Raw genomic sequence first — 72,089 nt, forward strand, 5'->3', positions numbered from 1 at the left:
ATTGGCTACACTCAACTTCATCCTTGAAAATATGCACCAACAATTCCACTGTTGGGTTTTTGCTTAGAAATATTAATTTAGTGAGTTAAATATGAGTTTCCTGTGTATAAAGACAGAACCCATTAAAGTGTACTCTTTTTTTTTTTTTTTTTTTTTTTGCGGTACGCGGGCCTCTCACTGTTGTGGCCTCTCCCATTGTGGAGCACAGGCTCTGGACGCACAGGCTCAGTGGCCATGGCTCACGGGCCCAGCCGCTCCGCGGCATGTGGGATCCTCCTGGACCGGGGCACGAACCCGTGTCCCCTGCATCGGCAGGCGGACTCTCAACCACTGCGCCACCAGGGAAGCCCAGTGTACTCATTTTTGATGGAATTTAATGTCATATCTGTGAAGTCATAACAACCTAGAGAAATTGAATGATTAAAGACTTACGTGCAGCAATGCTCATCACAATAGTGTGATTTATAATATTGTAAACTTGAACATGATATACATGTCCAACTGTACAAAATTGGGTAAATAAATTATGACCCCTCCATTATAGCTATTGAAAGTCACGTTTGCAAATATCAAAGGATACAGAAACATGCTCAATATTATACATACTGTAGAATGAAAAAAAAAGCAGATGTAAAATAGTATAAAAATAGAAAATAAATGATATATTTACTCATAACAACCTGGAAGGACGTGCCATTTAAAATTTTATTTAATAGTAATTATCTCTAAGTAGTAGGATTAGGGTAAATTCTGCTTTCCATTTCATGTGTCTAAGATTTCAAAATATTTGACAATAAGCATGTGCTATATTTGCCCATTTTAAAAATTGAGTTGTTTTCTTATTAATGAGTTCTTTATATATCCTGACTCAAGTCTTCTATCAAATACGTGTTTTGAAAATATTTCTTCCCAGTTGATTCATTTTCATTTTCTTAGTATTGTCTTTTAAAGAGCAAAAGTTTTTAATTTCAGTGAAGTACAATTTCTGACCTTTTTTTTTTGGATTATGCTTTGAGTGTTGTATCTAGGAAACCAAACATATAGTGGAAGGGTATTCTATTGTGCTAATTTTAGCAAAAAGCCTCCAAATCAACAACTTATTCTTAAATTTTATTAAACTTATGTTCGTAATTTTTTGTCATATTTCAAGCTAAAGTTTTATAAAGCCCTTTTAAAAAATAATTTTGGTTCCCTTTTGAAAGTGAATTCACTTAAAGTGTTTTTTTTTTAAAAAGAACCAATCCTTGGATAACGAGGACTCTCTGTACGGAGAGAGAACCTAATGAAGTGTCTTCATGAGGAAGACGGCAGGCATCACCAACAAGGAGGAGATTTTCTCTGCCTTCCTGGCATCAGTTCCAGCCCCTTCTCTGTCACAACATTAACCTTAGCCTCACCATTTAGAGATACTTGCCATTAACAGGGAGCTCTCGACCCCTCCCTAACATAACATGAAAACCTATATTTTTGATTTAGTCTGTTTGAAGTGAAAGGGAAACATTTAATAGCCTTTTAAAGCACTTGGAAAGAGTGTAGTTGAGAATTCACCAACATTTGAAAACAGTCCTGGAGAATTATGGACTGGTTTTTCCTTCTTTAGTAGATTAATGATGTTCTAAAACTATTAGGGGGACTTCCCTGGTGGTCCAGTGGTTAAGAATCCACCTTCCAATGCAGGGGACGCGGGTTCAATCCCTGGTCAGGGAACTAAGATCCCACATGCCACGGGGCAACTAAGCCCACACGCTGCAACTACTGAGTCCGTGCGCTCTGGAGCCTTCGTGCCACAACTAGAGAGAAGCCCTCACACCACAACTAGAGAGAAGCCCTCGCCCCACAACTAGAGAAGCCCACACACTGAAACAAAAAGCCCGTGCACCACAGTGAAGATCCCACGTGCCACAACTAAGACCCAATGCAGCCAAATAAATAAATAAATAAAAATATTAAAAAATAGAATAAGTATTAGGGCCATTTCCTAAAGTGCCTCAGACTTCTCAACACTCTAAGGCATTTGGCTCTGGAATTCTGGTGTTGACAGGAAGCTCATCACTCCATCTGCTTTCCCCACCACCCTCCATGATGAAAAATTAAGACTGGTTTTGATTTTTTTGGAAGAGAAAGCAAAATCAGCACTAGAACAGAAAACATTGCTGGGCTCCACCCCCTTTCTACTGATGATAAAAGGGAAAGCCTAGCGAAAGAAAAATTCACATATTCCACCAAGACAAGGTAGCATGGCCGCTGGAATGCTGTACATAGCACAAAATGGCTCTGAAATGTGTCTTGGTTGGGTCTTAGGACAGTGTCAGTAAGACAGAGAGGATGCTGTACACATCTCAAACTGAATAAAACAAAGTTAAATTTATAAAAACCACCACTTTTAAATTTCATTGCATATTTATTGTTTCCTAGATAATAACAATTTAGTCAAACAGTAAGGTTACAGTTCCTGTAACCTTTAACCAGTTTACAAGTACTGGTTAAAGCAAGTACTTGTTTTACTCTTCTCCACCTCTTCATTTGGAAAATGTTCAAACTCACCCAAATGTTGGAAGAATAGTGCAATGAACATTCAAATACACTTGTTTAGATACACAAGTTTGCCACATTTGCACTCTCTCTTTCCCCTCCTCTTACTCATTCTCTCTCCAAACTCCTTGAAAGTAAGTTGCACGCAGCATAACCCATCATCCCTAAAATTTTAACATGACCTCATTAAGATTAAGGGCATTTAGGGAATTCCATGGCAGTCCAGTTGTCAGTACTCCTCGCTTTCACTGCCAGGGCTTGGGTTTGATCCCTGGTCGGGGAGACTAAGATCCCTGCGCATCACAGGGCAGCCAAAAAATAAAAATAAAAAAGATTAAGGGCATTTTAAAAAGAGCCATAGTTCCATTTTTACATCTAGGTTTTTTTTTTTTTTTTTTCTCAAAGATTCAGTCCAGGTGCAAAAATTACATTTAGCTGTTTTTGCCTTTTAAATTTCTTTTAATTTAGAATAGTCCTCCTGCTTTTTGATTTTGCTTTTTATGATATTGATTTAAAAAAAAAGAATCCAGGCCAGTTGTCTTGCAGAATGTCCAACATTATGAATTTGTCTAATTGTGTTCTCGTGCTTAGATTCAGGTTAAACATTTCTGGCAAGATTAATATATAGGAGATATTGTGTACTTAATGCATCACAGCAGAGGACATATAATTCCAGGTTGAACTACCACTATTAATGCTAAGTTAATTACTTGGTTAAGGTGATGACCATTTGCATTCTTTATTTATAGTTCCCCTTTATATTTAATAAGTAATCTATGAGTGATATTTTGCAACTGTGTGAATATTCTTTTTCCCTACAATCCCACATCCCAATTTTAACATTCATTGATGATATTTACCTAAATAAGTTATTACACTGGAGATGGCAAAACAGCTAATCCTATCTGTTAACTGGAATTTTTCTCAAAAGAAGAACTACCCCTCCCTCCAATTCTTGCTCCTTTTGAGTATCACAATGGACTTATTATTTTAAAATTTAATTTATTATAATGTATCACTATCTTTATACTTTTCAGTGCTCCAACTATATCAAATTTAGTCAAGAGGAAGCCTTTAAGTATGTTCCTCTGTCCTTTTGATATGACCCCATTAGTGTTTGAGTACTTCTTTTTAGTAGGGTGCCATTTTTTCTGGGCTACTCTAACAGATGGAGCTAAGAAATATACTTTTAAAATGAATTCATGTTGATATTTCCAATTCAAATTTAACATTACATAATTTTTTCTTAGCTCTTTAAATGCTATATTTTCTTTTTCTTTCATAGTGAAAATCTTGATCCCTTATAATAATATATTCACTTATTTGTCATCTTATATTGTAAATTCAGCAGTTTAAGAATTAAAATAGTATTACAACTAACAATAAACCAATTAGGTAAAGTTTAACATTTCTTTGCAGTTCTCTTTCTTCTTAGAATTGATCCCACTAAGAGTTTTTAGTTAAAACACTGTTTCCAAAGGTACTTGAATTAATTCCTCTTCCTGTGCGGCTATATTATCAAGTTAATATACAGTTAGATTAATTTGTTTCTCTTTGTATTAAATTTTAGGGTTTTCTTTTTACTTTTTAAAAATTAGCTTAATTTTTGAATATACAGAACATTTGCATAGCTCAGATTACAAATTATATTTAAAAATTCTTTATCCTTCTACCAATTCCCATTTACATCCAATAGGTAACCATTTTCAGTAGTTTCTGTCTATCCTTCCTATGCTGTTGGTTTTTTGGTTTTTGCAAAAATAAGCAAATATGTGATATCTATTTCTATTCCCCCTTCTTTCTTGTACAAAAGGTAGAATACTATATACAATTTGCACTTTGAATTTTTTTGCTTAAAAATATACCCTGGAAATCACTTCCTGTCAGTTCATAGACATGTTCCTCATTCTTTTTTATGGCTTTATAGAAATCCATTGTGTGGATATACCACAGTTTATTCCACTTTTTCCCACAGATAGGCATTTTAGTTGTTTCTCATTTTGCTATTACTAACAATGTAACATTGAATAATGTCCATTTCCCTTTTATACGTATTTCCCTCTTCTATTCTCAGGATAAATTTCTAGAAGTGAGATTGCTCTGAACTATGAGCTTCACAAGGGTTCCTCAGTATTTTTTCCTCCCTGCTTAGGTGGGACAGGATAGCTAGAGTAGGCTGGAGCTGGGTATTTCCTTTCTTCCAGGTCAGTTAGGCTCTGATAATACCCCAGTAGGTTAGGCTCTGGTTAACTAATTTCTCCTGAGGGCAGGCCTTGTTAAGAACAGAGTGGTCTGGTATATTTCAAAGTGGTTCATTTTCCTCTTCCTCTGCCAGAAGCATGAGGGGATTTTTCTCTGACATTTACTATGAGAATCTAGTCAAGCTCCTGGAGATAAATCTATAAAATTGTTGGTGACCACCTATGACCAAGCTCCCCTAGATTTTTTAATTCTCAGAGTTGTTCACACTGAGCCTCCACAATTCATCAATTACAGTTCAGACTGTACTCTCTGTTGTGCTTCCTTGATCTATATTTCTACTTTTATCCCCAATACTATACTACTTGATTTTGTTAGCCTTATACTTAAGTATTGAAAGCAAGTTATGTAAGTAATTCAATTTTTTTCCTTCTTTTTCAAAATTGTTTAAGCCATTCGAGGCCCCTTGCATTTTCATATACACATTGAGATCAGCATTTCAATTTCTTTTTTTTTTGGCAGTGTGCCTTGTGGGATCTTAGTTCCCTGACCAGAGATTGAAGCTGGGCCCTCGGCAGCAAAAGCACAGAGTCGTAATCACTGGACCGCCAGGGAATTCCCTTAATTTCTATTTTAAAAGTCTCTGAAATTTTGTTTGGGATTGTCTTGTATCTATAAATCAATTTGGGGAAAATGTGTATCTTAACAAAATTATGTGCTCCAAGCCATGAGCTAGGTATATCTCTCCATTTATTTATTTATTTATTTATTCATATAAATTTATTTATTTTATTTTTGGCTGCATTAGGTCTTCGTTGCTGCGCATGGGCCTTTCTCTAGTTGCAGTAAGTGGGGGCTACTTTTCATTGAGGTGCATAGTCTTCTCATTGCAGTGGCTTCTCTTGTTGTGGAGCATGGGCTCTAGGTGTGAGGGCTTCAGTAGTTGTAGCACGCAGGCTCAGTATTTGTTGCACATGGGCTTAGTCGCACTGCGGCATGTGGATCTTCCTGCACCAGGGATCGAACCCGTGTCTCCTGCACTGGCAGGCAGATTCATAACCACTGTGCCACCAGGGAAGTTCCTCTCCAATTACTTAGATGTTCATTAATTCTCTCAGTAATATATTATAGCTTTCAATGTAGAAGTTTTACACATCTTTTATTAAATTTATTCTGAAGTGCTTCATGTACTGTGTGCAATTGTAACTGGTATTTTGTTGCATTTTCGAAATGTTTGCCGCTAATATAGAAACAGAATAATTTTGTATAATGACTTTGTACCCTGCAAACTTTCTATATTTATGTTGTCAATTTCTCTCTCTAGATCTGATAATTTTTGGTTTATGGAAAAATTTTTTAAATTTTATAATGGAGTACAGTTTATTTACAATGTTGTGTTACTTTCAGGTATACAGAAAAGTGATTCATTATACATATATCTATTCTTTTTCAGATTCTTTTCCCATTTAGGTTATTACAGAATATCGAGTAGAGTTCCCTGTGCTATAGAGTAGGTTCTTGTTGATTACCTATTTTATATATAGTACTATGTATATGTTAATCCCAAACTCCTAATTTATCCCTCCCCCCTCACCTTTCCCCTTTGGTAATCATAAGTTTGTTTTCTAAGTCTGTGAGTCTGATTCAGCTTTGTAAATAAGTTCATCTGTATCATTTTTTTTAGATTCCACATATAAGTGATATATATTTGTCTGTCTCTGACCTACTTCATTTACCATGATAATCTCTAGGTCCATTCATGTTGCTGCAAATGGCATTATTTCATTCTTTTTTTATGGCTGAGTAATATTTCATTGTATATATGTGCCAATTTTCTTTATCCATTCATCTGTTGATGGACATTTAGACTGTTTCCATGTCTTGGCTATTGTAAATACTGCTGCAGTGAATATTGGGGTGCATGTATCTTTTTGAATTATGGTTTTCTCTGGATATATGACCAGCAGTGGGATTGCTAGATCATATGGTAGCTCTATTTTTAGTTTTTTAAGGAACCTCAATACTGTTCTCCATAGTGGCTGTACCAATTTACATTCCCACCAACAATGTAGGAGGGGTCCCTTTTCTCCACACCCTCTCCAGCATTTATTGTTTTGGGTTTTTTTTAACATCTTTATTGAAGTATAATTGCTTTACAATGGTGTGTTAGTTTCTGCTGTATAACAAAGTGAATCAGCTATACGTATACATATATCCCCAAATCTCCTCCCTCTTCCATCTCCCTCCCACCGTCCCTATCTGCCCCCCTAGGTGGACACAAAGCACCGAGCTGATCTCCCTGTACTATGTGGCTGCTTCCCACTAGCTATCTATTTTACATTTGGTAGTGTATATATGTCCATGCCACTCTCTCACTTCGTCCCAGTTTACCCTTCCCTCTCCCCGTGTTTGTAGACTTTTTGATGGTGGCCATTCTGACTGGTGTGAGGTGATACCTTATTGTAGCTTTGATTTGCATTTCTCTAATAATTAGTGATGTTTGCATCTTTTCCTGTGCTTTTTGGCCATCTTCATGTCTTCTTTGGAGAAATGTCTATTTAGGTCTTCTGCCCATTTTTTGTTTGGTTTGTTTTTTTGATAATGAGCTGCATGAGCTGTTTGTATATTTGGAGATTAATCACTTGTTGGTTGCTTCCTTTGCAAATATTTTCTCCTATTCTGTGGGTTGTCTTTTTGTTTTGTTTATGGTTCCCTTTGCTGTGAAAAAGCTTTGAAATTTAACTAGGTCCCATTTGTTTATTTTTGTTTTTATTTCCATTACTCTAGGAGGTGGATCAAAAAAGATATTGCTGCAATTTATGTCAAAGAGTGTTCTGCCCATGTTTTCCTCTAAGAGTTTTAGAGTATCCAGTCTTACATTTAGGTCTGTAATCCATTTTGAGTTTATTTTTGTGTATGCTGTTAGAGAATGTTCTAATTTCATTCTTTTACATGTAGCTGTCCAGTTTTCCCAGCCCCACTTATTGAAGAGGCTGTCTTTTCTCCATTGTATATTCTTTCCTCCTTTGTCATAGATTAGGTGACCATAGGTGTGTGTGTTTATTTCTGGGCTTTCATCCTGTTCCATTGACCTATATTTCTGTTTTTGTGCTAGTACCATACTGTTTTGATGACTGTAGCTTTGTAGTATAGTCTGAAGACAGGGAGCCTGATTCCTCCAGCTCCTGTTTTCTTTCTCAAGATTGCTTTGGCTATTTGGGGTCTTCTGTATTTCCATACAAATTTTAAGATTTTTTGTTCTAGTTCTGTGAAAAATGCCATTGGTAATTTGATAGGGCTTGCAATGAATCTGTAGATTGTCTTGGGTAGTATAGTCATTTTGACAATATTGATTCTTCCAATCCAAGAACATGGTATATCTTTCCATCTGTGTCATACTCGATTTCTTTCATCAGTGTCTCATAGTTTTCGGAATACAGGTCTTTTGCTTACTTAGGATTAAGTAGGTTTATTTGTAAGTATTTTATCCTTTTTGATACAATGGTAAATGGGATTGTTTCCTTAATTCCTTTTTCTGATCTGATCTTTCATTGTCAGTGTATAGAAATGCAACAGATTTCTGTGCATTGATTTTGTATCCTGCAACTTTACTGAATTCATTGATGAGCTCTAGTAGTTTTCCAGTAGCATCTTTAGTTTTGTTCTGGAGAAATGTAGAACAATTATGAGCAACATTTTTGATGAATTGTGAGGCAATTAACTACCTTTTTTGCTTTACCTTACTCTGTAGAGACTTGGGAAAAGTCTTGCCATTCCTCATATCATGTGAGTGATTTTGATACAGGAGGTAACTCTGTCAAAATTTTTGTTTCAAAAAACTTCCCAACTAGGTAGATCTGGTAAGCTAAGTTTCAGCTCAAGAAATAATTACTTAAAACAAAAAATAATTTTAAATATATGGTTAATATAATTGCTTATAAGAGCCTTCCTGGATTTATTTATATTTCAGTTTTTTTTGTCTCTGGAAAAGCAGCCAAAATGCCACAAAAGAAGTTTAAAAACATGACTTTCAGTGGCCAAACTATCTGTTTTAAAAAATAAAGAAAATTGTGGGAAAAATAAACAAAACAAACAAAACATTACCTCCATCCTCTCTTATGTTCCACACTTTAAACACCCAGTGCATTCATGTTTTTCCTTTATCAGGACAATGCTCTCTTCAGAGAATCTGGCACCTTAGTTCCCAAAGGCTGGAAAATCATTTTACCTACAACAGCAGTGACACCAAACTGTAAGGGCATGGGGCAGTCAGCATTTCTGTCTTGACTTTGGCCTTTGTAGCACAGACCTGTCCAAAAGGCAGTCCTAAATGTCAAGTTTTTAATGTGAGTGTAAAGCCTCATTCTTGACCCATGCGTATTGCTGTGAGAACTTTACAAAGTTAATGAGCACATCCCACCCCAAGAGAAATGAAAAATCTTTCTTACACGAAGAGATCCTACTCAGGAGGTGGCCTCCCTCTTTCCTGACTGGAATTTGTGTTTGTCTGCCAAAGCTACTGTGCCTATATGAAAGCCAGATTAGGCCCTCATGGGGGAGCTGGGGTCATTGTTCACATCAAATACTACCTCAGAGCTGCACTCACACTTTTCCCTCTGGGTGGAATGCTTCTCCTGGCTCCTCATGACTAACTTCTCATCCTCAGGTCTCCATTTAAAGGTTACCTCCTCATAGGTGTCTTCTTCAATCACCCAATATAAATGGATTCTCCAGATGCATTCTCTTATAACTCCATGTTCTTGTTCTTCAAAACATTTATCACACTCTGCAAATATGTCATTTATGTCTATTTGTTTACTGCTTGTCTCTTCCACTGAACTCTATGTTTCATGAGGCCAGGAATCATTTCTATTTGACTAACCACAGCAAGTACGGTACCTAGCCTAGAGCCTGGCTCATAGCATGCATTCAGTGTACATTTGTTCACTGAATGAATGAATCACTTTCTTTCACTCATACCCCACACAGGGGACTATGGCAGACACATGGAGACAGCTATAGCAACCAGGCAGAAGCAAGGGAAAATTCATCTTATTCAAAACTATGCAGAAGATTCTCTAAAGCACCCCATGGCAGGGGTCAAAAATGGACAAGGTGACTTGTGAAAAGCAAGGTCTCTATTCTTTGCAGCCTACTAAGGAAACCAGAATTCACACAGGCCACATTTAGATAGGCACTTTGTACAAACCCAGAGGAAAGGGCAGGGCCTTTATTGCTTATTTTATAAATTGAAGTTTTTAAAACTTTATACACTGGTATTAATATCTTCCTCCCTGTGGGTAGAATAGTGAAAGTAACTAGCACAGGGAAAAGTAAAACCAAAGACAATCAGCTTACTGGGATAAGAGCTTCCAGAGCTGGGGCACAGAGTAAAGCATTTGACACCATCTCTCGGCCAAGTGGGGAAATAATTGTCTGAGTAGGCTCAAGTGAAAATTGAGTATTCAACTAAAATGAATGTATTAAACAAAAATATCACACCATCTTTCCAGTGCAACAGAGAACTTTTGGAAGCAGTATTCTAATTTTGATCCAGAGAATTAATTCTTTAATTCACCTTTAATTCTAATCCAGAGATAGCAAAGAAATTGTATCCGATGGGCTAAGTTTGATCTTTTGGCAATGGTGCCCAGAGTGCTAGACTGTGACAAATTCTAAGGCTAAGTCTGGGCTTGGTGAGGAAATGAGCCATGACCAGGTAGTAATGTCTGATGGGCAGAGAGTAGGGGATTAAAATATTCATGCCATGTTGTTGTCGTTACCAGTTAAATTGAAAAAAGAAAAACGGAAAAAAGATTCTAATGATAAAAGAGATTCCTGAGTTGGATTGTGGATGAGGGTGACAAGAGGGCCAGCTTGAGGGAAATATTAACCAATAGGCAGAGTCCAGTGGTAACATTAGCAACAAACCCAAAGAAGTGTCATTTTTCCCTATCCCATAAAGAACCGGCTTCATTCAAGGTCCATGGCCTTCAGAATGTCCCCTTTTCTCACCCTTCTTGGACCTGCCTTTCATCTGTGTGATCCTTGCCCCCCAGTCCATTCTAGGTCTAGATCAACCAGTCCATTCTAGGTCTTCTGCAAACCCCTAGTGTAACTATATACAAAGCATCACTACTCTAGGCCTCGGATACAATGGTCAGAAGAGAATATGGACTCAGATAACCTGTGAAGTCCCATCCTCAAATACTAAATTCTTTGACTGCAGGGCTCTCATACCTCTAAGGCAGGTGTAATTTAAGAAGTGTGGAAATCTCTCCCTTTTTTTCCTCAGGAAACCAGGACAACTCCAGAATCTAATTCTAACAGAAGCAGAGTCATATAAAGGCTGCTACTTTTCATAACACCAAGAGGAAAATCAGCTGCAGGAACAGGGCTCAGTTCATAATTCCTAGTCTGAGGCCAGGAAACTAGAACACTCATACTTTTTAGGAAAATAAACTTCTTGACTTTTAAATAAAATTTTTGAAAGCTAACAACAAAGCAATGAAAAAATGCAGAGATTTCTTTTTGTTTTTGTCTTGTTTGATTTGTTTCTTTAAATATAAAGGCATGTTTCACAGAAATTGAAAAACACTTTGTCCCTGTTTAAACTGTATCCCCAAAGGAGATATATTCATCCTTCATTTTCTAGACAAGCAGTTGAACAATACCCATAGGCTTTTACAACCACTTGCTTGCTGCTATGACATAAGTAAACCAAACCCAAATCTTGGTAGAGGGTAAACAGGAATCATCTGTCATATTAAGGACATTTAATCATGCCCTTCTGAATTTTCATAAATCTTTCATCAATGAGGTAAAAGTTGAGGCTTTGACAAAGGGATTTACATAAATTTCATAAGGTTCCTATTTATTTTTTAAAAATGAAAATATTTTCCATAAACCTGACAGAATTTTTATATGTACTTAGTAATGTATAGTAGAGTACAGCATAGCAATGATGTTACTAATTACACTACACATTACCCATGCCCTGCTTTAAACTCTTTGTTGCATCTCCATTGTCTGTACAGATTAAAGTTCAGCCACCCAAAATGGCTTACAAGACCCACTATAATCGTTGTATCCTATCTCCCTAATCTCATCTCCCCTTTGCCTTTCACTATGATCTCTGAAAGCACCAAATTACTAGCAATTCCTGGCACACCGGCCTTTCCTTGCTTCCTTGACTTTGGCCATGTGGCCTTCTCTGCCTGAAATTACCCCTTCTCCCTTCTTTGCCAGGTAATTTCAATTTATCCTTGAATAATGCCACATCCCCGTCCAAGCTTGGGTAGGCGCACCTCCTTTACCTCATAAATTGCCAAGTTTCTATCTCTATCATTACACACATAATTGTAAGCATTTTAAATGTAAGTTTCTGCCTCTGGAAAGTAGGCACTTTCAGGGCAGTGAACAGTGTCTGGTTGCACTTTGCTTACTCAGTGCCATACCAGTGCTGATGTTCAGGTCATTGTCAGCCCACAGGAGATGTAGCTAGTTGGATAAATTAATCAGTGGAGGAAATTCATCATCTCAGATAATGAAGGAGAAAGTGCACAATAATTGTATTTTGTTGTGATAAGCCACTAAAAACCCTTTTAAAAACCCTCCAAAATGACATGATTGCTTACTAATGACTGAATAGTTTATAGGATGGAATAGGATGAGTGACTGTCCAGGCAGATTGTAGAAGACAATTGAAGCTGGTTTGATGTCACTTCTGCTCCTTGATTCACTCTCCTCTTGTCCCCACTGCAGCCACACCACCATCCTCCCTTCCCTAATCCTTTCCCTGATAACCAGATCATCATTTCACAATAACCTTTGCTTACAGCTAATATTCCTTCCTCTCAACTTTTACAGCATTTTCTGCCTACTCTACTGACTTGGCACTTAAATATGACCTGTGCTCTTAGACAGATTTTCTGTGTCCTCTTTCTTCTATTAGGTCATCATCTCATGGAGACGGAAACCATGCTTCCAACATACTTGTTCCCCTTATAAATCCAGCAGAGTGCCTTGCACATGGGCACTGTTTTGCACAACATACAGTCCATTACGTAACAGTGTGGGAGCAGAAATAGCTTGAGTTGAGAATCGGGAAGCCTGACTTGAGAACCTAAGCCTTCACTTAAAAGCTTTGTGACTTTGGGCAAATTACTTAACTTCTCTTAGCTTCAGCTTCAAGATATGTAAAATCGAAGAAATTATATTTCTGTAATAGAGTGGTTGAAAGAATAGCCTGAGATTATGTCTACAAAGTCCTTCGTCAACTGGGAAATATCCTTCAAATATTGAGTAATATTATTGTTTTAGAGGGAACACCTCATTTTTCAGGATCACTTTTTTTTCTGTTAACTCCTATGTCTGTTCCCTGTAGCTATGCATAATATCTTGGTTCCTGGTTGTCATTTAGTTTCTCAGGGAGGAAGAGAGCCATTTACCTCCGCCAACTTTACTTTCTCCTCCAAGAGTTCCAGAGGTGCTTGTTTCCTGCTTTTTTTCTGGGTCCTATATCAATGTGTGAACCAGTAACCACTTCAAGAGAAACAAGTCTTTATAACATATGAGGTTTATGACAAAAATATAGTTTTTTTTGTTCCAACTTTTAAAAACATGCTTTTTTTAAATTACAAAAGTAATACAAGTGCATGAGAGATCACTTGGAAAAAAAATGGAAAGAAAATATCAGACTAAATTTATCCATAGTTCCATTACAATCACTAATAACACTTTGGCATATTTATTTCCAGAGTTTTTTCATGCATATATGTTTTAATATAGCTTGAATAATTAACCATTAATTAATTATTATTCCACAATAATTCAAATGTTTGATAAACCAACAGTCTAATGGTTACAAAATTTTCATGTGGGGATTTTCCTTAACCTTTCCCTAATTCTTAGACCTTAAGTTTATTTTCAGTTTTCATCATTATGAATAATGCTAAGGTTAGTATTGTATGTGTCAGTTTTGTAAATTTCTTTTTTTTATCCACATAAGATGACTTGAGGAAATATCAACAAAAATGGCATTCCTGTGTCAAAGGCCCAAACATTTCTAAGCCTCTAATGGCCTGTTCTAATTTGATTTTTCTTGAAGGATCCTACCTTACACTGAGCAGGGCAGCTTTGATGGAGGACATATAATACCAATAGTTCAACAGTTCACTGTGATGATGGTTAATGTCAATAAGATGAAAATAGAGAAGTGGGCAGAACTGAGGTCACATTATTTAGAAACAGAAATGGCTGTAGTTCTACTCTCCAGTATAGAAGATTATATGCCAAAAGACATGTTAGGCTCTTCGAAGCATTTTTCCTTACTTAAAAGCTATTGGTTAAATTGAATTGAATATGATTTCACTTTGCTTCCCTAAACCAGAACTCTGACTTAAAAGCTCTGTGTCAAATCCATGCATGAACTTTAGGAAGTGCTGTAAGAAAGAAGAACCAAAATCCAACTGGATTTGAGTTTCAGAGCCAAGGAATACAAGGCAGGGTGATATTTTCAGAGAAAGACTAAGTTGAATCTTAAGGAGAGGAGGCCAGTAACCAAGCTATATCACTGAAAGTACTTCTTCATTGGAACTTTCTCCACAATCTGGGAAATAGTAAGGTCCTGACATCACTAACCCAGCACATTATTTTTGGTTATTTGTTTAATTAAAAATGGAGGAGAAGCAATTCTACCATTACATGCAGTATTTTGATAGAGATTTTCTGCTGAAAAGCAAGCAACATGCATTTTATTTGGACTCACTCTCAAGATGTTTGGAAAGGAACTTTCCAAGAAAATGGTGTTTTCTTCCTTTACCCCTCCAAAATGGTGGAGTTCTAAGCCTTCCTCTCTTTTTCTTCCAAAATAAAATTTTTGACAGATACATACAAGTCACAGTGAGGTTTGGGGATTTGCTGTGGTTGTTTTTGTTTGCATGTTTGTTTCTTAAAATGAGAGCTAAAGGGGTAAGGAGAGAGAAATTTGGTATTTTTCTCAGCAGTGATTTGGAATTGTGCCTTCTGCCTATCCTTTGTCTCATCATTCTGGAAGAGCCAAAGCAGCTAGCCAGGAAGACGTGCATCCTAACTCAGTTCAGGCAGTGGCTGCTGCAGGCCCCAAGCTGAGAGGCATTTTCATTTCTACACTGAATCTTGATTCAAGGAAAAGTGAGACCATCTTACAATCAGGGATGCCATGAGAGCTCATGGATGGGTAAAAATTTCTCTTTAATTATATTCTGCGAAGGATTTAGGTGTTTAGTTTGGTATGAATGAAACTGTTTTATTGTTCTCTTAGCCAGTAATTTGTTAGGACTAAAACCAGAAACTAATAAAGCATCCTTTTCTTTGAGATCCTCTCCCATGTTTTTCCAGCCTTAGTGGGATATTGAAAGACTTCTGCATGGCCAGCTGTTAGAAATCAGCTCAGCTGTTTGAGGGTTCAGGTGAGAAGCTGAGTATGAGGCTCACTGTGTATTACATAAATCTTCTTCCCTGTATCTTTTAATTATCATGTCTCCTTCAAAATCTTGCTAATGAGATTTTCTTTTTAGTTCTTTACTTTGTCTTTAGTGATTTTCTCATTTTGACAATAGCCGACAGCCAAAGTGAGCAATAAATGATAAATCACCTTAGAGGGAGGTTTTCTGCCACTGGTTTCTTATTATGAATGTTTCTCCTCTTGTCATTATGGCTGTTTTGTTTCTTAACCTATCTAATTATTTGAAAAATAAAAGTAATTATATGCATATGGGAAAAATTCAATTAGTAGAGTATGTTGAAAAACGAAAAATCTTCCTGCTGCCTTACCCAAACCCCCATTCCTCTCTTCACAGATAAATTCTTTTCTGGAAGTTGTTTTCCTAAGTGTTATTCTAAGTGGCTTTGATGACAATTAAAACAGAGAGGGGACACCTTTGAAAGCAAAGGTCAATGTGGAAGGTGATGAATTTTCCTGGACACAAACACAAACAAAAAGAAACATGAAAAGATGTTCAATATCATATCTTATAGGGAAATGCAAATTAAAACAACAATAAGGTACTACTACACACACCTATAGAATGGCTAAAATCCAAAACACTGACAACACCAAATGCTGGTGAGGATGTAAGCAACAGGAACTTTCATTCATTGTTGGTGGAAATGTAAAATGGTATAGCCACTTTGGAAGACAATTTGAAAGTTTCTTACAAAACTAAACATACTCTTACCACATGACCCAGAAATTCCACTACTGGGTATTTACCTAAATGAGTTTAAAAATTATGTTCATGTAAAAACCTGTACAAGAATATTTATAGCAGCTTTATTCATAATTGCCAAAACTTGAAAGCAACAAGATGTTCTTCAATAGGTAAACAGATAAGCAAACTGAATAAATACCCAGACAATAGAATATTATTCAGTGCTAAAAAGAAATGAGCTATCAAGCTATGAAAAAACATGGAAGAGCCTTAAATGCTTATTACTAAGTGAAAGAAGCCAGTCTGGAAAGGCCCCATACTGCATGTTTCCAACTATGACATTTTGGAAAAGGAAAACCATTTTCTTTTTTTCTTCTTCCAGTTTTATTGAGATATAATTGACATACAGTTCTTTATAAGGTTAAGGTGTAAAACATAATGATTTGACTTACACACATCACAAAATGATGACCACAGTCAGTTGAGTGAACATCCATCATCTCATATAGACACAACATTAAAGAAATAGAAAAAAATTTTTTCCTTGTGATGAGAACTCAAGATTTACTCTCTTAACAACTTGCATATATAACATAGAGCAGCATTCATTATCTTTATCATGTTGTACCTTACCTCCTTAGTACTTCTTTAGCCTATAACTGGAAGTTTGTACCTTTTGACCACCTTCATCCAATCTCCCCTCCCCCACACTCCACCTCTGGTAGCCACAAATCCGATCTCTTTTTCTATCAGTTTGTTTTTTGAAATATATTTGACCTACAACATTATGTTAGTTCCTGGTACACAACTCAAAATGGATTAAAGACTTAAATTTAAGATCTGAAACCATAAAAATTCTAGAAGAAATCATAAGAAGTATTCACTCTGACATCAGTCCTCATAATACTTTTTTTGTATATGTCTCCTCAGGCAAGGGAAACAAAAGCAAAAATAAGCAAGTAGAATGACATCAAACTAAAAGGCTTTTGCACAGCAAAGGAAACTATCAACAAAATGAAAAGCCCGCCTATTGAATGGGAGAAGTTATTTGCAAATTATATATCTGACATGAGGTTAATACCCAAAAATATACAAAGAACTCATAAAACTGAACATCAAAAAAACAAACAACCCAACTAAAAAATGGGACAGAGGACCTGAATAGACATTTTTTCAAAGAAGACATACAGATGGCTAACAGGCACATAAAAAGATGCTCAACATCACTAATCATCAGGAAAATGCAAATCAAAACCACAATGAGTTATCCTTCACACCTGTCAGAATGCCTAGTATCAAAAAGATAACACATAATAAGTATTGGCGACAATGTAGAGAAAATGAACACTTGTGCACTGTTGGTGGAAATGTAAATTGGTGCAGTCACTATGGAAAATAGAATGTAGGAGCCTCAAAAAATTAAAAATAGAACTACCATATGATCTAGTAATTCTACTCTGGGTATTTATACAAAGAAAATGAACACATGAATTCGAAAAAATATATACACCCTATATTCATTGCAGCATTATTTACAGTAGACAAGATATGGAAGCAACCAAAATGCCCATCAGTAAATGGATAAATAAGATGTGGTGTGTATACACACACACACACATACACACACACACTGAAATATTACTCAGCCTTAAAAAGAATGAAATCTTGTCATTTGTGACAACACAGATGGACCTAGAGGGTATTATGCTAAGTGAAATAAGTCAGACAGAAAAAGACAATACTGTATGGTTTCACTTATATGTACAATCTAAAGAACAAAACAAATGAGCAAATATACCTAAACAGAAACAGTCATAGATACAGAGAACAAACAGGGGGTTGCCAGAGGGGAAGGGGGTGGGAAGTGGGGAGAAATAGATGAGGGAGATTAAGATGTACAAACTTTCAGTTTCAAAATAAATGAGTCGGGCTTCCCTGGTGGCGCAGTGGTTGAGAGTCTGCCTGCCAATGCAGGGGACACGGGTTCGTGCCCCGGTCCGGGAAGATCTCACATGCTGTGGAGCGGCTGGGCCCGTGAGCCACAACTACTGAGCCTGCGCGTCTGGAGCTTGTGCTCCGCAACAAGAGAGGCCGCGACAGTGAGAGGCCCGCGCACCGCGATGAAGAGTGACCCCCGCTCGCCACAACTAGAGAAAGCCCACGCACAGAAAAGAAGACCCAGCACAGCCATAAATAAATAAATAAATGAAATTTTAAAAAATAAAAAAATAAAAAAAATAAATGAGTCACTGGTATGAAATGTACAGTGTGGGGAAGATAGTCAGTAATTACATAGGATGTTTGTATGGTGACAGAAGACAACTAGACTTATGGTGATAATTTTGAAATGTATATACTTCTATTTCTTGGTTTATCAACTTTAGACAGTATCTGTTAATTCCCAGTAAGAAATAAACAAGCATTCTAATATGTATCTATTACAATATTATTTTTGTATTGTCTGGGCTTATAGGAGTTATAGCCTGTGAACTTTTCCCTACCACTTTGTAGATCAGTTCTATATTTCACTGGAGTCTGTGTTCCACACTAGTTCTTCTATTTTCATGTCTCTACTGGTGGGAGACATTAGTTGGCAGGGAGTTCGTCAAGCAGATTTTTTTATGAACAGCTCATGCCTACTATATTCTCAGAGTTTTTGTCTTTATAATGTCTATCTGTTTCTTTATATATGAACAGATGTATAGCTATACAAAAAAGTCCTTGAATTATATTATCTTTCCCTTAGAATTTGAGAGATATTACTCCATTGTCTTTGGTATTTACAGTTGCTGGGGAGAAACATGAAACCACTTTTCCTCTTTAGAGATGACTTAACTTTTTCTACCTAGGTAGCTAAAGATTTTTTCTTTATCTTTAAGATTTTGTTAAATTACAAGGATATGTCTTAGTGTTAGTCATTTTGAATCATACTTTCCTTGGACACAATTTTCCCTTCAGATCTACAAATTTTCTTCTACCTTAATTTCAGAAAATGTACTAATTATGGCTTTACACATTTTTGTCCTTGGGTTTTCTACTTCATTGGAAGCAATTATTTTTTGATTTATCCATTTGTCTATCCTCTCTCCCCACTAAATGCTTTAGCTTTTATTTGTCTTTTTATTCTTCTTTCACTATGTTTCTCTTAAGTTTTCCCTCTATATCATTAACTCGGTTTTCAGTTCTTTCTGTTCTTTACTTGCTGATTATTTTTCTCAAACTTGAAATGGCATATCCTTTGTTCTTAATTTATTTCCTTGGCTCTTTTGTCTCCTTTTTTATTTTATTAGTTAAAAAAATTTTATTGGAGTATAGTTGATTTACAATGTTGTGTTAGTTTCAGGTATACAGCAAAGTGAATCAGTTATACATATACATATACCCACTCTTTTTCAGATTCTTTACCCATATAGTTCAATAGAGTATTGAGTAGAGTTCCCTGTGCTATACAGTATGTCCTTATTAGTTATCTATTTTACATATGGTAGTGTGTATATGTCAATCCCAATCTCCCAATTTATCCCGCCCTCCTTTTCCCCCCTGGTAACCATAAGTTTGTTTTCTGTATCTGTGACTCTATTTCTGTTTTGTAAATAAGTTCGTTTGTACCATTCTTTTTTTAGATTACACATATAAGTGATATCATATAATATTTTTCTTTATCTGACTTAATTCACTCAGTATGACAATCTCTAGATCCATCCATGTTGCTGCACATGGCGTTATTTCATTCTTTTTATGGCTGAGTAATATTCCATTGTATATATATACCACATCTTCTTTATCCATTCCTCTGTTGATGGACATTTAGGTTGCTTCTATATCCTGGCTATTGTAAACAGTGCTGCAATGAATATAAGGGTGCGTGTGTCTTTTCTTTTATTTATTTATTTATTTTTGGCTGCATAGGGTCTTAGTTGTGTCACACGGGATCTTTTGTTGTGGTGCGCTTGCTCTTCCTCGCGGCGAGCAGTCTTCTCTCTAGTTGTAGCGCGAGGGCTCCAGAGCGTGTGAGCTCAGTAATTGTGGCACATGGGCTTTGTTGCCCCACTTCATGTGGAATCTTAGTTTCCCGACCAGTGACTGAACCCACGTTCCCTGCATTGGAAGGCAGATTCTTAACCACTGGACCACCAGGGAAGTCCCTGCATGTGTCTTTTCAAATTATGGCTTTCTCTGGATTATGCCCAGGAGTGGGATTGCTAGATCATATGGTAGCTTTATTTTTAGTTTTTTAAGGAATCTCCATGCTATTTTCCATAATGATTGTACCAATTTACATCCCCACCAACAGTGTAGGAGGGTTCCCTTTTCTCCACACACTCTCCAGCATTTATTTTTTGTAGACATTTTGATGATGACCATTCTGACCCGTGTGAGGTGATACCTCATTGTAGTTTTGATTTGCATTTCTCTAATAATTAGTGATGTTGAGCTTCTTTTCATATGCTTTTTGGCCATCTGTGTGTCTTCTTTAGAGAAATGTCTATTTAGATCTTCTGCCCATTTTTTGATTGGATTTTTTTGTTTTGTTTTTGATATTGAGCTGCATGAGTTGTTTGTATATTTTGGAGATTAACCCCTTGTCAGTTGCTTCATTTGCAAATATTTTCTCCCATTCTGAGAGTTGTCTTTTCCTTTTGTTTATGGTTTCCTTTGCTGGGCAAAAGCTTTTAAGTTTCATTAGGTCCCATTTGTTTATTTTTGCTTTTATTTTCATTACTTTATGAGGTGGATTGAAAAAAATATTGTTGCAATTTATATCAGAGAGTGTTCTTCCTATGTTTTCCTCTAAGAGTTTTATAGTATCCGGCCTTACATTTAGGTCCATTTTGAGTTTATGTTTGTGTATGGTGTTAGGGAGTGTTCTAATTTTATTCTTTTACGTGTAGCTGTCCAGTTTTCCCAGCACAACTTATTGAAGAGACTGTCTTTTCTCCATTGTATATTCTTGCCTCCTTTGTCATAGGCCTCCTTTGTGACCATAGATACATGGGTTTATCTCTGGACTTTCTGTCCTGTTCCATTGATCTATATTTCTGTTTTTGTGCCACTACCAAGATGTTTTGATTACTGTAGCTTTGTAGTTTAGTCTGAAGTCAGGGAGCCTGATTCTTCCAGCTCCATTTTCTTTCTCAAGATTGCTTTGACTATTTGGGTTCTTTCATGTTTCCATACAAGTTGTAAAATTGTTTTTTGTAATTCTGTGAAAAATGTAATTTGATAGGTGTTGCGTTGACTCTGTAGATTGCTTTGGGTAATATAGTCATTTGACAATATTGATTCTTCCAATCCAAGAACATGGTATATCTCTCCATCTGTTTGTGTCATCTTTGATATCTTTCATCAGTGTCATAGTTTTATGAGTACAGGTCTTTTGCCTACTTAAGTAGGTTTATTTTTACTCTCTTTGACGCAGTGGTAAATGGGATTGTTTCCTTGATTTCTCTTTCTGATCTTTTGTCGTTAGTGTATGGGAATGCAAGAGATTTCTGTGCGTTAATTTTGTATCTGGCAACTTTGCCAAATTCATTGATGAGCTCTAGTAGTTTTCTGGTAGCATCTTTAGGATTCTGTATGTATAGAATCATGTCATCTGCAAACAGTGACAGTTTTACTTCTTCTTTTCCAATCTGGATTCCCTTTGTTTCTTTTTCTTCTCTGATGTGGTGTCTAAAACTTCCAAAACTATGTTGAATAAAAGTGGTGAGAGCAGACATCCTTGTCTTGTTCCTGATCTTAGAGGAAATGGTTTTAGTTTTTCACCTTTGAGAATAATGTTAGTTGTGGTTTTTTCATATATGACCTTTATTATTTTGATTTAGGTTCCCTCTATGCCCACTTTCTGGAGAGTTTTTATCATAAATGAGTGTTGAATTTTGTCAAAAGCTTTTTCTGCATCTATTGAGATGATCATATGGTTTTTATTCTTCATTTTGTTCATGTGGTGTATCACTTTGATTGATTTGTGTATATTGAAGAATCTTGGTATCCCTGGGATAAATCCCATTTGATCATGTGTTGTTGCATTCGGTTTGCTAGTATTTTGTTGAGGATTTTTGCATCTATGTTCATCAGTGATTTGGGCCTGTAATTTTTTGTTTTTGTGGTATCTTTGTCTGGCTTTGGTGTCAGGGTGTTGGTGGCCTCATAAAATGAGCTTCAGAGTGTTCCTTCCTCTGCAAATTTTTGGAAGAGTTTCAGGAGGATAGGTGTTAACTCTTCTCTAAATGTTTGATAGAATTTGCCAGTGAAGCCATCTGGACTTTTGTTTGTTGGAAGATTTTTAATCACAGTTTCAATTTCAGTACTTGTGATTGGTCTGTTCATATTTTCTATTTCTTCCTGGTTCAGTCTTGGAAGGGTGTACCTTTCTAAGAATTTGTCCATTTCTTCTAGGTGGTCCATTTTATTGGCATATAGTTGCTGTAGTAGTCTCTTACGATCCTTTATATTTCTGTGGTGTCTGTTGTAATTTCTCCTTTTTCATTTCTAATTTTATTGATTTGAGGCCTCTCCCTTTTTTTCCTGATGAGTTTAGCTAAAGGTTTACCAATTTTGTTTATCTTTTCAAAGAACCAGATTTTAGTTTCATTTTTCTTTTCTTTTATTTTCTTTGTCTTTTTTTCATTTATTTCTGCTCTGATCTTCATGATTTCTTTTCTTCTACTAACTTTGGGTTTTGTTTGTTCTTCTTTTTCTATTTGCTTTAGGCGTAAGGTTAGGTTGTTTATTTGAGATTTTTTTGTTGTTTCCCAAGGTAAGATTGTATTGCTGTAAACTTCCCTCTTTGAACTGCTTTTGCTGTGTCCCATAGGTTTTTTGTTGTTGCTGTTGTTTGTTTGTTTGTTTTCAGTGTGAGCTTAGTTCCCTGACCAGGGATTGAACCTCTGCCCCCTGAAGTGGAAGTTCAGAGTCTTAACCACTGGACTGCCAGGGAGGTCCCTGTGTCCCATCGGTTTTTTTTTTTTTTTTTTGCGGTACACGGCCTCTCACTGTTGTGGCCTCTCCCGTTGTGGAGCACAGGCTCTGGACGCGCAGGCTCAGTGGCCATGGTTCACGGGCCCAGCCGCTCCACGGCATGTGGGATCTTCCTGGACCAGGGCACGAACCCATGTCCCCTGCATCGGCAGGTGGACTCTCAACCACTGCGCCACCAGGGAAGCCCATTCTTATGGGTTTTTATCTTGTTCCTTAGGCTGCAATTTCTCTGTGGTCTCATTTTGTGTAACTTTCTGTGTTTGTGGTCTCCCTGCCACAGGCTGCAGGATCATATTTCCTCTTGCTTCTAGTGTCTGCTCCCTGGTTGGTGAGGTTGGTCCCAGGGCTTGTGTAGGCTTTCTGTTGCGAGGGACTGGTGCCTGCTCTCTGGTGGGTGGAGCTGGGTCTTGTCCCTTTGGTGGGCAAGGCCATGTCAACTGGTGTGTTTTGAGGTGTCTGAGAGCTCAGTACGAGTTTAGGCAGCCTGTCTTCTGATGGGTGGGGCTGTGTTCCTATCTTGTTGGTTGTTTGGCCTGAGGCTTTCCAGCACTGGAGCATGCAGGTTGTTGGGTGGGGCTGGGTCTTGGTACCGAAATGGGGACCTCTGGGAGAGCTCACACCAATCAGTATTCCCCGAGGCCTCTGCTACTGGTGTCCTTGCCACCACAGTGAGCCACAGCTGACCCTTGCCTCCCCAGGAAACTCTCCATGACCCCTAGGTAGGTCTAGTTCAGGTTCCTATGGGGGTAGTGCTTTGTGCTGAGTCCCAGTGCATGTGAGACCTTGTGTGTGCTCTCCAAGGGTGGAGTCTCTGTTTCCCCCAGCCCTGTGGAACTCCTGTACTCAGGCCCCACTGGCCTTTAAGGCTAAATGCTGTGGGGGTTCTTCCTCCCAATGCCAGACCCTCAGACTATCTTGGAGGGTATTTTTATGTGGGAACATCCCTGTGTAGCATGCGTGGGTTTAATATATTTTGGTGCAGGGCTTTTTTTTAGTATAGATGTCTGCCTCATCTTTCCTCAGTGTATGCTGGCCTTTATCCCCTTGATAGGAGGTGTGACTGATGTTGTGGGGACCAGAGCTTGCACTGAATGTTGAGCAAGGCCTCCCCTTTGCTCCGTGGTTGTCACTGCCCTGTCAGGGGCCGGGTTTGCTCCCTGGTTGTTGGAGTAGAGGCCCTCACATCTGTTTCTTACCTGTGTTTCTGATATTCGGTGCAAAGTAGGCAGGATTGGAGCTCTCCCACTGGGAGAGAAGCCAGTGAATATTCCTCCTCTGAAGCTGTTTCCCTGTGGATGTACTCTGTTGTGTCACCTTTCACCCATTGTGTGAAGTCTCAGATCACACTGTTGTTGGCACTGCTGTCAGCCCAGCCTTAATGGTGGCTGTGCTGGCAATTGGCCCTGGTGTCTCTCAGGTGTTGTTTTCACCAGGCCACCAGCATAGGTCCACTGAAGTCAGGTCCCAGGATGGCAGTAACCAAGGATCTGGACCTGCTGTGGGTGCTATGGGGGCAGCTCAGGCTCTGGCCTGGCCCAACCCCCATGTGTATGTGCCCACAAAATCCACAGCTGCTAAAGCTAGACCTGTCTCAGCTCTGGGAGCATTCATTGTCTGTTCAGATGTTCTGCAGGTGCTGAGTTTAGAAAGCTGGTTGCGGGCATGTAAATCTGTGGTTTGCACAGCCAAGAGGAGAGATTTCAGCTCTTCTTCCTTGGTTGTACAGCCCTGGGGCTCAGCTATGGTTTCAGCCCCACCTCTGCGTGTGGGCCACACAGAGGCACTCCCGAGGCTGCCGCAGAGCACAAGAGCCCATCACAGTGGGGTGTGGAGGAGGCAACGGCCTGGGATGCAAGAGCCTGCCCTGGCAGGCGCCCTTTCTAGTGCCCAGAGAGGCAGGGGCCAACACGTGGGGAGAGAGGCTGCAGTGGCAGCCCTGCCCTTTGTGTGTCACTCAACAATGGCGCTTCACTCCTATGGCAGTATGGGCTTCCTCCATGAGCATTCCTGGTTGCAGAGCTCCTGTCCCCTCAGGTTGTCTCCTTGCAGCCTACAGCAGTCCTCTCCCCAACCTGCTCTCCAAACCATAGACACATGTCTCAGGCTGGGACGCACAGGGCTGTGGCACAGACCATTTGCGTAGATCTCACTTTGCCCTGCCTGCCACAGACCAGTTGCTGCCCTCTCTTCTGAGCCCCCAAACCTCCCCTTCTGTCCCAGATGATCTCCCTGCCAGTGAGGTGGTTTCCCTGGATGCAGGAACCTTTCCTCTCCTTCAGGTCCCCCCCGAAGGGCACAGGTCCCATCCCACTTCCTCTCCTCTTCCTTTTCCCTCCTTTCTTTCATCCTACCTGGTTATGCGGGGATCTTTCTTCTCCTTTTTGATGTCTAAGGTCCTCTGCTAGTGTGCACTGTGAAAATTGTTCTGTTTGTAGATATATTCCTGCTGCATTTGTGGGGAGAGGTGAACTCCACGTCCTCCTACTCTTCTGCCATCTTGACTCTCTATCTATTCTCCATCTTTAAAAACTCTCATTCTGGGCTTCCCTGGTGGCACAGTGGTTGAGAGTCCGCCTGCCGATGCAGGGGACACGGGTTCGTGCCCCGTTCCGCGAAGATCCCACATGCCATGGAGCGGCTGGGCCCGTGAGCCATGGCCGCTGAGCCTGCGCGTCTGGAGCCTGTGCTCCACAACGGGAGAGGCCGCAACAGTGAGAGGCCCGTGTACAACAACAATAACAAAACTCTCATTCTGTTGTTTTGTCATTTCATTTTTGATATTTACTGTATTAAGTTTATATTTTATTTTAGGTCTTCTATAGAAAAAGACCAGGGTGTATTTTTCTTTAGGGATTAATTTTGTTTTCCTTTGCTTTCCTTTTTTTTGCAGAATAAATTTTCTTTCTGTCTTTTTCATTCTTTGTTTCTTCTTTCTTTTTTAATTTTTTTTAAATTTTTGGCTGGTTATTTTGCTGTAGTAGTTTTGCATAGGGTCACACTTTTTTTAAACCATTAATGTTTAAAGTAAGTAGCTATGTTAAGACCTTGGTTTGCTCTGATATAACATGGGTGAATTTTTCAAGTCAATTTTAGTTTTAGAAAGACACATCAATGATTTAGGTCAGAAGACCATAGCCCACCAGAGCTTGAAAGGACAACAGAAATAATGTTTTTAAAAACTCAAGCTCAGAGAAACAAATTTCACAGTATTCCTGACTTTAATATACTTTTCTTCTCATTTTAGTAGTGCTTCTCGACATGTTGAAAGGTGAGTAGTTCAAAATTTTAAATGTACGAAAGAGATTAGCGAGACATTGATCTCAGGTGATGTGTTGACCAATACAACCGTTGAGCTTTGGTTTGTCCTATCCCTAAAATCACCCATCTAAATCCAGATTTATCACCCACCAAATGTCACTTATTTCAAGGAAAACTTTTTCAATTCCAACTACTCATTTTAAGGAAAACTTGTTAAACAGCAGCCATCCTCTTGTCCATATCTAGATTTGGATACTCTAGTTATTCTCACATTTGTTTCGTATTTACTCAAGCAGTGATTATATTAATAGTAGTAATAATAAAAGCTATTATTATTGTTGTAATTGATAGTATTTATTGGGCACATGTTAAGTACTGGCTGTATACTTTACAAGTATTATTTTATTTAAACCTCATGATAACCCTAAAAGGGATATACTATTATTATCCTCACTTTACAGAAGAGAGTTCAGACATCTGCTAGAGTGTTGGAGCTGTAATTGAGGTATCTAACCATTAAATTATGTATTCCTAACCACAGTGTTACTGGTCTCCATGCATGATTATATGTGGGAATAGGCTGTGCAGATAGCTTACATAGATATGTAGAAGGGTTACTTTGTCTACCTGGATATTATTCTCATTCCCTCTTTCTTTTTCTCTTTGTGATAGCTCTAGTGTTCAAAAAGTTACACAATTACTAAACAGCTCCCCAAGCACTTTAAATTGGTCATCTCCTCAACAGTCTTTATTTCTTTGCATGAAATCCAGGTAGTGGCCACTATTAGTCACCTGCTCACAAATCTCTGATGACTTCCATTGTCCACATGGGTCAGTCTCCAATCTAGAGACGACATCCTCTAGCCTATGTTCTTTCTCCACCCTGGAATCTCCTCTTTCCTCTTTCCTGTGCTCTCATTATAGTCATAGTGCATTTATGTTTCATACATCTATGCCTATTTATTGCCTATAAAGTTTCTCTGACTACTTGGCTTCTTGAGATTAATTCTCAAGACACTAATTTTATCTTTAAGCAAATAAATGGAAGGTCCATGAGTGATTCATAGAATTTTTAAAACATTTTTATTGGAGTGTAATTGATTTACAATGCTGTGTTAGTTTCTGCTTTATAACAAAGTGAATCAGTTATACATGTACATATATCCCCATATGTCTTCCCTCTTGCATCTCCCTCCCTCCCACCCTCCCTATCCCACCCTTCTAGCTGGTCAAAAAGCACTGAGCTGCTCTCCCTGTGCTATGCGACTGCTTCCCACTAGCTATCTATTTTACATTTGGTAGTGTATATATGTCCAAATATACACGACCACACTCTCACTTTGTCCCAGCTTACCCTTCCCCCTCCCCGTGTCCTCAAGTCCATTCCCTAGTAGGTCTGCGTCTCTATTCCCGTCTTGCCCCTAGGTACTTCATGACCTTTTTTTTTTTACACTCCATATATATGTGTTAGCATACGGTATTTGTTTTCCTCTTTCTGACTTACTTCACTCTGTATGACAGACCCTAGGTCCATTCACCTCACTACAAATAACTCAATTTCTTTTCTTTGTATGGCTGAGTAATATCCCTTTGTATATATGTGCAACATCTTCTTTATCCATTCATTTGTCGCTGGACACTTAGGTTGCTTCCATGGCCTGGCTATTGTAAATAGAGCTGCAGTGAACATTTTGGTACATGACTCTTTTTGAATTATGGTTTTCTCAGGGTATATGCCCAGTAGTGGGATTTCTGGGTCATATGGTAGTTCTATTTGTAGTTTTTTAAGGAACCTCCATACTGTTCTCCATAGTGGCTGTACCAATTCACATTCCCACCAGCAGTGCAAGAGTGTTCCCTTTTCTCCACACCTTCTCCAGCATTTATTGTTTGTAGATTTTTTGATGATGACCATTCTGACCGGTGTGAGATGATATCGCATTGTAGTTTTGATTTGCATTTCTCTAATGATTAATGATGTTGAGCATTCCTTCATGTGTTTGTTGGCAATCTGTATGTCTTCTTTGGAGAAATGTCTATTTAGGTCTTCTGCCTGTTTTTGGATTGGGTTGTTTGTTATTTTGATATTGAGCTGCATGAGCTGCTTGTAAATTTTGGAGATTAACCCTTTGTCAGTTGCTTCATTTGCAAATATTTTCTCCCATTCTGAGGGTTGTCTATTGGTCTTGTTTATGGGTTCCTTTGCTGTGCAAAAGCTTTAAAGCTTCATTAGGTCCCATTTGTTTATTTTTGTTTTTATTTCCACTTCTCTCGGAGGTGGGTCAAAAAGGATCTTGCTGTGATTTATGTCCTAGAGTGTTCTGCCTATGTTTTCCTCTAAGAGTTTGATAGGGTCTGGCCTTACATTTAGGTCTTAATCCATTTTGAGTTTATTTTTGTGTATGGTGTTAGGGAGTGTTGTAATTGCGTTCTTTTACATGTAGCTCTCCAGTTTTCCCAGAACCACTTATTGAAGAGGCTGTCTTTTCTCCATTGTATATTCTTCCCTCCTTTATCAAACATAAGGTGACCATATGTGCGTGGGTTTATCTTTGGGCTTTCTATCCCGTTCCACTGATCTATATTTCTGTTTTTGTGCCAGTACCATATTGTCTTGATTACTATAGCTTTGTAGTATAGTCTGAAGTCAGGGATCCTGGTTCCTCCAGCTTCATTTTTCTTTCTCAAGATTGCTTTGGCTATTCGGGGTCTTTTGTGTTTCCATACAAATTGTGAAATTTTTTGTTCTAGTTCTGTGAAGAATGCCAGTGGTAGTTTGATAGGGATTGCATTGAATCTGTAGATTGCTTTGGGTAGTAGAGTCATTTTCACAATATTGATTCTTCCAATCCAAGAACGTGGTATATCTCTCCATCTATCTGTATCATCTTTAATTTCTTTCATCAGTGTCTTATAAGTTTCTGCATACAGGTCTTCTGTCTCCTTAGGTAGGTTTATTCCTAGATATTTTATTCTTTTAGTTGCAATGGTAAATGGGAGTGTTTTCTTGATTTCACTTTCAGATTTTACATCATTAGTGTATAGGAATGCCAGAGATTTCTGTGCATTAATTTTGTATCTTGCTACTTTACCAAATTCATTGATTAGCTCTAGTAGTTTTCTGGTAGCATCTTTAGGATTCTCTATGTATAGTATCATGTCATCTGCAAACAGTGACAGCTTTACTTTTTCTTTTCTGATTTGGATTCCTTTTATTTCCTTTTCTTCTCTGATTGCTGTGGCCAAAACTTCCAAAATTATGTTGAATAATAGTGGTGGGAGTGGGCAACCTTGTCTCGTTCCTGATCTTAGTGGAAATGCTTTCAGTTTTTCACCATTGAGGAGGACGTTGGCTGTGGGTTTGTCATATATGGCCTTTATTATGTTGAGGTAAGTTCCCTCTATGCCTTCTTTCTGTAGCGTTTTTATCATAAATGGGTGTTGAATTTTGTTGAAACCTTCTCTGCATCTATTGAGAGATTATGTGGTTGTTTCCTTCGGTTTGTTAATATGGTGTATCACGTTGATTGATTTGCGTATATGGAAGAATCCTTGCATGCCTGTGATAAACCCCACTTGATCATGGCGTATGGTCCTTTTAATGTGCTGTTGGATTCTGTTTGCTAGTATTTTGTTGAGGATTTTTGCATCTATTTTCATCAGTGATATTAGTCTGTAGTTTTCTTTTTTTGTGACATTTTTGTCTGGTTTTGGTATCAGGGTGATGGTGGCCTTGTAGAATGAGTTTGCGAGTGTTCCTCCCTCTGATATATTTTGGAAGAGTTTGAGAAGGATAGGTGTTAGCTCTTCTTTAAATCTTTGATAGAATTCGCCTGTGAAGCCATCTGATCCTGGCTTTTGTTTGTTGGAAAAATTTTTTTTTTTTGGTGGTACACAGCCCTCTCACTGCTGTGGCCTCTCCCATTGCGGAGCACAGGCTCCAGTCGCGGAGGCCCAGCGTCCATGGCCCACAGGCCCAGCTGCTCTGCGGCATGTGGGATCCTCCCGGACCGCGGCATGAACCCGTGACCTCTGCATTGGCAGGCGGACTCCCAACCACTGCGCCACCAGGGAAGCCCATGTTGGAAAATTTTTAATCACAGTTTCCATTTCAGTGCTTGTGATGGGTCTGTTCATATTTTCTATTTCTTCCTGGTTCAGTCTTGGAAGGTTGTGCATTTCTAAGAATTTGTCCATTTCTTCCAGGTTGTCCATTTTATTGGCATATAGTTGCTTGTAGTAATCTCTCATAATCCTTTGTATTTCTGCAGTGTCAATTGTTACTTGGTCTTTGCTATCGTTTCCTTCATTTCTGATCTGATCTTTATGATTTCTTTCCTTCTGCTAACTTTGCCACTTTTTTGTTCTTTTTCCTCTAATTGCTTTTGTGTAAGGTTAGGTTGTTTATTTGCAATTTTTCTTGTTTTAAGGTAGGACTGTATTGCTATAAACTTCCCTCTTAGAACTGCTTTTGCTGCATCCCATAGGTTTGAGTTTTCGTGTTTTCATTGTCATTTGTTTCTAAGTATTGTTTGATTTCCTCTTTGGTTTCTTCAGTTATCTCTTGTTTATTAAGTAGTGCATTGTTTAGCCTCCATGTGTTTGTATTTTTTACAGATTTTTTTCTGTAACTGATATCTAGTCTGATATCAATGTGGTCAGAAAAGATATTTGATACAACTTCAATTTTGTTAAATATATGAAATATTGATTTGTGACCCAAGATATGATCTATCCTGGAGAATGTTCCATGAGCACTTGAGAAGAAAGTGTATTCTGTTGTTTTTGGATGGAATGTCCAATAAATATCAATTAAGTCGATCTTGTTTAATGTATCATTTAAGACTTGTGTTTCCATATTTATTTCATTTTCGGATAATCTGTCTATTGGTGAAAGTGGAGTGTTAACGTCCCCTACTATGATTGTGTTACTGTCGATTTCCCCTTTTATGGCTGTTAGTATTTGCCTTATGTATTGAGGTGCTCCTATGTTGGTGCATAAATATTCACAATTGTTGTATCTTCTTCTTGGATTGATCCCTTTATCATTATGTAGTGTCCTTCTTTGTCTCTTGTATAGTCTTTGTTTTAAAGTCTATTTTGTCTGATATGAGAATTGCTACTCTAGCTTTCTTTTGATTCCCATTTGCATGGAATATCATTTTCCTTCCCCTCACTTTCAGTCTGTATGTGTCTCTAGGTCTGAAGTGGGTCTCTTGTAGACAGCATATATATGGGTCTTGTTTTTGTATCCATTCAGCCAGTCCATATGTTTTGGTTGGAGCATTTAATCCATTTACATTTAAGGTAATTATCGATATGTATTTTCCTATTACCATTTTCTTAATTGTTTTGGGTTTGTTATTATAGGTCTTTTCCTTCTCTTGTGTTTCCTGCCTAGAGAGGTTCCTTTTGCATTTGTTGTAAAGCTCATTTGGTTGTGCTGAATTCTCTTAGCTTTTGCTTGTCTGTAAAGGTTTTAATTTCTCCGTCAAATCTGAATCAGATCCTTGCTTGATAGAGGAATCTTGGTTGTAGGTTTTTCCGTTTCATCACTTTAAATATGTCCTTCCACTCCCTTCTGGCTTGCAGAGTTTCTGCTGAAAGATTAGCTGTTAACCTTATGGGGATTCCCTTGTATGTTATTGTTTTTCCCTTACTACTTTTAATATTTATTCTTTGTACTTAATTATTGATAGTTTGATTAATATGTGTCTTGGCGTGTTTCTCCTTGGATTTTGGCGTGTTTCTCCTTGTGTCTTGACTTGGATACAGAGTCCTGTATGGGACTCTCTGTGCTTCCTGGACTTAATTAACTACTTCCTTTCCCATATTAGAAAAATTTTCAACTATAATCTCTTCAAATATTTTCTCACTCCCTTTCTTTTTCTCTTCTTCCTCTGGGGCCCATATAATTCGAATGTTGGTGCATTTACTATTGTCCCTGAGGTCTGAGACTGTCCTCATTTGTTTTCATTCTTTGTTCTTTATTCTGCTCTGCAGTAGTTATTTCCACTATTTTATCTTCTAGGTCACTTATCCATTATTCTGCCTGAGTTATTCTGCTACTGATCCCTTCTAGAGAATTTTTAATTTCATTTATTGTGTTATTCATGATTGTTTGTTTGCTCTTTAGTTCTTTTAGGTCTTTGTTAAACCTTTCTTGTATTTTCTCCATTCTATTTCCAAGATTTTGGATCATCTTTACTAACATTATTCTGAATTCTTTTTCAGGTAGACAGCCTATTTCCTCTTCATTTGTTAGGTCTGGTGGGTTTTTACCTTGCTCCTTCAGCTGCTGTGTATTTCTTTGTCTTCGTATTTTGCTTATCTTCCTGTGTTTGGGGTCTCGTTTCGCAGGCTGCCAGTTCATAGTTCCCGTTGTTTTATAGTGTCTGCCCCCAGTGTCTAAGGTTGGTTCAGTGGGTTGTGTAGGCTTCCTGGTGGAGGGGACTAGTGCCTGTGTTCTGGTGGATGAGGCTGGAACTTATCTTTCTGGTGGACAGGTCCACGTCCAGTGGTGTGTTTTGGGTTGTCTGTGACCTTATTATTTTAGGCAGCCTCTCTGCTAATGGTTGGGGTTGTGTTCTTGTCTTGCTAGTTGTTTGGCATAGGGTGTCCAGCACTGTAGCTTGCTTGTTGTTGAGTGGAGCTGGGTCTTGGCGTTGAGATGGAGATCTCTGGGAGATTTTCGCTGTTTGATATTACATGGAGCTGGGAGGTCTGTTGTGCACCAATGTCCTGAACTTGGCTCTCCCACCTCAGAGGCACAGCCCTGATGCCTGGCTGGAGCACCAAGAGCCTGTCATCCACACGGCTCAGAAGAAAAGAGAGAGAGAGAGAAAGAAAGAAAGAAAGAGAGCGAGAGAGAGGGAGGGAGGGAGGAAGGAAGGAAGGAAGGGAGAGATAAAGTAAAATAAAAATTATTAAAATAAAAAACAAAAAATAATTAGTAAAAAAATTTTTTTTAAGTAATTTTTAAAAAAGAAAGAGCAACCAAAGCAAAAAAGAAATCCACCAATGATAATAAGCGCTAAAACTATACTAAAAAAAAAAAAAAGGACCGACAGAACCCTAGGACAAATGGTAAAAGCAAAGCTATACAGACAAATTCACACACAGAAACATACACATAAACACTCACAAAAAGAGAAAAAGGGAAAAAATATATATATATCGTTGCTCCCAAAGTCCACCTCCCCAATTTGGGATGATTCGTTGTCTATTCAGGTATTCCACAGATGCAGGGTACATCAAGTTGACTGTGGAGATTTAATCCGCTGCTCCTGAGGCTGCTGGGAGAGATTTCCCTTTCCCTTCTTTGTTCGCACAGCTCCCAGGGGCTCAGCTTTGGATTTGGCCCTCCCTCTGCGTGTAGGTCCCCGGAGGGCGTCTGTTCTTTGCTCAGACAGGACGGGATTAAAGAAGCAGCTGATTCGGGGGCTCTGGCTCACTCAGGCTTGGGGGAGGGAGGGTTACGGAGTGCGGGTCGAGCCTGCGGCGGCAGAGGCCGGCATGACATTGGGCCAGCCTGAGGTGCGCCATGTGTTCTCCTGGGGAACTTGTCCCTGGATCATGGGGCCCTGGCAGTGGCGGGCTGCACAGGTTCCCGGGAGGGGAGGTGTGGATAGTGACCTGTGCTTGCACATAGGCTTCTTGGTGGCGGCAGTAGTAGCATTAGCGTCTCATGCCCGTCTCTGGTGTCTGCGCTTTTAGCCGTGGCTCGCGCCCGTCTCTGGAGTTCCTTTAAGCAGTGCTCTTAATCCCCTCTCCTCGCGCACCAGGAAACAAAGAGGCAAGAAATAGTCTCTTGCCTCTGCGGTAGTTCCAGACCATTTCCTGGACTCCCTCCCGGCTAGCTGTGGCACACTAGTCCCTTCAGGCTGTGTTCACGCTGCCAACCCCAGTCCTCTCACTGGGATCTGACCAAAGCCAGTGCCTCAGCTCTGAGCCCCCGCCTGCCCCAGCAGGTGAGCAGACCAGCCTCTCGGGCTGGTGAGTGCTGCTCGGCACCGATCCTCTGTGCGGGAATCTCTCCGCTTTGCCCTCCGCACGCCTGTTGCTGCGATCTACTCCGCGGCTCTGAAGCTTCCCCCCTCCACCACCTGCAGTCTCCGCCCACGAAGGGGCTTCCTAGTGTGTGGAAGCCTTTCCTCCTTCACAGCTCCCTCCCTCTGGTACAGGTCCCGTCCCTATTCTTTTGTCTCTGTTTTTTCATTTTTCTTTTGCCCTACCCAGGTACGTGGGGAGTTTCTTGCCTTTTGGTAGGCCTGTGTTCTTCTGCCAGCGTTCAGTAGGTGTTCTTTAGGAGTTGTTCCACATGTAGATGTATTTCTGATATATTTGTGGGGAGGAAGGTGATCTCTATGTCTTACTCTTCTGCCATCTTGAAGCTCCTCCCCGATTCGTAGAACTTTAAAGTTGAAACGACTTTAAAAGTTTTCTTGTCCAATATTTCACTTTACAGATTAGAAAAACGAGGCTTAGAGAAGTTACCTGATTGGTTCAAGTTTGCATACTAAGTTGTATCATGGTAACTGCCTTTCAATGCAACCCCTCAATTCCTTTTAACTTTAAGTATAAAGAATATCTGAAAGTTTATCTTAAAACCCAGAAACTATATAAAACTTTTAAACAATTCTCAATATTATTTACTATTTTGTATTGCTTCTCCATTAATGCAATGTCTAATATTCAATGTCTGGAAAGTATGACTGACTGACTAAATGAACGAATTGTTGAATATTCAAGTAAGGAATTTCCATGTACCTCATAGAGGTATCTTATCATCCTGATATTTTTAATAATGGCTTTCTCTCAATTTAATGTCCTTATAAATATAATGTCTACATAAAATATTGTTTTATTTCAAATTATAATGTTATACATTTACTGAAAACTTGACAATCTATAAATTATGCCTTATTAAATTTGTATTTCTCAGGAAACAAAACAAATTTTAGATGATAAACTTAAAAGTTATGATTTCACTAACAATGGCAAGTTCTTCCGACCTACTTCAACAGTTCTACTTCTAAGTAAACATCCACCAACTGTGTCATTTATGTTCTCCCCTTTCTTGCTTTCTCTTCTGAGTTGACAGTGATGACCTTCCAATGAAACAATAGCTAGCAGTAAAGTCACTGAAGCCTGCTGGCTTCTTGGCAGCCTAGAGGGCATAGACATATTCCATGCTGAGGTCTTGCCCTTTATTTAAGACATTTGTTAGGCTGATGGGACAACTGTAAGCATACTCATCTGTAGCACTAAACACTCTTCAAAGGTTTGAATGTCATGGGTGGAAGGGAGAATAACCGTCGGATATGGAGAGCGTTGCTGTTTATAATACAGAGCTGCGGTGCCACCTGTCTCCACAGTGCACTATGAGGGTTCCACTCTGTAGATGCAAGTTGTGGTGTCTTTTGAATGAACCAGAGGCAGTATGGCATGGCAGTTAAGGGCATGCACAAGCCTTGCACTTGGATAAGGCTGGAATTGAGTCCTGGTTTTGTCACTTCGTGTTGGCAACAACTTGGACAAACTTTAAGCTTCCTTTCCTCATTTCTAAAATGAGGATAATTAGGAGTATGTACCTTACAGGGAAGCTGTGAAGATAAAATGAGCTGATACATACACAGTGCTTAGGGCACTGGCCCACTCCCAGTAAACCCTAATTAATAATAATCAAATCGTTGAGGCTAGAGAAGGCCCTAGTTGGGTGATCCTGCATTAATTCCTGCCCCTGATTTTAAAGGCATGGCTTCTGATGAAAGGCTAAGCTCTTATCATTGATCAGCAAAGCACTGGGTTGCTTGCTACAGATACACTGAGGCGAGGTCTATGAATATGAACACTTCTCAGATTGAGAGCCATGCCCTGAACATCTGCAGATCCCAGATGGGGTGGCATGTTTTTCAAATCAGGTATTTAAATAAGTGAGTTGACATTCAAAATGCCCTACAATGAAGTCTAGGAACTACATTAACATACAGTGACCAATTCAGAGGCATCATGGCAAAATGTTTTCATTTAACAGTGTACTTATGCCTCTGCTCTTGAGCCCTAACAGATGGTATGTGGTGTAGCTATTTGCATGTCTGTGTCCCTCCACCATGAGCAGGGCCTGTGTTTCATTTATCACTGTATCCCTAGTACATACATAGAACCTAGAAGCTGCTTCATAAAGGCTGGTTGACTAAATGAATTAAAATATGAATTCCAGCTATGTTATTTTAATACTCCCTAGATAATTTCCATGTTTTACCACACTGTCTTTGCCTATATGATAGAGGCTGCTAACTAGTCTTCAAGGATAGATCAAGCATGAGGTTTGTATTCTGTAGAGTAAGATTTCAAATATGCAGAGACACACTCCCCCTACCCCCCTTGAAAAGGTAATGTAGTATGCAGGTGGGAGCGTGATCCCCAGAACGAGCCTACCTGGGTTCAAATCCTGACATTGCCATTTGCCAGCTTGTGACTTTAGGCAAGTCACACCTTGCCTAGCACCTCTGTGCTTTAGTTTTCTCATTTCTAAAATGGAGATAATTATTGTACCTACATTACTAAAGTCATTGAAAGGATTAAATGAGTTAATATACATAAAATGCTTAGATTACTGACTACCACATAGTAAGAACTGTATATAGTGTGTATTATTAATATTTTTATAGAATAGTTATAAGTTCATAATGCTAGCCATAAGACACTAAAATAGCCAGTTAGCTCTCTGAAAGAGTAAAGAAACATAAAGTGATGGTTAAGCTGGAAGAAGCTCTTACTTGTCCCACATTTGGACTGTATGGTATTCTGTATTTTATTGTATTCTGTTTCCTTGAAAATGAAACATTCATGTGACATTTGTGTTTATTAAATTTGATTAAGCAAAATACTCCCTTATACAACTTTTAGGATAATTCCTTGTCTCATATACTAGTCTTAGGTAGTCTATGACAGATGCTAATTTAACACTAAATTGTAAATTTTGGATACTAAATTTTGGATACATTTAGGTACCAAATAATACCTAATAGAATCAAAAATAATAGAATCAAAAGATATATATAAAGAATATACATTAAACAAGTTATGTGCTCAATCAGGATGATATGTAAGTTTGCTGTGGAAATAGAAATGCAATATTATCAACCTAGCTTCCATATCAGTGCTGGTTCTACTGTGCCCATTGTATTTAATTGAAGGATAAAATTGAATTCCATTTGTATGCTTAAAATATCTAATGGAAGTACTCTTCTTAAAAGTATATTCTGCAAATATACTTTTGCAGAAGTATATACTTTGTATAACAAAATTAAGAACTTTAATAGGCATATTTTGCTTAACAGTTTTCTTAACTTTAATTTTAAATAAAGAAGGGATTTTCAAAGTCTGTAAATAAAAAGGAAAAGAAAACCCCAACCTTCGGATGGAAGATTACATGACACAATATTGAACACAACAGAAAGAAGGCAGTGGGAATTGATGTCTTTATAATCTATGGCCAAGCAAATGTCAGGTACAAAAATCAGTGAACCTTATGTCCTATGACTGGACAAAACTTGGTCAATAGATAGGTGGATTGATAGACAGACTGATGAAAGATAAATAGATAGATAGATGATAGACACTCAATCTATAGTAACACTTAACTTTTCTAAGTTTCGTCTTCTTCCAGCCTCAACAGAGCCTCCACCCAGAAGTAAATGAAAACATCCTCTTAGACTAGGGAAATGTTGCTTACAGCAGTTATAAAGGTGATATCATTTTATTCCTGTTTAAAAAAATGCAGTTGCTATACTAGGTTAAATAGTGTCTCCACAAAATTCATGTTCACCCAAAACCTATGAATGTGACCTTTTTGGAAACAGGATCTTTGCAGATGTAATTAAGATGAGGACATACTGGATTAGAATAGGCTCTAAATCCAATATGACTGGTACCCTTATAAGAAGAGGGAAATTTGGATACAGGGATATAGACACACAGAGAGTATGTGTTGATGGAGGCAGAGATTGGAGTGACGTTTCCATGAGCCAAAGAATGCTAAGAATTGCCAGCAATCATCAGAATCTAGGAGAGAGGCAATAGATTCTTTCTCTGGGTTTCCAATAAGGAACCAACCCTGAAGATAATTTGGTTTTGAACTTCTGGCCTCATGCACTGTCAGAGAATAAGTTTCTGTTGTTTTAAGCCTCCTACTTTGTGTTAATTTGTTATATCAGGCCTAGGAGATGAATACAGTTGCTTAGTTACCTGCTTTCCCATGTCATGGCTGACTAAAGCAGCTAATGAGAAGGGGTAAGAAGGTATATTTTGAAACAGCCTTTAATGCTCTAAATGGTTTAACAGTTGTCCCAGTTCAGTAAAATGAGAATTCCCTTCTTGGCTGTTGGGACTCCCTAAGAATCTATTTGCAAGTTGATATGAATGAGAACGTTTGATTTTGGCTGACAGAAAAATTAGAATAATCAGAGCAAATGTTTGTGGGGAAAAGTAAGAGAGAGGTGGACGATGGAAGGGACTGACATGGTAATTCTCCCTGACTCCTGGCCTGCTGGGCTGTTCATCAGTGCTTCTGGAGGGAGGGGTTTAAAAGCAGAACCCAGGGCTTCCCTGGTGGCGCAGTGGTTGGGAGTCCGCCTGCCAATGCAGGGGATGCGGGTTTGTGCCCCCGTCCGGGAGGATCCCACATGCCGCGGAGTGGCTGGGCCCGTGAGCCATGGCCATTGAGCCTGCGCGTCCAGAGCCTGTGCTCCACGGCAGGAGAGGCCACAACAGTGAGAGGCCCACATACAGCAAAAAAAAAAAAAAAAAAAAAAAAAAAAGCAGAACCCAAATCAACTGTTTTCATAAGCAATTTCATGGAACTTTGGTGTTTCTAGGATCAGCTAACAAAGTAGAAATCAAGGTGAAGAAAAGTCTCTTCTTCCACATTTGGTATGCAGCTCTTCTACTATAGTGATTCTGAGGACAGCATAGATGAATTAATGTACATTAAGTGCTTAGAACAGCTCTGACATGAAGTAAGTGTGTGTTTTCTAAAATTTTAGAAGAGAAGAACATAGACTTATTTCCAGGTACATGGAAGACTTCCCTACAGATACCCCCAAATAACTGGTCATGTATCTATAAGTAGAGGCAATAAGCCAGAGGACTTTGTGTTATTAATTAACATTTATTTATTTATTACATATGTGTTGAGTACCTTCTTAATCAATAGACACAATGAAGGGAGAGACCGTGTTTAGTCACTGCTACCCCAGTGATAAAGCAGACAGTAAGTGGTGACTAACTGAGTACTGGGTGTACCATGTATGCCACTAAATGCCAAAAATACAGAGGAACAAGACATCATTATCCCACAGGCCAGCAGAGCTGAGAGGTGTTCAGGATAAAATGATGAACTTGATCCAAGTGGAACATTTTTTAATAAAATTTTAATTTTTTCCCAATATGACCAAAATAAAGTTTTGCTAAAATTACCTAGAAAATTAATTGATGTGGAAATGCTCGTTTCTGCCAAACTCTCAGATAAATCAAATGAGAATGAAATTAGGAAAAGCAACAGAAAATTAGTCATGTCAAACAAATGCACTGAAATGAATGCATTTCCTTTGAAAACTCTTGGAACATAAATCCTTAACCGTTAAAGTAGGTTTTCCTAAATACAGGCAAGGCATTTCACTGTTAGAGCTCTCTGAATATAGAAACACATTGTAGCACACCCAGTCACAATATTTTTGTTAAAGGAGCCAACAAGGGATTTATTTCTTCCTGTAACTTATAGCAGAAATAAGGTCATTTTCCAAGCAATGTGATTAAGAATATTACTTTGAAAAAGTTTAATAGCCACGTCTGATCTTCCTCAGACAGAAAGAGAGTAGAAAACATCTACTATACTATCCCTTGGGCTTTTGGTTCAATTCAGGATATTTTGACAATCTCTCTTTCTGATCCCCCCACCCTGTAAATATTTAATGTTACCAGTTTCCTGTAATGTAAATGCATCATTAGAACAACCCGACAGCTGTGTGTACAGAAAATTCTGACAGAGCTGTGCCAATGGAAGAATTCTTTGAACAAGGGAGATGAAGCCAATAGAGTTTTAATGATAAATAGAAGGGGACTGAGCCTCTCAACTCCCATGCCAACTAATAATAAATTTCCTTCCAGACTCACTACAAAACAGAGCTGAGTTCTGAGGTCTGGGAAGGGCGTGCCCAGTGCCAATCCTTATCTTAAAGAAGGGAAGTCCGTTGCCCTAGAGGAAAGTGTGACTCCAACTGATTTCATTGTCCACCTTCTAATGGGGATGTGATCTTAGTAAGGTCATGCTCTAGACTGCAGCAACGCGGTAGCTTGCCGCGACACTGCTCAGAAGTTAGAGGGACCATCGCATAGTTCCAGAGTGAAGACCATGATTACAACAAACAGTAGAAAAAAGATTTGTCACACATCTAACATAGTTGCTTAAGCAAAATACTTGATATGTATCAGCTCCTTTCCCTACTTCTCCTTATCCTCTGTCAAGTTTTCAAAGTGGGAGTACTTACTTTCAAGCTTTAAAGCAAACAAACAAAAAAACACAAACTTTTATTCTCTTTTGTACCTGAGAAGTAAAGGAATGATGAAAGGGACACCATTAGGATTAATGCCTGACAATTATTTTGGAGGAGCTCACTAGGTAGTGGGACAAGTAAATAATGTCCTGAGTGTTAGAGCTGAGTAGGAAGTTTAGTGGGAACATGAAGGAGGAAATAGTCATGAACCTCTAAGAGTAGACTGCTATTTTAACTATAGTGTTTCATGGAGGAATGAGTCTTTTAACATTTATGATCTCTTATTAGTTAAAAAATAAAAACAAAAAACCCCAGTGATTTCCTTTGCTTCTCCTTTTCCTTTCCCTAGATGAATACGCTGTCTTTTGTTGGTTTCCCTTAATTCTCCTGACACCTATGTAAATAAGCTTTTTATTAAATTATTCTCAATTAACCTGTTTGAGTGGCCATCTGTTTCCTATCAGAACTTTGGTACATCCATCACTTTTTCTTCCTTTTGTTCAAATCTATTTCAGGAATTTGGAGGTAGATGTATATACCATATGTATATCATATATCTTACAATTCTACGAGCTGACATTGGTTAACATTCACCATTGACACGATATGAAGAGTAAAGTGGGAAACAGAAAATATTTGATTTTTAATTCAAGTTTTTATTAAACACCAATACTTCATAGAGAAGCAGGGCATGACCACACTATATTTCCATATTTTCCACAAAAGTGTGAGGGACCATGTTTTGCTTTTTGCCTCCCATTAGTGAATTATTTTTACTCCCGTATCATCTTTTTAGCCTAGCCCCATAATTTAGGTGAAGGTCTAGTGCTGGCTGTGACTGAACACAGCATACTATGGCAAAAAAGATGAGTCCAGTTTAAATCAAGGACACATATGTCCCAGGGAGGAAGGAAAAAATCATGGGAAATGGAAAAGCGCAAAAGTAGTGTCATGCAAATCTCACTTATCCATTCAGGAGGTGTGTTGTCTTTCTGAAATGAATATTCACTCCAAAAGGCCAGATGAGATTTACCCATCTGACAATTTCTACTCACTTTCACTGATTCATATGAGGATTAATAATAGGAGAGAAGAAAAGGAGGAAGCTCCCTTCAGCACTGGGAAATCTTGGGCAGAAAAGTGAGGGACTCTTAGGTGCTTAAGTGCTGCGTTTCACTCTTTCTTTCAATTGAAGAATGAGCCTACTTCAGTACTCATGATCCTCAACAGTGATTGGGGATTGTGCTATGTGCCAGGAACCAGACCAATTACTTTAAATAAATACATTACCTCATTAATTACCACAATAACTCCATTTATGTAATAGGAACCCTATTCCCTTTCTACATGAGGAACATGAAGCACAGTGTTTAAGCAAGTTATATGGAGTTAAAGCGAGAATGCAGAAAACCCAGGATGTAAACTCCAGCCACCCTAGTCCCACAGCTGTGCTCTAGTACTGCTCCCAAGAAGTGGGAGGATTTATGAAGAAAAAAAAAAACAGCCAGAGGATAAAGTTCATTAGAATTTATGGAAATTATGAATATGCCTATTTTAGTGAAAGGAGTGTAGTTGATTTATATTTGAATGACACATACATGACTTAAAATCTAATTCATGGACCAAGTATTGACTAAAATATTGTGACTAACTTTGTTTCTCCATGATCTGAGAGTATTGAAACAACACACAAAATACTAAACTGGACAACCATGAAACTAATGGTAAATTTTTATTTTAAGATTTTAATTGCTAGAAGATTAATCTTTCCTTAACTACACAAACAACAGCTCCATCTTCCCACTCAGAAGAATAATGGGTCATCACATTGGCTTTTTTCCTGTTCAGAAATGAGAGGAATTCACCCTGCCCAAGAATCTGACTTGGTCCCAAATATAAAATGAGTTTAATCTGAAAACTTCTGCTCTGTCTGAAGAGAGGGATGACTACTCTCTTAACTTGGAATGCCCGGAAGCAGATCCTAAGACAAGGATTCAAGTGCAAGTAAATCATTTGGCTGGGGATCCCAGTAAGCCCTCCTAGGGGAATAGGGACGTAAGATGGTAGGAAAGGTGGTTAATAAAGGGTAGATTACCACGTCAGCTACCACTGAGGCCACCAGAACTTAGGTCCATGAAGGAATTTTGAAAGACGGCAAAGAACCCTCCTTAAAGTAATCCATCCAAGCTGAGGTATTTATTCACCAAATCTTTGTCAGTCAGGACAAAATAAGCCTCCTGCAGAGAATCACTGGTATTTACATAAAGCACTTTTTGGGCTGGGCTACAGTCATCAAAGTTAGAAGTCACTGGAATTGTCTGTTTTGTATGTAGTGAAAGGTTCATGGGTACAATATGAAAACAGGAGGATAAACAAAGGAATACTCTTACCCCTGTACATTGTGTTGTCAAGTCCAGGGACAACTATACCAATTATTTTATAATTAGTAAAATGTTTCTTTATTTCAATAAGGATTTATATTATAGTCTTTCTAAGAATTAATGTTTATCCTAGGAAGATGTTTGTGGATGTGTGTTTTTGATTCATTTGGATTATCAGGAAGGATAAGGAGACATGCTTACAACTAACGATTTTGGAGAGCCATATCCCATTCTCAACCCCCAACTCTTCAATCCTTCTGGTGTTGCTTTAAGCTGAATAACTCAGAATTTGGGATTTACACTACTGGTGGTTTATGGGATCCACAGACTTCCTGAGGGTAGGAAGTGGGTGGTTTCCAGGTTCATACCAACCTGTGTAAATAGGGAATGGGGTTGCCCCCCAAGGGAGGTAGAGATCTCTTTTGGGAGGTTCCTGTAAAGAGTTTAATACTCCAGTGTTTTATTGTTTTGTCTTTTTTTTTTCGGTAATGGAAAAAGCCCTATTTGGTAGACAGTTTTAAATGCACCTGAACCCCATTGTATTGATGTGCAATCTTTCAGTAAAAGCTGATACACCATATAGACTTCTATGGCAATCATGGGGTTGCCCCCCAAGGGAGGTAGAGATCTCTTTTGGGAGGTTCCTGTAAAGAGTTTAATACTCCAGTGTTTTATTGTTTTGTCTTTTTCTTTTCGGTAATGGAAAAAGCCCTATTTGGTAGACAGTTTTAAATGCACCTGAACCCCATTGTATTGATGTGCAATCTTTCAGTAAAAGCTGATACACCATATAGACTTCTATGGCAATCATGGGAAGTATACAACATCCTGTATTTATTTTGCCACTGAAAACTGCAAAGAGAACTGCATCATTTATTTCACCACAGAGAATGGTACAAGAACTGCATCTCCTTATGGATGGGAGATTTTAGTCCAAGGGTTTCAGGGCAGGACTAGCAGCAAAAGGAGGGACAGCCCATGGGAGACCTGGGACCAAGTAGAGGAATATATGATAGGATGAGTGACTCAGGGTGGATATGAAACAAACCCACAATTTTTTCTAAATATACCAGAGAATGGAATGAGGGAGTTTATAAGGGGGGCTTATAATTAGCAAGCAAGAACAACTAGCAATCATGACCAGCTCAAGATCCAGTAATGATGCTGCCCTGATAGCTAATCTTGTTATTGTCTTCATTGCTAAGCTTTGCATGAGAGCTGGCTCTATAATTGAATACTGAATTAGAGCTCAGGAAACTCAAGTAATGAGTTAATTTTGGCTTTTATATGTAAAGTTTAAGAATCTATAATCACTCCCTTAGTACTTATCTCAGTAAATACTCCCTATACATGGATACAAAATAACTCCCATGGAATTGTGTGCCATTCTCTTGTATGATATTGAGAAAGCATTAACTTTATGTGATCACTTCTCAATCAAGCAGCAACCTAGGAGACATGGCCAGATTTTGACAAGCACTTATAAGTTAGGAATCAGTTATTATAACCAACACCTTCTAAAACATGGAAAAGAAGCATAAGGTATGGGAGGTAGTATGAAAAGATGAATATGTCAAAATATTAATGTATTTGGAAGCCACAGATCCTAAGAAATATGTGTTATACTATAGGATAGGAGAAGTAAATGTAATAAGTGGGAATATGAATTGTAACAGTGTAGTAAATAGTATCTCATAACTATCACTACATATTATGATGTATTATGTAGAATTGTTTGGATAAAATAAAAATGGTGGGCTTCCCTGGTGGCGCAGTGGTTCAGAGTCCGTCTGCTGATGCAGGGAACACGGGTTCGTGCCCCAGTCCGGGAAGATCCCACATGCCGCGGAGCGGCTGGTCCCGTGAGCCGTGGCCGCTGAGCCTGCGCGTCCGGAGCCTGTGCTCCGCGACGGGAGAGGCCACAACAGTGAGAGGCCCACGTACCACAAAAATAAAATAAAATAAAATAAATGAAAATAAGAATGGGAATATAACAAGGAAGGTCTACCTTGTTCAAAAGAGTCAGATCAGTTAGAAATGAAGATAGAATAGCATTATATGTCAAGAAGATACAACTCAATATAGCTTTATTACTTTTTCTGTTTATTAAAGTAATATATGGTCTTGCAAAAAATAAAAAAAAGAAAAACACAACAACCAGCTAGGTGACTAGCTGGTACCTAATTGATATGAGGGCTGGATATAAGGGTTGACAGTTCACAAGCTAGTAGAGGCAAGATATAATAGTAATGGAAATAGTCACAGAATAAGTAATTGAAATTGTAATGACAATAATAATGGCTACTATTTTGAACAGACTAACTCTATTCCAGGCACTATACATGTATTATCTCTTTTAGTATGACAGACCAGTGAGCTAGATACTATATGGTTTACATATGATGCTAAGTAATTTGCCTCTGTATGCACAGCAGGTAAATTATATTAGCCATCAAGGACTTCGACTCCCAGATATGTACTAGAAGTTTCATTCAGCACAGCATATTAAATGTTCACTAGACTGCTGACAGTCTCATGACCCTTGTAGCTGGGGAAATCATCAGGGACTCTTTTTACCACAGGGAAGGAATTAGTTGTTGAAGTGATGGAAGAAATAGTGACCTTGGAGAAACGGGACATTTCTGAATTGCTCTTGTACCCACTATAGTAGCTTCTCCACTACATCTGCTTCTCTGGGTCATGAGCATCCTACATCTTATTCTGAGTTGGAGATACTATATCTGGCTGCTGCCAAGACTGTACTCTACCCACCAGAAGCTTGGGAATGGAGTATCTGACTTGTTTGGCTGTTAGGCGAGTGCCCACCTATGCCTCTCACCACGGTACAGAGTGAAGGGCTCCAAACACCAGAGGGAGGTCAGCTCCTGGGCTGCCAAAATACAACAAATATCCAGTAGACATGCGGGGTGGGGGAAGGCTACTCTCGTTAGAGGAATACTCCATGGAGGGAGGAAATAAAGCGAGGAGAAAGACTTAAAAGAAAATAAAGTAAAAGGTCTGCCATATATCAACTCTTTCTTCTTATAATTTCTTTTGTTCTCACTTTAACTTTTTAAAATCTGTACATAGTCATTTATTTTTCACGTATTTTTTCCATTTCAGCACAGGTAGTCCCTGACTAACAAATTTAAAATGTGTTGACCTGAAAAAAATGTATGAAAAATAAGTGACTTCTGTCTCTTTATAGCAGTGGTTTTCAAATTGTCCTCTAAGGAGTTCCACAGGAGTCCTGAAGAGGTTCCTCAGGACATGAGAGGGCTCCAGGCCATTTGATTGATTGATTGATTTCAGCTTTACTGAGGTATAATTGACAAATAAAATTGTAAAATAAAGTGTGCATTGTGGTGATTTGATATTTGTATACATCGTGTGAAAGGATTCCCACCATCTAGTTAATTAACACATCCATCAGTTCCTATATTTATCTTTCTTTTCTTTCCTTTCCTTTTCTTTCAATCTTTTTTATTCTTTTCGTGAGAAAATTTAAGTTCTACTCTCAGCAAATTTAAATTACCCAATACTTCCTTTTTAAAAGTTTATCCAGATGACTCATGTAGGTGGCAACTCTGTAGAAGCAATAAAATATTGCTCTGAGGGTGCAGATAGGAAATAAGCAATTAATTAGTTAAAAGGGTTTAGAGTCTGTTGGGTCTCTGCAACCGGAAGACAATGGCACGGTGTGTCTTTGAACTCCAAATCTCTTCAAAATGAGGCATGGTAGGAAGAGGGAGGACCATAAAGATTGGGTTTATTTGTTTTTGAAGGGGTTAGGATCCAGGTGGAACTATGCAAGGAAGCTAATTCTTATAACAGCAAACCAGAGGAATAGATCATTGGCCCTCCCATCTTAGGTCAGTTAGAGCTATGAATTCCTGATGGGTTTGTAGGGAGGAAGTTACAAATTTAGGATTAAAACCCACCTTCAATTTGTCACAGTGTCAAAAAATGCTTATAGACATTCCCAGGTCTTTCATTTTCAGCTCTTCTTATAGCTATTAATGTGTCTAAAAGTCATTAACATTTTAAATAGATGAACAGTTTATATTTTACTCAAGCTATATTTCATTGTTTTGAGGTAAACACACACACACGTACACGCACACACACATATGTATATACATATATCTCTGTGGAAGATTTGACATATTCTTCAAAGCTGAAACTTAAACCACTGTTTTGTTCCTTCTCTAGTCATAGCAATATAGTAGTTTTTCTCTTCATTTTCCACAAACACCTACCATACCGTCAAGCAATTTTACATAACAGTGCTGACTCAAAGAATGGGCATGTAATGAAATGCCTTTACACTAGGAAATAACCTTTCCAATAAAAATGGTTCTATTCAGGTCTTTTTTATACTACTGAATTCTCCAGTGTTTGGTTGGTTTTGTTTTTCAGATAGCAGAGCATTAACGCAGCTATGGGCCATTCTACACTGAAAACTCTTTTGACTTGGGTCTCCCACTGGGCCAAATTCACATACTCTATTTTATTTCCTTTGTAACAATAGCACACATTTACAGTTTACTTGATTGGTGCCATACACTTTTTGGTATATCACTTAGTCTCTATGGAAAATATCTTTAGTGACAGCAGAATTAATGTCATGTTTTTTGCAACAGCTTTTCTCCCTGGTTGTTCTAACACCAGCCTTATTTTATGAGTATGGCAACATTATTAAAACATTTTTAGGATTTCAGCACTAGATATTCATTTGAAGAACATAAAAACATGCATTAGAAAACATGCATGTTTCTTTTTTCATATTCACAAATAATATATTCCTTTAAAATATGGTAGGTTACGTGGAATTACAAATTACATTCTTATTTCTTTCTGTTCTTCATATTTCTGTGAGGCTCAAGTTCAGCTGACTTGTGGGATATTAGACTGACATCAGTGTTTTGGTGAGTTCAAGTTCATTGGTGAGATATTTCTTTTGTTTATTAAAAAGGGCCAATATTTCAGTGACACAACTATTTCAGGGACAGCTGAAAGCATTATGATTATCTCAGCCATCTAAATAAATTCCAAATCATTGCTAAAACAGCCCTTTTAATATAGCCATTTTAATGTATTAATCATATAACACGAACGAGTGTCCAGTAGATTCTAGCCATGTAGTTTGGTAGTGATGATATGGAAATTGATTAACTATAAACAATTAAGAAATTTGCATTGCAAGTTAATAAGGCAAGTTTCTAGAAAGATAAAACCTCTATTCTTCCCTATATCTCAGGATATTTTAGAAAGTAAAAGAGAGGAGGGTATTTTTATTTTGAAAGTCTAACTTCAAGGTAAGAACTGAAAGGAAATGAAATTTTATTTAGAAGTAAGCCAAACCAAAATCAAATTATAAAAAGCACACATATAGTGGAATAGAAAAATTTCCACACTGCCTAGAGGCACATAGTGAAAACATTTTTAAGAAAAAAAATCCACTGGCCAAGCTCCTTATATCATCAATGGCTTTTGCCAGCAACTTGCCACTGGCACCTATAGATTTGCCACTGGCATGTGTTTGTTTCACTCTGTCTCTCCCTTTAGCTGCCAACTTACACATACCTCATCTTTCTGTCTATGTCATACTAAAAAGGATGAAATGAACCTCATTGTCAATGCTGACTATCAAGTTATATTTTCTTATGCAGAGAGTACAGAAATAATCTGATGCATATCTTATTTATCCTAATCCATGACATTTACATTGGAAATGTTCTTTCTTGTATCAGAACTTTAGTGTAAATGGCAAAATATTTTAAATTTCTCTTTCTAAAAGTGTTGAAATTTCAAACAATCTTTTTTTTGCGGTACACGGGCCTCTCATTGTTGTGGCCTCTCCCGTTGCGGAGCACAGGCTCCGGACACGCAGGCTCAGCGGCCATGGCTCACGGGCCCAGCTGCTCCGCGGCATGCAGGATCCTCCCCGACCGGGGCACGAACCCGTGTCCCCTGCATCGGCAGGCGGACTCTCAACTACTGCACCACCAGGGAGGCCCCTTTACAGATATTCTTTTCCAATACGCCACCCAGAATGTTTCTCCTGGAATGGTTTTTCTTCATCTGAATTCTCATTCTTTGAAACAAAGCAAAGCTTGATTTCGGTTCCCAATTTATGGCCAACTTTTTCGATGACATTGAGCAAACCATTTTGGTTTTATTTGTTTTGTTTCTTAAATAGCAAATGACTTGGAAAGATATAATGAGAAACAAATTACAAAAAAAACTTGTAAAAGCAAAATAACACTATCCTATAATTTTATAATAAATCTTCTACATCTAAAATCCCAAAAGGATTTCCTGAAGTATTTTTAATGCCACATCTTTTGTATCGTAAATGGATACCCAAAACATTAACTTTTTTTTTTTTTCAAAATATAGCACCAACGTTTTTTATCCACTTTTAACTGTGGACTAATCCCTTTGGGTAGACTATCATGAAGTTTCCAGGTGGTCTTTACCACTTTACCACTTACAGGGTACTGGGTGGCTAGTGGAGAAATTTGGCAACATGAAAAGTTAAGAGAATTCTGTATTGCTGAAGTTGGAGAGCTGGCTTTCATCCTTGACTGTGTCTGTAATTATGTTGTAATGACTCAGTCAAGTCTTCTCTGGATCTCTGTTTCCTCACCTGTTAAGTAAAGGATTTGACTTTATGATTCCTAGGATCCATCCAGTTTTTTTTATAATTTAATTTAATCTTGATATAACATTGTCTTTGACGATGCAAAAAAATCAGAGGGAAAAAGTATTATGGGGATAAAGGGGAACACGATATTTATATGTAATTATCTATACACTTAATCAATTGGTGACAGGGACCTTCTTATGTATATACCGGTCAAGAAGGTATTATCCTCATTTTCTTAAATGAGGAAAACAGCAGCCTTAAGAGGCAAAGAACTGGTTTAAGGTTACAGTCTTAAATTCTGGAATGAAGATTTCATCTCAGTTCAGACCCCACTATGACATCTGCCTCTAAATGTGTACACACTCCTGGCTGTTAACCTTTATGTGTCACAGACCTCTTTAGGCATGATGATAATTATGAACCATCTTCCCCAGAAACATCTCACATGACACACCATAACTTGCATATTCACCACCTTCTAAGAGTAGGATCATCGAATACCATGGTTTATGTCTATTGTTCTGGAGTAAATATTAACAGAGCCACCTTTCACTCTCAAAATTGTTCTGCTTGGGACTATAAATTATATGGGTATCTTTAATTAAAGGCCAGACTTATTCTCTCCTTTGTTCTCTTTTTCACAATCTCACTGGTTTACCCTTAAACATCACCACTAGTTTGACTTCTTTAAATAAAGCAACCAAAATGGAGCGTTTTCTCTACCTACACAGTGTGGGCAGGGAACTCGTGCCCCAGTGACTGACCATCTACCATCAACCGATACCCTGTCTGATACCATGCAAGCAGCTCACCTTGGGAAGTTGAAAGTGGAGCCCTGAAAAAAATTGGACAGCAGGCAGTGGATAGGTTTTGGTTGGGTAAGGGAAAGTTCTGGACATATGTACAACCTCTGGTCAGAACTCACTAGCTGCTGGCAGTAGGACCCTGAATACCTGGTGAGGGTTAGGAGAAGGTGAGTCCTAAGGTGACAGGGCAAGCAGTATGGCACTCAGAGAAGGGCACCCCCCAAAAGGTAAAGTCTTCATAGACACTCCAATCATGCTCCATGTCCACACTTAGTCTCCCTTCAAAGTTGTCTCTTTATTGCCTTATTCCATCCCTTCATGATGATTTGGTAATATTCTCAGTCCAGATTCAGTAATGAGTCTATAAGGAAACTACAATAAAATATTGTTCAAAAATTTTTCTGTTTTAATTTTTATATATTTAAATTCTTGCCACATTTTGTCAAATTCTCATAATACATTAAACATGTATCATCAGCGAGTTGAATAAAATTTTGATATATTCATTCCAAAGAATGCTAACTACAGCTACACAGAACAACATGGGTGAATCTCACAACAATATTCAATAAAAAGAACAAGACACAAAAGAATATTTATAGCTTTGTTCTTTTGTAGAAATTTTAAAACCAGGAAAAACTAAATTGTATTGTTTAAGGAATGCATATGTAGGTTATAAAACTATTTTTTTTTAAAGGCAAGGAAGCTACTATTCCAAAGGTCATGTAGGAGTAAGAAGTAATCTTCCATGAACACTTTTGATTTAGTCTGTGTGGTATCTGTGGGTTATGTCCACTCCTAGATAATATTGTTTATTTTTCTGGGAACACTGTACTGGCTCACCTAAGGGTATATCAAATTAACTTGGTCTGAGTAAATGAAACAGAAAGAAGTAATCCAATAATCAATATTAGCATTGATATGTCTATTAGACTCTGTCTTTCCTTACAGGGAACAGACACTAATTTTGAAGTCTATATTTTCCTAATTACAATCTGATGATTTCATTTGGAAGATAAGAGAATGTAAGTTCTGTTTGATTAGGTAGGGATAACTCAAAGCAAATTTATCTTATCAAGATTTTTGGTATTGACCAACAAAACATATTGCAGTAAAGATATATTTAATCTCAATGATCTCATATTATATAATGTGAAAAGGAACATTATAATTTAATCCCTCTTTTCCTCCCTCCTTTCTCTCTAAAGGATAAATATAAGTATTAGAAAGTGCAGAGAAAATAAAGGCAGCTAACAAATTACCTATGGGATGCTTATATATGGGACCTTATTTGTAATTTTGACAAAATGATGACTAAATTTTCACCTTTTCTCATGTCTTCATGACTTTAATAAAGCCATTAAATGATGGCCCAGATTCTCCATTGTGATATTTTACTTGTCCAGGTGGGTCTATACTTCTATTCCCACCCCTTAAAAATTAATATTCTAAATTCCATTCCATAAGGAACCTGATGTCTGCTAAGACCATATGGCCAGTTAATTTGCACAAAGGTGTTAATGGATAAATAATTATATGTCATTCCATTTTTCCCAGGTCACATTTCTATTTTGATAAATACCTTCTATATGCAAACCAAAGGATACACTAATTTTGGAAATTTCAGCCTCTGAGGCTGGATGGTAAGAGAAACACTTTTACCAGGATTTGGAGATGGTATTCTTTGCTCTAATAGCCAAAAATTTTAGTGGATCTTTTACATAATTTTAATATATATAGTCCATATATCCAAAGCACTATCCTACTCAAAACTTTCCTCAGTGTTGACACCACCTAAATTTTCATTTATGCAATAAAATTTTATTTAGTTCATTTTTGCTACAAACCCTGAGTTAGACACTGAAGACATTAAGATATGATCTCTGTATATTAATTTTGTATCCTGTAGCTGTACCAAATTCATTGATGAGCTCTAGTAGTTTTCTAGTAACATCTTTAGGATTTTCTACATGTAGTATCATGTCATCTGCAAACAGTGACAGTTTTACTTCTTCTTTTCCAATTTGGATTCCTTTTATTTCTTTTTCTTCTCTGATTGCAATGGCTAGGACTTCCAAAACTATGTTGAATAAAAGTGGCAAGAGTGGGCATCATTGAGTTGTTCCTGATCTTAGAGGAAATTCTTTCAGTTTTTCACCATTGAGAATGATATTTGCTGTGGGTTTGTCATATATGGCCTTTATTATGTTGAGGTAGATTCCCTCTATGCTCAGTTTCTGGAGTTTTTATCATAAATGGGTGTTGAATTTTGTCAAAAGCTTTTTCTGAATCTATTGAGATGATCATATGGTTTTATTCTTCAGTTTCTTAACGTGGTGTATCACATTGATTGATTTACATATGTTGAAGAACCCTTGTGCCTGGGACAAATCCCACTTGATCATGGTGTATGATCTTTTTTATGTGCTGTTGGGATTTGGTTTGCTAGTATTTTGTTGGGGATTTTTGCATCTATGTTCATCAGTGATATTGATCTGTAATTTTCTCTTTATTGTGGTATCTTTGTCTGGTTTTGGTATCAGGGTGATGGTGGTCTCATAGAATGAGCTTGGGAGTGTTCCTTCCTCCGCAATTTTTTGGAATAGTTTGAGAAGGATAGGTGTTAACTCTTCTCTAAATGTTTGATAGAATTCACCTGTGAAGCCATCTGGTCCTGGACTTTTGTTTATTGGAAGTTTTTAAGTCACAGTTTCAATTTCAGTACTTGTGAATGGTCTGTTCGTATTTTCTATTTCTTCCTGGTTCAGTCTTGGAAAGTTGTACCTTTCTAAGAATTTGTCCCTTTCTTCTAGGTTGTCCATTGTACTGGCATATAGTTGCCTGTAGTAGTCTCTTAGGATCCTTTGTATTTCTGTGAAATTCACACGTAACTGCAATGAAGTATAAGTACAACTGTACAAACAAAGCAAGTACTGTAAGAGCTTTGAAAGGGGAGCACTAACAATCTGGGAGAGTTGGGAAATAAGGCAATCTGTAAAGGGCCTCACTGTGCCTGCCTATACCTAATAGACCCTCAGGCTACCCTTCATCCCACTTTCTCCCTGTAATTAATTTGCTGAGAGGCCTTGGGCAAGCAAATTTGCAACCTTAGGCTTTAAGGTGCACATATATAAAATAAGGGAATTGGAAAAGCCATCTCTGAGGTCTCTCTCTATTCTAATACATAACATAGTAAGGTTTAAACGGGAGGATTATATGAACAGTAATAAACTTTATTTTGTAAATCTTAACCTACTTGTTATTTATGTAGCTATAAAGTCTCTAACGGGTATTCTAAGTATCTCTGCAAATGTCTCATGGACACACTTCATTGACTACCATGTGGCATCTAACCTTTTCTTCCCTTCTATTGGTATAATCTCCTTATTTTAGTCAGGCTAAGGAAAGTTATGCTACAGTAACAAACAAACTCTGAAATCTTAGTGACTGCACATAAAAGTTCACTCTTACTCAAAAATCATGCCAAGTTCACTGGGGATATGACAGCTTTCCTCGGCAGTTCCCCTTCAAGTTGTGACTTGGAAATCCAATCTAATAAAGATTCCACCATTTATCATGTTTCCAGCTCAACAAGTGGCCTGAAAAGTCATAAACATAGGAAAAGAAATACTGAAAGATCTTGCAGTGGCTCTTAAATGCTCTATCCAAAAGTAAACAGACCACTTCTGCTTACAGAGTATTGACCAGAAGTAGTTACCTAGTCTCACTTAATTGCAGTGAGACTGGATTATGTGGGGAGCACACGACAATGTGGGATGAAGTTAGTGTTTCTGCCTCATTCTCCATGATAATTTCCATGGCCATTGCTGCCATGAATTCTTTGCAGTCTAAAGGTGCCAGAGTGGTGCTATGTATTCTGGAGACTCAAAGCACTAGAACCAGACAGTATGCTATCCTGCAGTATAGAGCACCCTCCTCCCGGGTTGTGTTACACAGTTTTCCTGGACACCAAAGCAATGCTACTTGCGAACCAACCCCACAAAGCTTTTAATGGGAATATTTTTCAGTTTCTTCTTGTAAGCCCTCAGAGATGTAATTAGCTGTTGGTTATCCAGAAGAGATAGGTCTCTCTTCTAGCTCTTATATTCCTTCAACCTCTAACTTTTCTTTTAGTCATCCTCCTTCTTCTAGAGTCCCACATTCAGGCCCTCTGGCACAAGGCTTGTGTTTCCCTCTAGGGTTCTGCCAATAAAAATATATCAAGGTTTTATTAAAGGCATGGACTGGAAAATACATAGCAGCCCTTAGTCCAGTTAAAGGTTTAATTCAGACCAATTCAAGGAGATGTGAGCATGGAGAACAGTGTTCTCACTATTTCTAGGCACAATATATTTGAGGAGATCAATGTAAATAATTTCACAATCAATTTGTGCCTGGGAGGGATATTACATCTTAGACATTTTTTTCACTCTTACCAGAACTTCTCACAAGGCATTAGAAGGCAATCCACTTCCTCGTGCATAGGGAGAAAAGAGTGAGGGCTACATGCCACATCATTCTACCTTGGATGATTTTCTCCCCATTATGTTTCTCTCACCAGGGCTAAATTCACCTTCAGTGTTCTTTGAAAATTTCATTCCAACTATAACTATTAAAAGACTGTTAGCAAGAATGTTAAATAACCATGCTTTATGAAGCATTGGATACGTTTTCTTTCTTTTTCTCTCCACTGTGGAGCTTTAAGTCCACTGGACTCTAGTTAATTCATGTCAGTCTGAATTAACTAACATACCAGCTGTCAGAGATGGGTTTATAGCAACGCTGCCTCTGGAAAGTTCCCGTGCTGTAGATCACAGGGCAGCCTCTGGTCTCCTGTCTGTTTGAGACACTTTCCACATGGGAAGGCCACCCAAGATGGGACTGTTTGTCACTAGGCCTGAAAGAGGTGGAGCTGGGATGAGCCAATTCCCCAAACTGCCAATTTAAACAATGACATGATTTTACATGCCAAAAATCTATTTGTATGCAATCAGGAAGAGAACAGAAAAGGAAACTATAATAAGAATAGTTTCTGCTGAGTGTGAATCCATGCCTGTCCATGTTTGTTTATCCTCTTTATCCCTCTATTAACTTTTAGAACATTAGCTCTTTGAGGAGAGAACAGAACTTTTCAATATTATATACACAATCCATCCTGATGTGACTACTTAATACATGATTATGCCAAAATTGTCACTATAGCTTTAAAATGAAAAGCAGGTCTCTGTGTGAATAGCATAGTCCTATTTAACAAAAGGAGAGAAAGAAAAATACTTTTACATTTTCTTTCAAATAATCATTGGTTTTAGCTATGGTGTGTGTGTGTGCGTGCGTGTATGTAAACTCAATTTTGTTAGTACGGATCAATTGAGCTCTCTCCTAAGTACTGATATCATTTCTAAATAAAGCAGGTAATAAAACTAAACAGAAAATTATTATTAAAATTTAGTGTTTTCTTTTTTAAAAAATTCATTTATTTTATTTTTTAAATTTTTGGCTGCATTGGGTCTTCATTGCTGCATGTGGGATTTCTCTAGTTGCAGCAAGTGGGAGCTACTCTTCGTTGAAGTCTGTAGGATTCTCATTGCGGTGGAGTGTGGACTCTAGGCACGTGGGCTTCACCAGTTGTGACACGCAGGCTCAGTAGTTGTGGTTTGCGGGATCTAGAGCACAGGCTCAATAGTTGTGACACAAAGGCTCTGTTGCTCCATGGCATGTGGGATCTTGCTAGACCAGGGCTCAAACCCGTGTCTCCCGCATTGGCAGGTGGATTCTTAACCATTGTGCCACCAGGGAAGCCCAAATTTAGTGTTTTCAATGGTAGCAGAAACACCCTCGATTTGGAGAAATTTAAACATTTAAAGATATACATAAATATATGAAAATAGGAATTTGGGCCCATATGAAGCAAAAGATCTTGAAAAGGAGAAGAGGATCTAAAGAAGGGAAAAATATTACAAATTTTTAGTAGTGACCAGGATAATCTTAAGAGTTTACAAATCAGTTAATTACACTAGCCTAGCAATAAACTCAGAAACTGTCAATCAGAGAACATTCAAATATTTTGACCACTTTGTCTGAAGGTGGTGTGAATTTTTATCCTTTTTTGTTCCCCTCTCTGTTTGTGTGTGAGTTAATGTATGTTTGTTTTATTTTATTTTTAAAATTTATTTTATTGAAGTATAGTTCATTTACAATGTGTTAATTTCTACTGTACAGCAAAGTGATTCAGTTTTATATATATACATATTCTTTCTCATATTCTTTTCCATTATAGTTTCTTTTTTTACATCTTTATTGGAGTATAATTGCTTTATAATGTTGTGTTAGTTTCTGCTGTATAACAAAGTGAATCAGCTATACGTATACATATATGCACATATCCCCTCCGTCTTGAGCCTCCCGCACACCCTCCCTATCCTACTCCTCTAGGTGGTCTCAAAGCACCGAGCTGATCTCCCTGTGCTATGCAGCTGCTTACCACTAGCTATCTATTTTATATTTGGTAGTGTATATATGTCAATGCTACTCTCACTTCGTCCCAGCTTCCCCTTCCACCCCACCCTGTGTCCGTAAGTCCATTCTCTACGTCTGCATCTTTATTCCTCTCCTGCCGCTAGGTTCATCAGAACCATTTTTTTTAAATTCCTTATATATGTGTTAGCATATGGTATTTGTTTTTCTCTTTTTGACTTCACTCTGTATGACAGACTCTAGGTCCATCCACCTCACTACAAATAACTCAATTTCATTTCTTTCTATGGCTAAGTAATATTCCATTGTATGTATGTGTCACATCTTCTTTATCCATTCATCTGTCAGTGGACACTAAGGTTGCTTCCATGTCTTGGGTATTGTAAATAGAGCTGCAATGAACATTGCGGTACATGACTCTTTTTGAATTATGGTTTTCTCAGGGTATATGCCCATAGTGGGATTGCTGGGTCATATGGTAGTTTTAATTTTAGCTTTTTAAGGAACCTCCATACTGTTCTCCATAGTGGCTGCACCAACTTACATTCCTACCAACAGTGCAAGAGGGTTCCCTTTTCTCCACACCCTCTCCAGCATTTGTTGTTTGTAGATTTTTTGATGATGGCCATTCTGACTGGTCTGAGGTGATACCTCATGGTTTTTATTTGCATTTCTCTAATGCTTAGTGATGTTGAGCATCCTTTCGTGTGTTTGTTGGCAATCTGTATATCTTCTTTGGAGAAATGTCTGTTTAGGTCTTCTGCCCATTTTTGGGTTGGGTTGTTTGTTTTTTTGATATTGAGCTGCATGAGCTGCTTGTATATTTTGGAGATTAATCCTTTGTCAGTTTCTTCATCAGCAAATATTTTCTCCCATTCTGAGGGTTGTCTTTTCATCTTGTTTATGGTTTCCTTTGCTGTGCAAAAGTTTTAAGTTTCATTAGATCCCATTTGTTTACTTTTGTTTTTATTTCCATTTCTCTAGGAGGTGGGTCAAAAAAGATCTTGCTGTGATTTATGTCATAGACTGTTCTGCCTATGTTTTCCTCTAAGAGTTTGATAGGGTCTGGCCTTGCATTTAGGTCTTTAATCCATTTTGAGTTTATTTTTGTTTATGGTGTTAGGGAGTCTTCTAATTTCATTCTTTTACATGTAGCTGTCCAGTTTTCCCAGAACCACTTATTGAAGAGGCTGTCTTTTCTCCATTGTATATTCTTGCTTCCTTTGTCAAAGATAAGGTGACCATATGTGCGTGGGTTTATCTCTGGGCTTTCTATCCTGTTCCATTGTTGTATATTTCTGTTTTTGTGCCAGTACCATACTGTCTTGATTACTTTAGCTTTTTAATATAGTCTGAAGTCAGGGACCCTGATTCCTCTAGGTCCGTTTTTCTTTCTCAAGTTTGTTTTGGCTATTCAGAGTCTTTTGTGTTTCCATACAAATTGTGAAATTTTTTGTTCTAGTTCTGTGAAAAATGTTCTTGGTAGTTTGATAGAGATTGCATTGAGGCTGTAGATTGCTTTGTGTAGTACAGTCATTTTCATAATATTGATTCTTCCAATCCAAGAACATGGTATATCTCTCCATTTGTCTGCATCATCTTTAATATCTTTCATCAGTGTCTTATAGTTTTCTGCATGCAGATCTTTTGTCTCCTTAGGTAGGTTTATTCCTAGTTATTTATTCTTTTGTTTGCAGTGGTAAATGGGAGTGTTTCCTTAATTTCTCTTTCAGATTTTTCACCCTTAATGTATAGGAATGCAAGATATTTCTGTGCATTAAATTTGTATCCTGCAACTGTACCAGATTCATTGATTAGCTACAGTAGTTTTCTGGTATCATCTTTAGGATTCTCTATGTATAGTATCATGTCATCTGCAAACAGTGACAATTTTACTTCTTTTCTGATTTGGATTCCTTTTATTTCATTTTTTACTCTGATTGCTGTGGCTAAAACTTCCAAAAATATGTTGAATAATAGTGGTGAGAGTGGGTACCCTTGTCTTGTCCCTGATCTTAGAGGAAATGCTTTCAGTTTGACACCACTGAGAATGATATTTGCTCTGGGTTTATCATATATGGCCTTTATTATGTTGAGGTAGTTTCCTTCTGGAGACTTTTTATCATAAATGGGTGTTGAATTTTGTCTAAAAACTTTTCTCTATCTATTGAGATTACCATATTTTTTTACTGACCAGTTTATTAATCTGGTGTATTGCACTGATTGATTTGCGTATATTGAAGAATCCTTGCATTCCTGGAATAAACCCCACTTTATCATGGTATATGATCCCTTTAATGTTCTGTTGGATTCTGTTTGCTAGTATTTTGTTGAGGATTTTTGCACCTATGTTCATCAGTGATGTTGGCCTGTAGTTTTCTTTCTTTGTGACATCTTTGTCTGGTTTTGCTATCAGGGTGATGGTGGCCTCATAGAAGGAGTTTGGGAGTGTTCCTCCCTCTGCTATATTTTGGAAGAGTTTGAGGAGGATAGGTATTGGCTATTCTCTGAATATTTGGTAGAATTCACCTGTGAAGCCATCTGGTCCAGGGGTTTTGTTTGTTGGAAGATTTTTTTTTTTTTTTGCGGTACACGGAGCACAGGCTCCGGACGCGCAGGCTCAGCGGCCATGGCTCACGGGCCCAGCCGCTCCGCGGCATGTGGGATCTTCCCGGACCCGGGCGCGAACCCGCGTCCCCTGCGTCGGCAGGCGGACTCTCAACCACTGCGCCACCAGGGAAGCCCTGTTGGAAGATTTTTAATCACAGTTTCAATTTCAGTGCTTGTGATTGGTCTGTTCATATTTTCTATTTCTTCCTGGTTCAGTCTCGGAAGGTTGTAGTTTTCTAAGAATTTGTCCATTTCTTCCAGGTTGTCCATTTTATTGGCATATAGTTACTTGTAGTAATCTCTCATGATCCTTTGTATATCTGAAGTGTCAGTTGTTATTTCTCCTTTTTCATTTCTAATTCTGTTGATTTGTGTCTTCTCCCTTTTTTTCTTCTTGTGTCTGGCTAATGGCTTATCAATTTTGTTTATCTTCTCAAAGAACCAGCTTTTAGTTTTATTGATCTTTGCTATTGCTTCCTACTTTTCTTTTTCATTTATTTCTGATCTGATCTTTATGATTTCTTACTTCCTGCTAACTTTGGGGTTCTTCTTTCTCTAATTGCTTTAGGTGTAAAGTTAGGGGTTTTTTTGAGATTTTTCTTGTTTCTTGAGGTAGGATTGTACTGCTATAAAACTTCCCTCTTAGAGCTGCTTTTGCTGCATCCCATAGATTTTGGGTCATCCTGTTTTCACTGTCATTTTTTTCTATGTTTTTTAAAATTTTCTCTTTGATTTCTTCATTGATTTCTTGGTTATTTCATAGCATATTGTTTAGCCTCCATGTGTAGTTTTTTTTTTAACTGTTTCTTTTTCCTGTAATTAATATCTAGTCTCATAGCATTGTGGTCAGGAAAGATACTTGATACAATTTCAATTTTCTTACATTTACTAAGCCTTGATTTGTGACCCAAGATATGATCTATCCTGGAGAATGTTCCATGTGCACTTGAGAAGAAAGTGTATTCTGCCACTTTCAGGTGGAGTGTCCCATAAATATCAATTAAATCTATCTGATCTATTGTGTCATTTAAAGCTTGTGTTTCCTTATTTATTTTCTGTTTGGATGATCTGTCCATTGGTGAAAGTGGGGTGTTAAAGTCCCCAATTATTATTGTGTTACTGTCGATTTCCCCTTTATGGCTGTTAGCATTTGCTTTATGTATTAATGTGCTCCTATGTTGGGTGCATAAATATTTACAATTGTTATATCTTCTTGGATTGATCCATTGATCATTATGTAGTGTCCTTCTTTGTCTCTTGTAATAGTCTTTATTTTAAAGTCTATTTTTTCTATTATGAGAATTGCTGCTCCAGCTTTCTTTTGGTTTCCATTTGCATGGAATATCTTTTTCCATCCCCACACTGGGTCTGAAGTGGGTCTCTTGTAGACAGCATATATACAGGTCTTGTGTTTGTATCCATTCAGCTAGTCTGTGTCTTTTGGTTGGTTCATTTAATCCATTTACATTTAAGATAATTTTTTTTTTTTTTTTTTTTTGGCTGCATTGGGTCTTCATTGCTGTGCATGGGCTTTCTCTAGCTGTAGCAAGCAGGGGCTTCTCTTGCTTGTGTTTCATGGGCTTCTTACTGTACTACCTTCTCTTGTTGCAGAGCACAGGCTCTAGGTGCATGGGCTTCAGTAGTTGTGGCACATAAGGCTCAGTAGTTGTGGCACACAGGCTTAGTTGCTCCGCAGCATGTGGGATCTTCCTGTACCAGGGCTTGAACCCATGTCCCCTGCATTGGCCGGCAGATTCTTAACCGCTGCACCACCAGGGAAGCCCTAAGGTAATTATTGATATGTATGTTCTTATTACCATTTTCTTAGTTGTTTTGGTTTACTTTTTGTAGGTCTTTTCCTTCTCTCATGTTTCCCAGCTAGAGAACTTCCTTTAGCATTTGTTGTAAAGCTGGTTTGGTGGTGCTGAATTCTCTTAGCTTTTGCTTGTCTATAAAGCTTTTAATTTCTCTGTCAAATCTGAATGAGATCCTTGCTGGGTAGAGTAATCTTGATTGTAGGTTTTTCCCTTTCATCACTTTAAATATGTCCTCTCACTCCCTCTGGCTTGCTGAGTTTCTGCTGAAAGATCAACTGTTAACCTTATGGGGATTCCCTTGTATGTTATTTGTTGCTTTTCCCTTGCTGCTTTTAATATTTTTTCTGTGTACTTAATTTTTGATAGTTTGATTAATATGTATCTTGGTGTGTTTCTGCTTGGATTTATGCTGTATGGGACTCTCTGCACTTCCTGGACTTGACTGACGATTTCCTTTCCCATATTAGGGAAGTTGTCAACTATAATCTCTTCAAATATTTTCTCAGTCACTTTCTTTTTCTTTCCTTCTTCTGGGACCCCTATAATTCAAATGTTGGTGCATTTACTGTTGTCCCAGAGGTCTCTGAGACTGTTCTCAATTCTTTTCATTCTTTTTTGTTTATTCTGCTCTGCATTAGTTATTTCCACTATTTTATCTTCCAGGTCACTTTTCCGTTCTTCTGCCTCAGTTATTCTGCTATTGATTCCTTCTAGAGGATTTTAAATTTCATTTATTGTGTTGTTCATGATTGTTTGTTTGCTCTTTAGTTCTTCTAGTTCCTTGTTAAACGTTTCTTGTATTTTCTCCATTCTATTTCCAAGATTTTGGATCATTTTTACTATCACTACTCTGAATTCTTTTTCAGGTAGACTGCCTATTCAGTATGGTGGCTTTTTACTTTTCTCCTTCATCTGCTGTGTGTTTCTCTGTCTTCTCATTTTGTTTAACTTACTGTGTTTGGGGTCTCGTTTTTGCATGCTGCAGGTTTGTAGTTCCCGTTGTTTTTGGTGTCTGCCCCCAGTGGCTAAGATTTTTTTGGTGTGTTTTGTAGGCTTCCTGGTGGGGGGGACTGGTGTCTGTGTTCTGGTTGGTGGGGCTGGATCTTGTCCCTCTGGGCAGGGCCATGTCCTGTGGTCTGTTCTGGGGTGTCTGTGAACTTAGTATAACTTTAGGCAGCCTCTCCACTAATGGGTGGTGTTGTGTTCCTGTCTTGCTAGTTGTTTGTCATGGGATGTCCAGCACTGGAGCTTACTGGCCGTTGGGTGAGTTGGGTCTTAGTGTTGAGATGGAGGTCTCTGGGAGAGCTCTCACCAATTAATATTACATGGGGCCTGGAGGTCTCTGGTGGTCCAATGTCATGGATTCAGCTCTCTCACCTTGGTGGCTCAGGTCTGACACCCAGCCAGAGCCCCAAGAGCCTTCCAGCCATATGGCTCGGATGAAAAGGAAGAAAAAAAAAAAAAGAGAGAGAAGCCCAAGACAAATGGTAAAAGCAAAACTAAACAGACAAAGTCACACAAAGAAAGATACACACAGACAGTCACAAAAGAGGGGAAAAAAAGGAAGGTAGCAACCAAACCAATAAACAAACCCACAAATGAAAACAATCACTAAAAACTAAACTAAGATAAACATAAAACCAAGAACAAATCAAACACAGTAAGCAAACCCCAAAATCCACCCCAAAATTGCCCCCCAAATCCACCACCTCAATTTTGGGAACACTTGTTGTCTGTTCCAGTATTCCACACCTGCAGGGTTTACCAAGCTGATTGTGGGGATTTAGTCCACTGTTCCTGAGGCTGCACGGAGAAATTTCCCTTTCTCTTCTTTGTTTGCACAGCTCCTGGGGTTCGGCTTTGGTTTTGGCCCCACCTCTGCATATAGGCTGCCCTCAGGTGTCTGTTCCTCACCCAGAGAGGAGGGGGTTAAAGCAGTGGCTAATTAGGGCTCTCTTGCTCACTCAAGCTGGGGAGAGGGAGAGGTACGGTAGTCTCAATTGGAATGCGGGGCATGCCTGCGGCGGCAGAGGCCAGAGTGACGTTGCAACAGCCTGAGGCATGCTGTGTGTTCTCCTGGGGAAGTTGGCCCTGGATCATGGAATGCTGGCAGTTGTGTGCTGCACAGGCTCCCGGGAAGGTGGCAGTAGTGACCTGCACTTGCACACAGGATCCTTAGTGGCAGCAGTGGCAGTGGTAGTGTTCCGCACCCACCTCAGGGGTCCGAGATGATAGCCGTGGCTCACGCCTGTCTCTGGAGCTCGCTTAGTGGGTGTTCTGTCGTCTGTGGGCACACGGAGCAGGAAGCCCCTCTCCTTGCACACCCTGAGACAATGGTCTCTTGCCTCTCCGGCAGGTCCAAACTTTTTCCCGTACTCCCTCCCGGCTAGCTGTGGCGCACTAACCCCCTTCAGGCTGTGTTCACGCAGCCAACCCCAGTCCTCTCTCTGGGGTCTGACCTCCAAAGCCGAGCCGCAGCTCCCAGCCCCGCCCGCCTCAGTGGGTGAGCAGACAAGCTTCTCAGGCTGGCGAGTGCTGGTCGACACCGATCCTCTGTGCAGGAATCTCTCCACTTTGCCCTCTGCACCCCTGTTGCTTCACTCTCCTCTGTGGCTCCGAGCTCCACCCTAACCATCCCTGCCAGTGAAGGGGCTTCCTAATGTGTGGAAACTTTTCTTCCTTCACAGCTCCCTCCCAGAAGTGCAGGTCCCGTCTCTATTCTTCTGTCTTTTTTTTTCTTTTTTCTTTTGCCGTACCCAGGTACGTGGGGATTTTCTTGCCTTTTTGGAAGTCTGTGGTCTTCTGCTAGTGTTCAGTAGGTGCTCTGTAGGAGTTCTTCCACATGTAGATGTATTTCTGATGTATTTGTGGGGAGGAAGGTGATCTCCACATCTTACTCCTCTGCCATCTTGAAGGTCTCCCTCCATTATGGTTTATCCTCTCTGCTTTTTCACCGTGAGTTTATTTCCAAGAGAAGTAGTTTCCAAATATTCCTTAAATTAGAAGCTCTGATGAAGAGATTAACCAGTTCTTAAGGATATAATGCTGAAGAACACAGTTCTTGAAATTTAGGAGCCAGTCAGTGTTAGAAGACAATATTGCCCAAAGACCCTGGGCCTTGAACTTTAGAAGGCCTTGCTAGTCTTCTCCCAGCTATTGCCCTGTCCATCGACTGAGAGTCTTCAAGGTCAAGGGGATACACCCATCTGTACCTCCCTTAATCTAGGCCATTCACTGTGTACCTGGGAGCCTGGAGTTCTCTGCCCTAAGGCACTAGGCCCATGAGGGTCTGTGCAAACATCTCCAACAAGTCTCCCATGTGATGGCTCATTTTATGTGTCAATTTGACTGGGCTAAGGGATGCCCAGATAGGTGGTAAAACATTATTTCTGGATGTGTCTGTGATAGTATCTCCAGAAGAGATTAGCATTTGAATCAGGAAACTAAGTAAAGAAGATCAACCTCACCAGTGCAGGTGGGCATCATCCAATCTGTTGAGGACCTGAATAGGAAATAAAAGTGGAGGAAGGGCCAATTTGCTCTCTTATTGCTTGAGCTGGAAAATACATCTCCTCTCCTCAGACATCTATGCTTCTGGTTTTGGGGCCTTCAGACTGAGACTGGGATTTACACTCTTGGCTCTCCTGGTTCTCAGGCCTAAGGATCTAGACTGAAAGTATACTGCTAACTTTCCCGGTTCTCTAGTTTGCAGATAGCAGATCATGGGACTTCTTAGGCTCCAGAATGGCATAAGCCAATCTCTCATAATAATCTATCTATCTATCTAGATAGGTAGATAGATATAGATATGCTATTGAGAACCTTGACTAACACAACATTCAATAAATATCTGTTAATGGATGTATAGATCTATAAAAACATGGGAAGAGAAGTGGTGCAGGGCATAAACAGACTGAATACTTAGAAAAGAAAACAATGTTCTGAGGTACAAATTTAGCTAAAGAACTCAAAATATACTTCAGGGCCTAGACTGAGACAATGGATGGCAAAGGAAGGTTAAATAAGGATATTGATCATGAATGTGTATGTCATACATCCAGGTAGCTGAGAAGACAAACTTGGCAGGATTTGATAACTTTTCTGCTTAGAGGAAGGAGTGATTGGAGGAGGTCTGCCTCTGTAACTTGGACTGTGATAATTCCCAGGTTCTTTGCTCCCATGACCTGGCAAACTGACATAGAAACCACAAGAATCAAATAATAATAATAAAAGTTAACATTTATTGGGCACTTATTTTGTGCTAAATGCTGTGCTAAGTTCTTTAAACACATGACTTTATTATTCTTTACTGCAGCCTAAAGATGGTCCATAATATAATTAACCACATTTTTACAAATGAGGAAATAGGCTTTTCAAGAGCTGACCAAGATCCTGAAACTTCTGAATCTCTTTGCACTCAGAATAAAACAGGTGAATAGAAAAGTTTACATTACATTTACGTTTAACTTTTATATTCTACATTTTTATATATGCGAGTATTTTAAAAAGATAAGCTGGTGTATAGTTTGGAGAAACTAGAAGCCAAGAGGCCAGTCACAAAGACTTGGCAAAATCATATGGAAGCCCTTGGCTTGAATAGTACCTATAGAAATTAAATGTAAGGAACAAGTGTAAGAACTATCACGAAGGGAGAATCATCAAGGTTTGATTGAACGTGCAAGATAAAGAAGCCCAAACAGAAAAGAGCCCAGACAACCCAAGATATAAAGCTTAGGGAACCATGATGAGGTTGTTACCATTGGCAAAGGTAGAGAGGTTAAGTAGAGCTCACTGAGTGAGGTAGGTGGGGGATTGGTGTGTGTTTATTCTCCCATAACTCCATGGAACTTATTCAAAGACTAATAGTCATTATGAGACAGCTAGTGGTCTTTCCTAAAATTCCTATTTTTCTATTTGATTTGAAACTGACCTCATTAAAGATGTTTCATTGTCTTGTGTAGTTTCTAACAAGAAGTCTATGATTACTCTTATTTTTTTTCCACAGTATTTAATATCTCTTTTTTTCTTTGACTGCTTTAAAAATGTTTCTTTTTATCACTGGTTTTCCCCAATTTGACTATTGTGTACCTTGATGTGACTTCCTTTATGTTTATTCTGTTTTTCTAAATTGTTATTTTTGGATCTTAGTTCATAGTTTTATCAAATTTGGAAATATTTCAAAAAGTATTTCTTTAAATATCTTTATGCCACCCCTTTTGTGGGGGGACTTAAAATACATATACGGTAGCCTTGATATTGTGCTGTAGGTCACTGAGGGTTTGTTAATTTTTTTCCATCTTTTTGGGTCTCTGCTTCAGTTTAGAGAGTTTTTACTGTTAGGTCTTCAAATTTATTGATATTTTCTTCAATGGAGTAAAAGCTATTGTTAAACCCTTCCTTTAATTTTTATTTCAAATATTGTATTTTTTACAATAATTAAATAATAATTCTAGTTCCATTTTGTTTCTTTTTCATATTTTTCTTTTACTATCCATATATATTCATATTTTTCTTTAAATCTTTGAGCATATTTCTCATCAATGTTTTAAAATTCTTGTTTGGTGATGATATTATTTCTGTCATTTCTGGGCTTATTGCTATTGTATGATTTTTCTCCTTTTTGTGGGTCAGTTTTCCCTGCTTCTTTACATACTTAATAATTTTATATTGGATGGGGTACACTGTCATGTGCTATATTGTGGAGGAACTGGATTTTATTATCCTCATTTGAAGAGTATTAACTTTTTCAGGGCATGCATTAAAATTACTTGTGAAGCAATTTGATCTTTTAAAGCTAGTCTTAAGCCTTTTAAGGTTAGGTCTAATTTAGTATTACTACTAAAGTGTGTGTCTACTGGGTTCACTACTGAGTGTCACAAGTCTTCAGTAAGATCTTCTTACTCCAGCTATTCAGAAATCAAATGTCTTCCATCCAGGTATAAGTTCTGGAAATTGTTCAGTGTATAGATCCCTGGTAGTTCTTTGCCTTGTCACATGGAGTTTCACCATATATATACACACCTTAATATTCACCAATAGATTAAAGAGTCCTATGAAGATTTCTAGAGGTTTTTTTGGGGGGGGGGGGATTGTATAATTCTCCTCTCTCATTTGCTCTAACCCACCAATTCCAGCTGCCTCAGGCTCTCTGAAATCTAAACTTGGTCTCTTTAACTCAGCAAGACTACCTAAGTCTGCTTCAGTTTCCCTTCTCTGAGCTACAGTCCAGAGAGTCCCTCCAGGCAAAAACTAAAGTGAAAGGATGTTCTTCATTTAACTTCCTTCTTTCAGAGATCAAACCAGTGCAACCTTTTGCCCAGTGTTTAAAAACTTAAAAACAAAATTGTTTTTCAAGATGATAAAGTGTGTCTACAACAAAATTACACAGTTAACATTATAATTATTAGGGAAAGATGAAATGAACACCCCTCATCCCCTAGAATCAGTAATAAGGCAAATATATTCATGTTTACTACATCTATTCAACATTATACTGAAGGTAGCCGTTGTAGTAAGATAAGAATTTTTAAAAAGACATAAGATTTGGAACAAAAGAAATGAAACTGTCTTTATTTTCTGATAATATGATCATGTATAGAGAAAATCTTAATGAATCTACAAGATAAAGCTCCTGTAACTAATGAGTTAATTTAGAAAGATTGTAGGCTATAAGGTTGATATACAAAAACAACTATATACTACCAATAAACACTTGGAAAACAAAAATCCAAAGCAGTACCATTCACAGTAGCATCAAAAAACTGACAAACTTGGAGAAAAAAATTTTTTAAATGTGCACTATAAGCTGTGAAACATTGCTGAGAGAAATTAGACATAAATGTAGAGATATACAATGTTCTTGTATCAGATAACCCCAAATTGTTAAACTGTCATTTCTTCACAAATTGTTCTACAGTTTCAATGCCATTCCAATCAAAATTCCAAAAGTCTTTTCTCGTAAAAATTGACAAGCAGACTCTAAACATCATATGGAAATGCTAAAGATCTAAAAGAGCCAAAATAATTCTGAATAAAGGAAAAATAAATAAATCTACAGTATAAATCTACAGTAATCAAGACTGTGGTATTGGCATTGGCATAAGGAACGTATATATATATATTTGATCAATTGAATTTTGGTTTCTCAGTTGGGCTGTAAGCATAACCTGTCTTTAATGTGTTTCCTAGACACTACCAGTTTTGTTGAGCTTAACCTATGGTAGAGCATTTAAAAAGGACAATAAGAGAAATAAATGAATACTTGCCCCAGATTTCTGATTGTTTTCTACCAACAACATTCCCTAACAATGTGTTCATTGACATTCCTTCCCAGAGACACTAAATATAATAGGGAAGAAAATGCAGACTTTGCAGAACATTCTATTTTTGTGGAAGGCAAATGATTGGAGGTCCAAGTCATGCCATTTTCCCTGGACTCACTTTGCTCTGAATTGCACCTAAACTACCAATGAGAAAGTAGTGAACTTTATACATTCTGTGGGTCACTCTGTCAAACTCATGAGCCCTGCTGTGATTTCCTTCAGCTCTTGCAATTCTTTCAGTTGGATCTGTTTTCACTTTCCCTTTGGCAACTTTCTGTCCTGAGTCACATTGACCTCTGTTTGCCCTGAAACAAGGAGGCGTCCAGCTCGGCTGTTTGGACTCCTGCTATGAACATGTGGGGTGGAAGAGGTGACATACTTCACAGGGCCTAGTTTGCAGCCTCCCTGAAGCATAATCTATACACAAGAGGTCACCCACCAACATCTTTGTGTTCTCTCTTCCTTAGGCCATCATTTTTATCTTACTCTGGAGAGAAGGTATTGTACAAGGAAATGTTTCTTGGTTTCAGCGGTTCCCTGATATTTCCTTAGCCCTTCAGAGTGTGTGTTCTCCAGTTAAGGAGAAGAGTTTATAGCCTGGCATTTGACCAAATTCTTTATTCTATAGATCTGATAACCACCTCCAGTATGCTCTATAACATATCAGTATCTTGGTATCCTTTGTATTTGCTTCTCCCTTTGGCTAAGCCTTCTGAAGGATTTAGCTAGGTCACCAGCTGTTCCAACTATGCTGTCAAACCACGATGGCTTATATAAACAAAGGCTTTTTTCCTTTCCTTTTAAAAATGGTTTTCTAGGGGGGAGAAATGATGACAAATAAGGGTAGCTAAATCACTAAACTATTTGTCTCTTTATTCATCCCATATGTTTGAAAGAAAAAAAGGAAGTTGGTTGGTCTTGGGCTCTGAATTCACAAAATCACAGCCATTCTCTCCTGTAACAAACGTCTCCCAAGTTCACAAGCAAACTGCAGTTGCCTTCTTCTGAAGGATCATGCTCCAATTTGCACAGAGGCCAGACAAAAACCAGCTGATCAGGAGGGAGATTTTCAAATGAGCGATCTTTGCCCAGCTCACAGGAAACAGCCTGTGAAGTGTTTCCAAACCAAGACTACCAGGGAAAACTTTTGCCAGCTAGTTGTGGTCCCCTGGTGTCCAGGATTCTCAAGGTCTCCCCCTCACAGCTGACTAATTGCACAATAAAACCCCTGAATATTCCAGGGGCAGGTTTTGGCATACACAGGATGGGGTATGGAATAGAAACAGGAAGGAAAGAGGAAGACAAAAAATAATGTAAAAGCGCAGGAAATTCCAGACTAACTAGAAAGTACTGCATAGATGTAAACAGTTTGGGACATAAAATAAAACTATGTTAGTTATATTTGAGACATATTTAGGTTGAAAATGGAGCAGAAGTAAGGGATTCCAAAGGTTAATCTTGCAGGACAATGTAGGCTGGAGAGTCTTTAGGTGGAGATTATATCTTTATGGGTGTGAGGTGAATGTCAAAGAGAAGTAATACAAGTAAGAGAAACATTATAGGTAAAAGAACCCAAAGTTCTTGGAGTTTCATTTGGATACAGTTTGAGGGGATGAGTCAAGAAAGATTTAGGTACTAAGCAAATGCAACAGACAATGCTGGTTTCAGTGGACTCTCCTCTAATTTAGGTTTTGAAATACATGAATGAAAGTTTGTCTAAAAACCATATAACTTTGAATTTCCATCAAATTAGTATCATTTTAATGCAGACTGTTACACTATATTATATGATAGTTAACATTCCTAAGAAACCTTATGTTTTGAAAATAGTAACAATGGAGAAAGGGGGGGGATAAAAAGTATAGTTTCCATTCTTTACCAGCTGATATTTCTAATGTATTTACTATTGCTTTTTACACTAATCTGTATATATACTTAATTCCCTCCTTATCCAGTTTAGATCCCATAATCATTACTTTAATCACTCCTCTTCATAGACTCCTAATTCTGCTGCTTTTCTCTCCTGTCGTCATACTCACTGGCAAAGCCCAATCTTGGTTAAATCCAACTGTCTGCATTCTCTGCCTCTGGCCGAATGGTTGGAGATGGCGAAAAGAAAACCCAGAACCAAGCTATAGTTCCCAAACACCATATGGCAACACTACAATTTTCCCTAGTCAGTTCATTCTTCCTCTTTCCAAGACCACTTTTCACACCTTTCTCTTCTCCAGGCTCCAACTTCCCAATCTGTCAAATCGCTCTGATGCAGTTTCTTCTCATTTCACTAACAAAATAGGGGTAAGCGGTATAGACTTTCCTCGCCATTTTACCACTAAAGTTTACAAAATTATCTGCTTCTATGCTGGTGCTCCTTACTTCTCTCCTATTACAGTGCATGAATTTTCCATGCTTCCAACTGTGGTCAATATATAGCTTGTACACTTGATGCCATTAAAAAAATTTTTTTTATTGCAGTATAGTTGATTTACAACGTTGTGTTAGTTTCTGCTGTAAGGCAAAGTGACTCAGTTATACATATACATATATCCACTATTTTTTAGATTCTTTTCCCATATAGGTCATTACAGAGTATTTAGTAGAGTTCCCTGTGCTATACAGTAGGTCCTTATTAGTTATATATTTCATATATAGTAGTGTGTATATGATGCCATTCTTTAACTCAAGGACTTTGCTCCTGTAGTTATTCCTTCTTGTTTCTGTACCAACAGTATTTCTCCCTCTATTATATTATTCTCAATAGCATACAGACATGCTGTACTATATCTCATGTTTAACAAAGCAAACAAACCAAGTTTATCTAAACAAGTAAAACCAAACAAAACCAAAGAGCTTGATCCCATATGCCCTTCCAGCTACTTTTTATTTGTTTACTTCACTGTTTGACAAAAGTGCTAGAACTCATTGTTTACCCTCTTTCTTCAATTTCTCATTTCACATCTCTTCTCAACTCATTTCAATTAGAACTTTATGTCCAATAGAAATCTCACTTTGCACAGTCATTAACGAACAGCATGTTGCAAACCCCAATGATCTAGTCTTAGTCATCTTATTAGAATTCTTGGTAGCAGTTGATAGATTTGATCATTATTTTGAGAACGTCTTGAAATGCTTTCTACCCTTGGCTTCTGGGGCACTACACTGTTTTCCTACTTCCCTGACTGAACCCTTTTTTTCCTATGGGATCCTATTGACTTAGTGCTTCCAATTCTTAGTCCTCAGAAATCTTCTCAATTGCACCTTCTATCCAGTGATCCCGTTTAGTTCCCTGCCACCCACATTTCTATCT

This window comes from Delphinapterus leucas, chromosome 3 (genome assembly GCF_059928025.1).
Source record: "Delphinapterus leucas isolate spDelLeu-1000000601 "Yukka" chromosome 3, BTC_Dleu_Yukka2, whole genome shotgun sequence".
NCBI lineage: Eukaryota > Metazoa > Chordata > Mammalia > Artiodactyla > Monodontidae > Delphinapterus > Delphinapterus leucas.